The 72089-nt window shown below is 45.1% G+C and overlaps 2 protein-coding genes, 1 long non-coding RNA gene and 2 pseudogenes across 3 annotated transcripts; all 5 read left to right on the top strand.

Moving 5' to 3' along the window:
* Nucleotides 34976-35448, top strand: LOC110431382. Its single transcript, XR_002448878.1, has 2 exons — nt 34976-35246; nt 35338-35448. It is a non-coding gene; the product is annotated as an uncharacterized LOC110431382 (long non-coding RNA).
* LOC8061967 lies at nt 50935-54289 on the top strand (annotated as a pseudogene).
* On the top strand, nt 62436-64315 carry LOC8076715. Its single transcript, XM_002438520.2, has one exon. The coding sequence runs from the start codon at nt 62524-62526 to the stop codon at nt 63886-63888; it is 1365 nt and encodes a 454-aa protein (XP_002438565.2). The 5' UTR covers nt 62436-62523; the 3' UTR covers nt 63889-64315.
* LOC110431375 lies at nt 64991-65750 on the top strand. Its single transcript, XM_021450453.1, has 3 exons — nt 64991-65109; nt 65191-65406; nt 65480-65750. The coding sequence occupies exons 1-3, from the start codon at nt 64996-64998 to the stop codon at nt 65651-65653; spliced, it is 504 nt and encodes a 167-aa protein (XP_021306128.1). The 5' UTR covers nt 64991-64995; the 3' UTR covers nt 65654-65750.
* LOC110431163 lies at nt 67645-68325 on the top strand (annotated as a pseudogene).

The raw sequence follows: 72089 nt of genomic DNA, 5'->3' as shown, positions 1-72089 counted from the left end.
TTCTCATCCAAGGGCCAGAGAGCCCCCTTGGTCTATGATACCCTCCTCTAGGGTTGCATCCAACTAGTTGAAATTATCATCTTCTTCTTCCTCCTCCTCCTCCTCTACCTCAGAAGAGGTGGGAAACTCCTCCTTCAAAATGCCATCCCATCTCTGCTGACGGTGACGCTTCTCTCGCTCCTCCTCTCACATGACTTCTTGTTGCATGTCCTTTTGGCTGCATCACCTTCTCCTTTTCTACTCCACAGCAGCTCTCCAGTTCCGGTCTCTCAACTCTTGGTCCTCAAGGATTGGAGGCTGAGAGCTCTAAAAAGGCCAAGACCCTGCACCGAGACCAAGTAAGAAGAGTGAGTAAGAAACCGAGAAAGATAACGGAGGAGGGGGGAAGAACTGAGGACTAAACAAACACTTACTAGAGATGTATCCCTCCTAGGGGCGCATTGGGTACACCCTGAAGTTCTCCGCCAGCATCGACGCCAAGGTGTAGGTCACACACCTAGTGACCTCTGCCACAGAGAGAGCCTCGGTGGACATTCGAGTCCCCTCTAGTGACGTTGCCGGCCCCATCTGATACATAAACAGGGGCCATAGCACCAGAGGCAAGACCCTCTGCTTGTGGAAAGCTGCCACAACATTGGCAACCATAAGACCCTTGTCCTGCAGCTTCTCTAGACCCTTGAGGAGCGGGTGCAGCCTTGGTGGATCTACCATGATGACCCCCTACTTCCACTTCTCAGGCATCTCAAGTCACCACCTTTCTAGTATAAAGGGGAGCCTATCGAGGTCATTCTGGAGGTAGAACCACCCTTCCTGCCAGCCTCAGTTCATGGATTGAAGCGTGGCCGAAATGTAAAGCTGAGACCAACGCTGGTGCACCTGGAGTAGACTTGTCGGCCCTTAGCGGCTTCCGAGGTGCACCCATGCCACCGGACTTCAAGGAGATGTCCACAAAGAACAAGTGAATCCACATGTCCTAGTGTGTAGCGATCCTAAGAAACCCCTCACACATGGTGAAAGCCCTAGTTTGGTTTTGGATAATTGATGAAACCCTAGTACTAACCTCTATGCTAAGTGTGTGTAGACTTAATGAGGTTGGTACATGCCAAGTGATGGAGCAAGAGATGATCATGGTTATGACCTCAACATGATCAAGTGCTCAACTTAAAAAAAAGAGAAAAACAAAACCCTATGGAGATCTAGGCAAAGGTATTGCCTAGGGTTTTGGTTTTGGTGATCAAGACACCATAGAGGGTGTGATCACATTTAGGATAGATAGCCGTACTATTAAGAGGGGTAATCTCGTTGTGAAAATGGTTGTCTAAGTGCCACTAGGTGATTGGATTCCTTGCATGTGCATTAGGACCTAGTGAGCTAACTAAGTAACCCTTGAAAAATGTTTTGAAATATGCTAACACACGTGCACAAGTGTGGAGACACTTTGGTGTTGGCACATGGAAGCAAGGGAAGAAGTTAGAAATCTTTTTGTGCAACGCGTCTGGTATGAGGTCGGACGCGTCCGAGTTGAGGCACCGGACGCGGAAACAGTTTTCGCGTAGAGTCCGGTGTGCCTCGTCCGGTGAGTTCGTTTCTCGGTGAAACTCTCTGAGTTTGCGTCCGGTGTGAACTAGGACGCGTCCGAGTTGGCGTCCGGTGCAAACTCCTCTTGCAGAGCTCTCTGGGTGTGAGTCCGGTGCACACCGGACCGTCCGGTGTGTGCGTTCGGTGTGACGACCGGTGTTGGCTCAAGTTTGCGACGCTCTCTGAGTTTGCGTCCGGTGAACACCGGACGCGTCCGGTGTGAACTAGGGCGCGTCCGGTATTTCAAAAGTGAGCGTCCGGTGCCTTGTCAGTGTCAGAGGCAACGGCTACTTTTCTAACGGTCAGGAGCACTGGACGCTGGTCTGGTCAATACCGGACGCATCCGGTGTGAACTAGGACGCGTCCGGTGTGAATGCCGACAGTGGGTTTTCCTGCCAACGGCTAGTTGAAGCTTGGGACTTCTATTTATATGTCTTGGCCGGTTCATGCTCACCCTCTTGACTCTCTAACTTGTTGATACACCTTGTGAGCATACTCCCACACATCCCACTCACCTTGTTCAAGATTTGTTCATCCAAAGTGAGATTGGGAGAGATCCTAGTTGCATTTGCTTAGAGTTTGAGCATCTAGTGGCACTAGTGATCATTGAGCAGCGGGTTTGCTTGTTACTCTTGGTGGTTGCCGCCACCTAGATGGCTTGGAGCTGCGGAGGAGCTTTGGCACGAGTTGGTGATTGTTCGTGGCCACCTCCTGGTGATTGTCAGAGGTTTGTGCCTACCTCGGCGGAGAGCCAAAGGCAACATTAGTGGATTGCTCGTGTCATTGAGCTACCTCACTTGTGGGTAGGTTCTTGTGGTGTCTTAGTGAGGACGAGGTTCGTGCTACACCTCTTAGCCACCGAACCACCAAGTGTTGGTCGACACAACGGGGACGTAGCGTGCCGGCAAGCACGTGAACCTCGGGAGAAAAATCGGTGTCTCAATTGTGATTGATTGGCATTCTCCCGGTGCTTGATTGTTGATATATTTGGTGATTGGTCCATCCTCTACACGGCGGTATAAATATCTTTTCCTCTCCTTTCACTTACCGCAAAGTAGTGTAACTAGTTTTAGTTGCTAGTTTTGACTTGTGTAGTTAAGCTCACTAGTGTAACTTGTAGAAGACCTAGAGCTTGTGTGCTTAGTGATCATAGCAACTAGAATTGTTGGATAGGTGGCTTGCAAACACCCCTTTTTAGAGCTAGAGCAAAAAGCTACGCTTTGTTATTTACTAACCTCTTGCTCTAGTGAGTTTGTAGATTTTTTAAATAGGCTATTCACCCCCCCTCTAGCCATATTAGGACCTTTCAAGTGGTATCAGAGCCGAGGTCACCGTTTGTGAAGGCTTAACAACCTCGGTGCTCAAATTATGGCTCAAATAGTGTTCAACCATGTTGGGGGCAAACCACCATTCTTTGATGGCACAAGTTCCTTTGACTATTGGAAGAGAAAAATGAAGATGTACCTTGGATCAATCAATGATAGAGTGTGGGAAGTCACGGAGAATGACTTTGTGATCCTTGACCCAGCCAACCCCACCGATAATGAGAGAGCAAATAGGCAATATAACACCATGGCTCTCAACACAATTTATAATGGCATTGATTCAAAGGTGTTTGAGCAAGTCAAAGATCTTGAGAAGGCTAGTGAAGTATGGACAAGGCTAGAAGAAACATATGAGGGCACTACAACGGTAAAAAGTGCCAAGTTGTACATGCTCAAGGACAAGCTATCCAACTTCAAGATGAAGGATGATGAGTCAATCCCAGAGATGTTCTATAGGCTCCAAGTCATCATCAATGATCTCAAGGGCCTTGGTGAGAAAGTAAAGGATGAGGACTTCATTCACAAGTTCTTGATGTGCTTGCCCAAGAGGTTCAAGACATTGAGAACAATCATCTTTAGAGGTGGATTAACGGGTGTATCTCCAAATGAGGTACTTGGAGATGTCATGACCGAAGATCAATACAATGACAATGATGATGATGAGGTCATGAAGAAGGATGATGATGACAAGAAGAAGAAGAGTGTAGCATTCAAAGCTAGCTCTTCATCCAAGAGCAAGAACAAGGGCAAGGCCAAGAAAGAAGAATCAAGTGATGAGGAGTGCTCCAATGATGATAGTGATGATGAAGCATTAGCACTCTTTGTCCGCAAGTTTGGCAAGATGAAGAAGAAGAAGGGCTACCATACAAGAAAGAGAAGGGACAACTCCAAGAACAAGGAATATGTGAGGCTATGCTACAAGTGCAAGAGCCCCGATCATATTGTGGCGGATTGTCCATACAATAGTGATCATGATGAGCATGAGAAGAAGAACAAGAAGGAGAAGAAAGAAAAGAAAGAGAAGAAGATGGTCTTCAAGAAGAAGAAGAAGGGTGGATCCTATGTTGTGACATGGGATAGTGATGCTTCTTCAGATGATGATTCTAGTGATGATGATAAGGCATCCAAGAAGAAGGCGCTTGCAAGCATTGCTATCAACAAGCCATCACTCTTCGACACTCCTTCATGCTTCATGGCCAAGGGGCACAAGGTACAATATGATGAGAGTGAAAGTGAAAGTGAACATGAACATGATAGTGATAGTGATGATGAAAATGAATTCACTAATGAACAACTCATGGACATGCTAGAACAAGCCGATTCACTTATTCAATCTAAAAACAAGAAGTGCAAAGAACTGGCCAAGAAGTTAAAAGCTCTTGAGCAATCCTTTGATGAGCTCAATGCTAATCATGAGAGGCTAGTGGAAGCCCATGAGAAGCTTGGCAAGGCTCACACCAAGCTTGAGAAAGCTCACTCCTTGTTGTTAGAAGAGAACAAGGAAAAGGTTGTTGTATCATGTGATGTGGGCACAACATGTGACTTAATTAAAGAATCACCCAACTCATCTATTGTTGTTGCCACTAACTCTTCTTGTAGGTCTTCATCCACCACCACCAACTCTACCTCTACTTCTAGTGTTAGTGTCACTTGTGATGCTTCACTAAAGGTTGAGAATGAGACTCTCAAAAGAGAGGTGGATGAGCTCACTCACGCCCTAGGCAAGGCCTATGGTGGTGAGGCCCGCTTGCTAAAATGCTTGGGTAGCCAAAGGTTTTCTCTCAACAAAGAGGGATTAGGCTATACCCCCAAGAAAGGCAAGGCGGCTTTTGCAACTCACAAGCCTAGCTTTGTGAAGGGCAATGGTCGGTATTGCAATAGATGCAAGCAAGTTGGGCACCTAGAGCATAATTGCAACAAAATAAACAAGAACAAGAAAAATGCTAATGTACCTTACATTCTTTTTTATTCTTGTTATGTGCTTACCAAGGGTGAGAAGGGTGTGCATGCTAAGTTTGTTCGTACACCAATTGTGGGTCCAAAGAAGAAGGCCATTTGGGTACCAAAAAGCTTAGTCACTAACCTCCAAGGACCCAAACAAGTATGGGTACCTAAGAAACATTGATTTGTTTTGTAGGTAAACTATAAAGCCGGAGGAAGGCATTGGGTGCTTGATAGTGGGTGCACACAACACATGACCGGTGATTCAAGAATGTTCAATTCAATCAATCCAAATGATGACAATGGAGTTGATAGTATCACATTTGGTGACAATGGCAAAGGCAAGGTCAAAGGGCTTGGTAAAATTGCTATATCTAATGACTTGAGCATTTCCAATGTGCTACTAGTAGAGAGCTTGAACTTCAACTTGCTATCCGTAGCTCAACTTTGTGATCTTGGTTTCAAATGCATATTTGGAGTTGATGTTGTAGAGATCATAAGTGTAGATGGCTCAAACTTGATATTCAAAGGCTTTAGATATGAGAATCTATACTTGGTTGATTTCAAGCATGATGTTGTTAGAGGATTGAAAGATGTCACATTTGAGAAAGACAAGCTTTGTAGTGCATGTCAAGCCGGAAAGCAAGTTGGCAATACTCATCCAAAGAAGAGCATCATGAGTACATGCAAGGCATTTGAGTTGTTGCACATGGACTTATTTGGACCAACCACATACACAAGCATTGGTGGAAACAAATATGGATTTGTGATAGTGGATGATTTCACAAGATACACATGGGTATTCTTTCTTAGTGACAAGAGTGATGCCTTTGCAATCTTCAAATCATTTGTCAAGAGAATACACAATGAGTTTGAAACAACCATCAAGAAAGTGAGAAGTGACAATGGAAGTGAATTCAAGAATACAAGAGTTGATGAGCTTTGTGATGAATTTGGCATTAGACTTCAATTCTCGGCCAAGTACACTCCACAATCAAATGGTCTTGTTGAGAGGAAGAATAGAACCTTGATTGACATGGCAAGATCAATGTTGAGTGAATACAATGTGAGTCATTCCTTTTGGGCCAAAGCAATCAACACGGCTTGCTACTATAGCAACCGACTCTATTGTCACCCAATGATGGAGAAGACTCCATATGAGCTCTTGAATGGACGAAAGCCCAACATTGCATATTTTCGGGTTTTTGGTTGCAAATGCTACATATTGAAGAAAGGCACTAGATTGAGTAAATTTGAAAAGAAATGTGATGAAGGATTCTTGCTTGGTTACTCTACTACTAGCAAAGCTTATAGAGTGTGGAATTTGGCTAGTGGTACTCTTGAAGAAGTGCATGATGTTGAATTTGATGAAACCAATGGCTCTCAAGAGGAAGAAGAGAATCTAGATGATGTGAGAGGCACTCAATTGGCCGATGCAATGAAGAATATGGACATTGGTGATTTAAGGCCTAGAGAGGTGATTGATGTTGAAGATGACAAAGATCAAGTGCTTCCTACCTCTAATGTGCAAGCTAGTGGTTCTCATGATCAAAATCAAGCTAGTACAAGTGGTACTCAAGTGCAAGATCAACAAGCTAGTACATCATCTCATGATCAACCAAGTGCAAGCAATCAAGTGCAAATACTCCAACCAACAAATATTGCAAGAGATCATCCACTGGATCATATCATAGGTGACATTCAAAGAGGAGTGCAAACTAGATCAAGATTAGCATCATTTTGTGAGCATTTCTCCTTTGTGTCTCACATTGAGCCAAAGAAGATTGATGAAGCATTGAGAGATGTTGATTGGGTTAATGCTATGCATGAAGAGCTTAACAATTTCAAGAGAAATCAAGTATGGGAATTAGTTGAGAGGCCTAGTGATCACAATGTTATTGGTACTAGATGGGTCTTTCGCAACAAACAAGATCAAGATGGGATAGTTGTAAGGAACAAAGCAAGATTGTTAGCACAAGGCTATACTCAAGTTGAAGGTCTTGACTTTGGTGAAACATATGCCCCGGTTGCAAGATTGGAAGCAATTAGGATCTTGTTGGCCTATGCTTGTGCGCATAACATCAAGCTATATCAAATGGATGTGAAAAGTGCATTTCTCAATGGTTATATCAATGAAGAAGTATATGTTGAGCAACCTCCCGGTTTTGAGGATGACAAGAAACCCAACCATGTTTACAAGCTAAGAAAGGCATTGTATGGTTTGAAGCAAGCACCTAGAGCATGGTATGAGAGATTGAGAGATTTCTTACTCTCTAAAGGTTTCAAGATGGGCAAGGTTGACACCACTCTCTTCAACAAGAAGATTGGCAAAGACTTGTTTGTGTTGCAAATCTATGTTGATGATATCATATTTGGATCAACAAATCAAGAATTATGTGAGGAGTTTGGAAACATGATGGCTAATGAGTTTGAGATGTCAATGATTGGAGAGCTTAGTTACTTCCTTGGTCTTCAAATCAAGCAATTGAAGAATGACACATTTGTGAGTCAAGGCAAGTACATAAAAGACATGCTCAAGAAGTTTGGTATGGATGATGCAAAATCAATTAGCACTCCAATGGGAACAAATGGAAACCTAGATAGTGATACAAGTGGAAATATGGTGGATCAAAAGTTGTATCGGTCTATGATTGGAAGCCTACTCTATGTGACCGCATCAAGACCGGATGTCATGTTTAGTGTATGTATGTGTGCAAGATTCCAAGCCTCACCAAGAGAAAGTCATTTGAAGGCAACAAAGAGAATATTGAGGTACTTGAAGCATACACAAAATGTTGGTTTGTGGTATCCCAAAGGTGCAAAGTTTGAACTTGTTGGATATTCCGACTCGGACTATGCGGGATGCAAAGTTGAGAGAAGAAGCACATCGGGCACATGTCAACTATTGGGAAGATCACTTGTCTCATGGTCATCCAAGAAACAAAATAGTGTTGCACTATCAACCGCCGAAGCGGAGTACATTGCGGCCGGTAGTTGTTGTGCACAAATTCTATGGATGAAGGCAACATTGAAGGATTTTGGAATCAATTTCAAAGAAGTGCCATTGCTATGTGATAATGAAAGTGCCGTGAAGCTCACCAACAATCCGGTTCAACACTCAAGAACAAAGCACATAGATGTCCGCCATCACTTCATTAGAGATCACCAACAAAAAGGGGACATTTGCATTGAGAGTATAGGCACCGATGATCAACTTGCCGACATATTCACCAAGCCACTTGATGAGAAGAGGTTTTGCAAGCTAAGGAATGAATTGAACATACTTGACTTCTCAAATATGTGTTGATGCACCCCGATTACATGACATGCCTCTCCTTCGAGCAAAGCAAGGTAAAATTGATTGACATATCATTCATCCTATGCTAAGGACTTGCTTAGTGCATCTAGTCATTCCTTACATGGCTTAGGATCATTCATGAAAATCAAATGAATTTGATGCTTATATGGTACCACTATTGCTTCTATGTTTGACTTGATCTAGTGGTAGCATATGAGATGTTTGTGGGCTTGCAATCCTAGTGTTTGATCTAGAATATGAGCTATAAGTGTTTAACTCAACATGGTACAAGATAACCCTCATTTGGAGGTGTGAAGAAGCTTGTCCTTGGATCAAACCGAGTTAAATATCTTAGGCAAGTAATCTAGATTGGACCAATTTGGTAAAATGATCTCACTTCACATGGTTTCACACTAACCTTTCTAAAATTTGAGCTCACCTTTTGTGGTCTTTGATGACAAAGGGGGAGAGAATTTCCCAAAGATTAAAGATAGGGGAGTAACATGATAAAAGAAGGTAACATGATAAAAGAAGGGGATCAATTAAAATTTTGAAGCACACAAGTAGGGGGAGCAAGCTCATAAACTTGTATGTTGCATTTGTATGTGCATCACATATGGTTGCTTGCATTTGCATTTAGCTTTAGAAGCTTTCTCTCTGATGCCTTGCTTGTGTGGTGTATGCTAGTTGTAGGCTTGATTGATGAAATGAAGAACTAGCATGTATAGGTAGTGTAACTAGACCTTTAATTGCTTCACAAGTGGTACTAGAACATCGTTTATAATGTTGATCTCATGGGGTGTTCTAGTTTTGTGAATATCTAGTTACTAATGGTGCTAAGGATGGTGTACATTGGCAACTCCGATTGGTATCACGCTTCAAAGGTCCATTCTTTACACCATAGCATCATTTGGTAGAAATTGACTCCTATATCTCCTATTCAAGCATATGTGCAAGCTTTCAAATCCAAACTCTTAGCACATATGTAGGGGGAGCAATTGCTACCAATTCGGGTTTATGAAACTTGTCCATAACCTTTGCACATGGTAAAATACTTGGGCAAGCAACATGAATCCAAGAAAATTTTATTGAAAATCTTTGTAAAAAGGGTTGTCATCAATTGCCAAAAAGGGGGAGATTAAAAGCCCTAGTTTGGTTTTGGATAATTGATGAAACCCTAGTACTAACCTCTATGCTAAGTGTGTGTAGACTTAATGAGGTTGGTACATGCCAAGTGATGGAGCAAGAGATGATCATGGTGATGATGGTGATGACCTCAAGATGATCAAGTGCTCAACTTAAAAAAAAAAAGAGAAAAAAAACCCTATGGAGATCAAGGCAAAGGTATTGCCTAGGGTTTTGGTTTTGGTGATCAAGACACCATAGAGGGTGTGATCACATTTAGGATAGATAGCCGTACTATTAAGAGGGGTAATCTCGTTGTGAAAACGGTTGTCTAAGTGCCACTAGGTGATTGGATTCCTTGCATGTGCATTAGGACCTAGTGAGCTAACTAAGTAACCCTTGAAAAATGTTTTAAAATATGCTAACACACGTGCACAAGTGTGGAGACACTTTGGTGTTGGCACATGGAAGCAAGGGAAGAAGTTAGAAATCTTTTTGTGCAACGCGTCCGGTATGAGGTCGGACGCGTCTGAGTTGAGGCACCGGACGCGGAAACAGTTTTCGCGTAGAGTCCGGTGTGCCTCGTCCGGTGAGTTCGTTTCTCGGTGAAACTCTCTGAGTTTGCGTCCGGTGCACACCGGACGCGTCCGGTGTGAACTAGGACGCGTCCGAGTTGGCGTCCGGTGCAAACTCCTCTTGCAGAGCTCTCTGGGTGTGAGTCTGGTGCACACCGGACTGTCCGGTGTGTGCGTCCGGTGTGGCGACCGGTGTTGGCTCAAGTTTGCGACGCTCTCTGAGTTTGCGTCCGGTGCACACCGGACGCGTCCGGTGTGAACTAGGACACGTCCGGTATTTCAAAAGTGAGCGTCTGGTGCCTTGTCAGTGTCAGAGGCAACGGCTACTTTTCTAACGGTCAGGAGCACCGGACGCTGGTCTGGTCAATACCGGACGCGTCCGGTGTGAACTAGGACGCGTCCGGTGTGAATGCAGACAGTGGGTTTTCCTGCCAACGGCTAGTTGAAGCTTGGGACTTCTATTTATATGCCTTGGCCGGTTCATGCTCACCCTATTGACTCTCTAACTTGTTGATACACCTTGTGAGCATACTCCCACACATCCCACTCACCTTGTTCAAGATTTGTTCATCCAAAGTGAGATTGGGAGAGATCCTAGTTGCATTTGCTTAGAGTTTGAGCATCTAGTGGCACTAGTGATCGTTGAGCAGCGGGTTTGCTTGTTACTCTTGGTGGTTGCCACCACCTAGACGGCTTGGAGCTGCGGAGGAGCTTTGGCACGAGTTGGTGATTGTTCGTGGCCATCTCCCGGTGATTGTGAGAGGTTTGCGCCTACCTCGGCGGAGAGCCAAAGGCAACATTAGTGGATTGCTCGTGTCATTGAGCTACCTCACTTGTGGGTAGGTTCTTGTGGTGTCCTAGTGAGGACGAGGTTCGTGCTACACCTCTTAGCCACCGAACCACCAAGTGTTGGTCGACACAACGGGGACGTAGCATGCCGGCAAGCACGTGAACCTCGGGAGAAAAATCGGTGTCTCAATTGTGATTGATTGGCATTCTCTCGGTGCTTGATTGTTGATATATTTGGTGATTGGTTCATCCTCTACACGGCGGTATAAATATCTTTTTCTCTCCTTTCACTTACCGCAAAGTAGTGTAACTAGTTTTAGTTGCTAGTTTTGACTTGTGTTGTTAAGCTCACTAGTGTAACTTGTAGAAGACCTAGAGCTTGTGTGCTTAGTGATCATAGCAACTAGAATTGTTGGATAGGTGGCTTGCAAACACCCCTTTTTAGAGCTAGAGCAAAAAGTTACGCTTTGTTATTTACTAACCTCTTGCTCTAGTGAGTTTGTAGATTTTTAAAATCGGCTATTCACCCCCCCTCTAGCCATATTAGGACCTTTCACATTGTGGCCAAGATCACCGCCTATGCAATAGAGTTTGGATTGAAATTATGGAGCTCCACCCCATAGTAGTGTGTGAGAGCCATCATAAACCGGCTAGCCAAAATCCCAATCCCTTGGTCATGGAACGCGAGGAAGCTCACCATGTAACCTGGCGGCAAGTTGGGCTCCCTTGCATCCACCATAGGTATGATCCACTTCGGGAACCTCATGACCCAGAGCAGACGGAGGAGGCCACTATCGACACAATCCAGTAGCACGTGCAAAGTCATCAAGGAGGTAGGCCATGAATCCAAAACACCGAGCATGGTGATGGTACCCACTCGAAGAGACTAGTGACAACAAAAGGTCTCCTCTTCTTCTTTACCCTACTTCTCCCTCTCTCTATGTTCTTCATGCACAGGAGGAGGACAACAGTGGGCGACTTGAGTGAGAAAGGCAAAGGCAGAAAGGAAGATAGTCAAATCAGGACACCTAGGGTCTGCTTATATAGAGGAAGCGGGGGAAGCCAACCGGCACGATCTAAGCGGAGGAACCGGTAGATCCTACGCAATAATGCATTATGCTAACCCATGCCTCACAATTCTGATTTCCTCGCTAACCGCATGCATGCTCATATTAACTCCTAGCAAGCAAACTATCCCATCCATGTACGGGTGATGGTAGAGCCGTTCCGCTTCCATGAGGAAACCGCCTCAAAAGGAGGGCTCAACCCCTCATGCCCGCACAATGCCTTCCAGGTAAAGGAAAAATGGGCTCTGGCCCCTACAGTCCAGGGGTTCTCAGGTTAGCCCATTTCTTGGGTTCGAGAGTCGCCCCAAGACAACAAAGCAAGGGATGGCAGAGGACGAGCCCCAATGAGCCAAGGCCTGAGCACAATAGAGGCTCAGCGCATCCCAAGAAGCCATGTTCTAGACCTATGTGGGTGTCTCATCAGGGGAATCCCATTGAGGGAGGCACTGAGCCCTCAGAACCTAGCGAACGATTTCGAGATCCACCGAGACTGCCCTCGGGTATCTTGGAGCACGCCTATCCTAGCCAACCCCTAACGAATGGATCTCGGGCCTCCACTTGGACTAACCCACTAGTAACTCACCGAGAGCGCCACTGCTCGCCCACCAAGGGTAGCATGATGCCACCCACCCCTCCTTCTTGTGAAAAGGGTGAAAGAGGGGTGTTTCAAAAGTCGAGGAATCCCTGATCGACCCCCAGCTACACGTTGGGGCTCAAGGGCTGCTCCCGCACCAAGGCCAAAGACAAAATGGCTTGCGTACAGAACATGACCCTCCTCTACGGGCACCCCTTGTACCGAATTAATAAAAGTCCTTGAAGGTGTAAACCACCCCTTCAAGGCCTTGGGGGCTACACCCAGCGGGTGCGCTCACGCGCACCCCCCAGAGGAGATCAAATACCCAAACAAAAGAAAGCACTAGCCTTGGAAGAAACACCCCTGTCAAAGACAGAGAAGCCTCTACAAGAGTGACCGACTCCTCCACAGGCTCGAGGGCTACTGTTGGATACCATATACCAGGGTACCCAAAACAGAAAAGCTAATAAACCTAGTCCTCTCTCTCAATGGAATAATAAAAAGACAAAAAGGCTAAACATACATCTCCCGTCTCGTCTGAGGCCCAAACACTAAGCCTCGGATGAGGCAAGACCACTTCCTATCTGATCTTGAGACCTCGAAAGGCCTCAATAGACTTCCGACTCGCCCCGCCCTACAGCCTCGGGAGGGCTCAAGAGTTCTTCTGCCTCGCCCAACCCCCCTTCCTTCCTGAAGGACCTGTGATTCCCCCTAACATCATCAACTAACATCGTAGTGCGATCAGGTGGGACGCAAAGCACGTCTTCACTGCACCCACGTCGTGCAGAGCAGGGCATGACAGGCACTATGCCAACACCCCCGGCACTGTGCGTATGACCAAACCAGAGGTACTACGGAGTTATTTCCTGGTCCCTGTAGCCATGCGCCCGCCACGACTCCTCTGAGGAAACCACGGTGAAGAGGCCTCGAAAGTCAGCACAGGACGATGAAGAGGGGTCGGTAAGGCCGCTACAGGTACAGACATCCCATCTGAACAGTGTCAGTATGGCTTGGCACAGGGGTCACAGAGCAGGATCATTCACACAGTGACCACAACTGACTACAGTGCCAGGGTTGGAAGGCCGCTCCATCACTGCACAACGCCATGCTTCGCCCCATGCTTCGGATTAGGACCAAGTACTAGAACACAAGCACATGTAACCCCTGCCTCTCCTTGAGATTATAAAAGGGGAGGCAAGTTCCCATACAAGAGGGGGGCCAACAGAACACACGAATGAAGCTAAGTCATAGACCACGCACACACCCTCACAGAGACCTGAGATACATTCTCTCTCTCGCAACCCGCTTGTAAGCCCTACTACAAGCACTTCGGGTGGAGGATAGTACAGATCTCCCTTTCACACTGGATGTAGGGTAGTCACGGTCTGAACTAGTATAAACTCCGTGTATTCCTTCCTGCATCATCATCTGAGTAAACGGCATGCAGACACAAATTCACTCGTTAGTGTGCGGACCGCCAGTCTAGACACTGACAAATTGTGAACCCAAATATGTTTATAAATAGTTACTTAAACCATAATATAAAAGTAAGCGGATCGAAGCATAGTTTCTAAGACAAAATATATTTAATATAAGTAGCACTATTGTAAAATGTGTTAACGGAGATAGCCGAAAAAACATTTTCGGAGGGATGTCTACCCGTCGCCAAAGTCTGTGTTAACACAAATAACAGAGGCACTGCTACATATTCGTGTCTAAAAATCAATTAAAAAAGTGACTATCTCGCTACTAAGGGCAGCTCGAGTGTAGACCAAAAGCGAACCATGAACAGCTGAAACCGAATCATACACACTCCAGCAAAGCGAAGGCCTTGTTTAGTTCCGAAAGTAAAAAGTTTTCGGTACTGTAGTACTTTCGTTTGTTTATGACAAATATTATCTAATCATGGACTAACTAGGATCAAAAGATTCGTCTCGTGATTTACAACTAAACTGTATAATTAATTTTTATTTTCGTCTATATTTAATGTTTCATGCATATGCCACAAGATTTGATGTGACGAGAAATCTTAAAAATTTTTTGGTTTTTAGGGTGAACTAAACAAGGCCGAACTGTGGTGTCAAATTTTGGAATGGGACTTCGAAGACGGTTTGGTTATTGGGGAAATTAAAATATTAGATAAGGCACGTAGACCGTGGGAGCATCTGACATCGTACGCAGATGACAAAGAGTTCACCTGAAACCCAAAAACTTTTCAAGATTTTTTGTCACATCAAATCTTGTAACATATGTATAGAGTATTAAATGTACACGAAAACAAAAACTAATTGCGCAATTTGCCTATAAGTCATAAGATAAATCTTTTGAACCTAGTTAGTCCATGATTAGACAATGTTTGTTAAATAAAAACAAAAATGTTACAATACCAAAATTCAAATAAAAAGTCGGAACTAAACAAGGCCTTCCCAAAGTGGTTTTTTAGGCCTTGTTTAGTTCCAACTTTTTTTGTAAAATGGACACTATAGCATTTTGTTTGTATTTGACAAATATTCTTTAATCATGGATTAACTAGGCTCAAATGGTTTATCTAGTAAATTACAGGTAAACTGTGTAATTAGTTATTTCTTTTATTTATATTTAATGTTTTATACATGTGTCGCAAGATTCGATGTGATGGAAAATCTAAAAAGTTTTACATGTTTTTTTGAAACTAAGGCCTTGTTTAGTTTCGAAAACTTTTTGGTTTTCAGAACTGTAGCACTTTCGTTTTTATTTTGACAAACATTGTCCAATCATGAAGTAACTAGACTTAAAAAATCATCTCGCAAATTACAGGTAAACTGCGCAATTAGTTTTTATTTTTGTCTATATTTAGTGATTTATGCATGTGCCCTAAGATTCGATGTGACGGAAAATCTTAAAAACTTTTTAATAAGACCTTATTCATTGTGGGTCCAAAAAGCGATGCTTACACTAAGATTGAGGAGTGCAAAAGTAAATCGAACTCTACTGCCAATTGGTTCGAACGCGACGCTGGAGCTGCTCGGCCACGGTGCATCTCTTCCTCCTTGCCGTGGGCCATGTTGAATCCAACTCGCCAGGATTTAGGGAGAGAGGCCGGGGGCCGGGGAGGATAAATGAAGACAGTGTGTAACACCCTAAAATTTGTTTGTTTTTAAATAGTTGAATTTGATTTTTTTTTTGAGTTAATCTTGTGAGCATCGAAATATAGAAAAAAAAATAATTGTTGAGAAACTAAAATTCAATATAAGTTTAGAAAACTTTTTGATGCATTCATGCTGCAGCACTTTTATTTTGTGATGTGTGAATTTTTGTAAAAGAAAAATTTATTCAAAATTCAATTTGAAAGAAGTTTTGAATATTAGTTTGAAAAAAAAGAGAGAGAAATCTTGTTCCCCTCCCTCTCGGCCTGCTGGCCCAGCCTATCCCGCGCCCCCCCCCCCTTTTTCCTCTTGGGCCGAGGCCCATCCGGCTGCCCCCTCCTTTCCTCCCTTCTCCCACTAACGTGTGGGGCCTGCGCGTCAGCTTCATACCCCACCTCTCCAACCGCTCCCTTCCCTGGACGGCAACCGACCGAACCCCCCCTCCCCCCGCTCCCACTTCCCCCCTCGACCCCCTTCCTCCCCCGCGCCTTGCTCTTTTGAGCGCACTCGAGCCCGAGCCTCCTCCCTCTCCCTATTTCCCTCTCTCTCCCTGCCTTTGTCTCTCTCTAAGCGCGCAGTGAACCGTCTCCAAGTCCGCCGCGACCCGCCGCGCACCACGCCGTCGAATTGAGCCATTTCCGCTCCAATTCTTCACGCTGGTGAGCTCCACTCCTTCCCCGCGTTCTTCTCAATCAAATTCTTCGCGATTTGGTGCCTCCTAGCGTCTTAGCCGCGAGCTCCGAGGAGCCGGCCATGGCGTCGCCATGGTCCGACGCGCCAGACATCTCCCCGGCCACTCTGAGCTCGGGAATGAACTCGTCTCGTGCTCCTCTTTCCCCCAGTGCTCGCGATTTGGAAATTGGTGCTCCATAGCGCCGTAGCCGCTGTCTCCGGCGAGCTTCTCATCGCCGGCCATGGTGGGCCGCCGCCTGCTCTTTCCCCTCCGGCGGCCGGCGCCCTTCACCCCCTCCCAAACCCTCTCAGCCGTTTGATATGAGATCAACGGTTGAGATTAGAACTTACCCCTTCGGGGTAAAAGTTGTTAAAGAGCCCCTGGAATTTTTAGGAATCAAACCCGCAGTCCTTTACGCTTTTGGAAAATACGTTTTGCTGTTTTGAAAACGTAAACGGTCTCGGGTCATTTTAAAATAAGTTTTCAGTAATTACAAGTTTGCCACTGAGTTTGTTTTGGCCATAAAATATTAATTTTAACTCCGATTTGACCCGTTCAAATTGCGTTAGATTCGTAATCACGAGCTTTACATGTTAGTCTAATTGTTTCACCAATTTGAAATATTTTAATTTTGTGACCCTATTTAATTAATTACTTTTCTATATAAAATCCTAGAAAATTCATATCTTCTCCGTTTTAGCTCCGATTCGATCCGTTCAAGTTGCGTTAGTTTCATAATTTCATAAGCTTCGCGTTGGTACCTTTGTTGGCTAGATTCACCACTGCTAGATTTTCTAGTTAAATACAAGTCCGTAGATAGCCTTTGCAGTCCTGTTTAATGCGTAGATTTCACGTCGTAACTCCGTTTTTTGTGAATTTCTCATTGTCGTGATCGTAGCAGCGTGTAGATAATTTTGGAAAACTTTTATTTAAATTTATTTACTGCTGGTGTACTGTTCTCATTATAATCTTGTTTGCTTCATGTATGTCTGTCTCCGATTGTTTGTGTGTTGATAATCGATGATCGAGATTAGACAGTGGGCATTACTTCGGTGATCAAGATCAGAGTCTTGGAAGCAAGTAAGATCAGCAGGACTAGCAGGAGCAATTGGATCAAGGCAAGTATAGCATTTGGATTTTAATTCTATGACCATGATCTTGTGAATAGATTGATATAAAGCAACAAATGATAATAATGACTTTTTAACAACTTGAGGATTTATTCGTAAGTGATAACCGGGATGAAAGTGCAACCATGAGGGCTATAATAGCTCTGGCTTTAGTCAAGTATGAGTAACTTTTCTAGCTTGTTAGAGGTTACCCGTGTGGCGCAAATGGGGGATAGCAGACCGTGGATTCCCTGCGAGTGGTAGAATCACACGGACTGACTACCGAAACCAAGCGGCCCTAACTTGTTAGACGAACCTTTGAAAGACTTCATAGTGATCCCTGCCGACCTACCTTGGTAGTGGGTTACGAGGCTGATCACCTCGGGCGAAAGGGTAAATCATGACTCATGGGTAAAGATGTACAACATCTGCAGAGTGTTAAAAACTGGTATACTAGCCGTGCTCACGGTCACGAGCGGCCTTAGGAACTCTTACATTAAGGGTGATGAATCTTGTGTTAAGAAACTCATTGATTATTGTTTAATGCTCTATATTATTTATGTCACATTGATCATGAGATTGTGGGATCTATACAATCTAGTTGTTATACTTGCGGAGTTCGTCTTGAACTCACTCTTGCTATCTCCCCCACACCTCAGGAGAAGTTTTGGGCTTGTGATCAACCAGTCAGTTGGATCCTGTAGAGTGAAGTTAACACGCGAAGTTTGGAGTTCTCTTCCGTGTTTGCTGCCCAAGGTTGTTTCTAATTTATTATCTATGCTATATAATTTATGCATTGTCCTTTGATATTACCCCTTATTTGTAGCTATATGTGAGGCTTGTCTTCTAAAACTCACATATGGTGCATATCTGATTTTGTCCTTAAAATCGGGTGTTACACAGTGGCAGACTCATATTAGATCATTCTCCCGAATTTCATGACTCAAGCTTGTTTAGTTAGCAAAAAGAAAAAAATTGTGTGACATCGAATATTCTGGCACATATTTGAAGTACTAAACATAGACTAATCAAAAACAAATTACATAGCTCATCTGGAAACTACAAGATAAATTTATTAAGTCTAATTAATCTATCATTAGCATATGTTGGTTATTATAGCAATTATGGCTAACCATGGACTAATTAGGCTTAAAAGATTCATCTCGCGATTTAAAACTAAACTGTACAATTAGTTTTTTTTGTCTACATTTAATGCTACATGCATGTGTCGAAAGATTTGATGAGATGGGTGAAAATTTTATAGGTGGGAAACTAAACAAGGTCTCAATTTTCAACACATATCCGTATATTTAGAAACAGTGTATACAAAACTCTAACTAATTCTCTCTTTATTAATACGGTGCCACATCAGCATATTTAATGTTCATAAAACTCTAAGAGCTTGATCAATAATAGAGCCAAGTTATTTGGTTGTAAGACAAGTTATAAGAGCCAATTATATAATAAGTGTCTCTTATTTGTATTGAAAAGTCTTTCTTTCCTATTTCTCGTCACAACACTTGCTACTTGGGCCCACAAATACATATCCTTTCGTACCTTAGTGCTTGCATTGGAGCCAAGTTTTCTTCTCTCCTCCATATCAACATTAGTTAGGCTATAAGCCTATTATTGTGTCTGCTCTAATGAGACTGGCCTTAGTGGTTGAGATCCCCCCCCCCACCTACATGCCTATTCGCAAGATCCGTCACTTCTTACTTAGAGCAAGGTTAATAATAGAGCCAAGGGCTTCACTATAAGCCAAGTGATGAGAGTCAAGTTATACAGTAGTTGTCTCATACTTGTCTCTAACCTATTCCTCTTCACAATACTTGCTATTTGGGCCTATCACTGCCTATGCATTCGTGTCCAGCTTGTTGTTTGCACAAGAGCCAAGCTATCATCTCTCTCCTCTCTTCTCTCCTCCATATCAGATTAGTTTACCTAGACACTCATTAGTATACCTGCTCTTAGCCCATACCATTCAATACCTGCAGCTAGGGATGAAAATGGTATGGATATTTTCCGATCGTATTTGAGACCGAATTTATTTAGAGGGGTTCAGATATGTCTGTATCCGAGTCCGAATATTCAACATTCGATATTGTATCCGTATCCGATTACTTAAATCATATATTCATGATGTCGACATCCAATCCTATCTTATCCGATATAATTGATATTATTCGTATTCGAATTTAAATCTAATCAGAAATATGAAAACAAATATAATACCCGCAGCCGACTTCTTGCCCTAGCTCGCCGTTGTCTCCACTCCGTGCACCATACTCATCCGACAGGCCTCCACCAATGCACGCATTGCTCGGCTAGTGGGCCACAAGCTGCCTTCTCGCAATCTGTGTGATGCTTCCTTGCATTGTGCGCACTCGCCGATGGGATGTGCACTTGCCGTGGATTCAGAGAGTCAGGGAAAGATTGGTTCCTCAACTAGCGTCTGATTGGTTACTGCTGTTGAAATTTTGTCCATACTACATCGGATATTTAGATACATATATAAAATATTAAATATAGATTATTTACGAAACTAAAAATACAATTAGAGACTAATTTGCGAGATGATTTTTAAGTATAATTAGTCCATGATAAGACACAATTGCTTCAGTAATATATATGGTAATGATGGATTAATTAGGTTTAATAAATTCGTCTCGCGGATTACTGGCGGTATCTGTAATTTTGTTTTTCTATTAGTATCCAAATACCCCATGGACTATCCCATGTAACATCATCTGATGTGACACCTATTAAACTGTCCATGATAAGATACAAATTGCTTCAGTAATATATATGCTAATGATGGATTAATTAGGTTTAATAAATTCGTCTCGCAGAGTACTGACGGTATCTGTAATTTGTTTTTCTAGGCCTTGTTTAGTTCTAAAATTTTTTAGGAAATCAACACTGTAGCACTTTCGTTTGTATTTGACAAATATTGTCCAATCATAGACTAACTAGGCTCAAAAGATTCGTCTCGTCAATTCCGACTAAACTATGCAATTAGTTTTTATTTTCGTCTATATTTAATACTCCATGCATACATCTAAAGATTCGAAGTGGCGGGGAATCTAAAAATTTTATAAATTTTTTTGGGAACTAAACAAGGCCCGTATCAAATACCCCATGGACTATCTCATGTAACATCATCCGATGTGACACCTATTAAACTTTAGTCCCTACAACTAAACACCCCTAACTTTATTGGACTTTATTTCGTTGCTCATTTATAGAGACAGTTCATTTAAGGGTCAGGTTCTAAAAATTTATTCTTTGAGTACGAAATGATTTATAGAGACAATAAGATAAAACTTACGCTAAAAAAATAGAAGTCAAGGTCTCTTTTTTTCTTGAATGCGCAGGAGATCTACGTATCATTGTATTATGAAGAAATAGATTACAATACAACTAACGCACAACAAGCACCCTAAGTGGTCAATAGCTAGACCAACCTAGCAAAGAGTTTATGAACCGATATTACATAAATTGATCAACCAAAATGCGCTCGACTTTGCATCCTATGAGTCCTCCCGGAAGAGCTCGCACGCGCACCCGTTGAACGCTGGAAACAACGCATCTAGGCCCTCCACCTTGTTGGACGACAAGGTTCCAGAACGCAGGGCGTCGAGTATCCCTCTTGGCGCGAGCGAAACCGGTGCGGTCGATGGAGCGATCCCTAGTCGCTTGTTTAGGAGAACCTCGCCTCGCTTGGAGGCCGGAATGTGCGCCAACGGCTAGGCGACAATCTGACTGCTCCAGGGCCGGATAGGCGGGGGCCTCCTAACAGGTGTCCTCTGCCAAGGTGGGAAGGCGATTAGGGGTGGCTCCCGCTCGTCTCGCACCTCGTCAAGAAACCTTATAAGTCTCCGAACGGCCTCGAGCGGCACCGGCGCCTCATCCCCACACGTGACGTCGAGTTGACTCTCGCGAGGAGGCGTTAGCAGCGCCGAGAGTGGCACTGATGGCTGAGACAGGGCGGCGTCCTCGCTCGACGTGGGCGCTGCGTCACTGAGGCCAGACATGGCTTGGTCGGCCATCAGACCATCCATCGGCAGCGAAGAGCCTGCTGCGGGGCACCATCGCGACCATCACAACAGGTTCTGTCTGTAATACCCTAGTGTTAAGCATGCATTAGGGCTTCATAAAACTAGCATGGGCGTCCCCATAAGCATGAGCATTTCATTCCATGTGCATTTCAAATGTGATGTAATTTTATGTGCATACTTGCCTATGAATTAAATTATGATAATCACCATGTTATGCTAAGAAATGTTTGTGATGCCAAGATTAATTTGTCACATGCTTAAATTAAATTGAGAAATATTAAGTAGCATTTTTGGAGCACTAGATTTGAGGGATTTGAATTTTATCTCAAAGTTTTCCCAAAATAAATTTATTTAAACCTAGAACTAGCTTTAATTTGTAATTCAAAATCCATTTGGATTCTTGGGTTGACACCTTAAAGCAAAGGGATAGAGAATTTTATTTTGAACAACTTTTATTTTTTGGGTACCTCTTAAAAATGCTATTAAAATACTCAAAAAGGGCATTGAAAGTCATTTGAGAAAATAAATTCAAAAAAAAGAAAGGGGCAAACCTAAAGTGGGCCGACCTCCCTCCCTTCTCGGCCTAGCTTGGAAGCGGCCCAGCCTACCCACGTCGTACCCTTCCCCGCGCGGCACCCGCCTCACCCAGCCAGCGCCGGCCATGTGGCGGCCGTACGTCGACGACGTGGGCGCGGCCGTCCCCCTTCGATTGGTATAACCCGGTTGGGATGCCACCCTGCGCCCAAGGCGCCGCATTGCCCCCTCCCTCCCCCTCCTTTGCTCGCAACCGCAGCAACAATCACAGCTTGAAGTGCCACCGTGGCGCCATTGCCAGTGGACCTTCGGAGCTCGCCGCCGACCGATCCTCTCACCTAAGCTCATCACCGAACGCACCCCGAGCCTCGTCTCCGCCTCGGTAAGCCCCTGCGCACGCTCAAACACCATGGTAAGCCACCGTGCGGCCACAATGTCTCGCCAGAGTTCTTCGAACTTCACCGGAGTGCTCCGCCTCGCGAGCACCCCCTTTTCTCTTCCTCTTCTCTCTAGTTTTCACACGCATCGACACTAGGGTAGTCCGAAACTCGAGCGGCCCTCAGCAAGCCCTCTACCCCGTCGGAGCGGCCTAGCCACGGTGAGTAGTGCCGCCATGCCACCATGCATGCCAGCGAGGCGTCTCTGGTCGTCCTTGACTGAGCCAAGGGTACCAGTGGATGCGCCTCGTTGCGGGGAGCACGCCAGTGCCAACCTCGTGGTCGGAGACCTCGCCGTCAGCGAGGTCCGCTCGCCGGAGCGTCTCCCCTTCTCTGTTCCGATGACAGGTGGGGTCACTGACCCACTGTCAGTTTAGGGGGGTTTGTTTGGGTGCAAATCTGGGTGTCCTTAGCATTTTCCAGCGCTAGATTTGAAAAATAATTTCAGAAATGATTTCCAAAAATGTTTCTAATCCTTTGGAAAATCATAACTTGAGTTCCAGGGCTCCAAAAATGGTGAAACAAATTGTTGTGCTCTAAAAATGTAGATCTACAGTTTGATGTACTTGCATGTGATGTTTGAATATCTTTTCTGTGTAGATCTATTTAATCCATGAAAATGCTGATTTCATAGGAAATGTGTAGAAAATAAAATATGAGTCACAAAAATGTGATTCTTGTTTTGGTAGGTTTGTATGGTTATGTAATCTCTGTGAAAAATGTGGGAATGAATATTAGCTGTATAAAATAATTACTGGTGAATTAAATGCTTGTATGATAATGGTTTATGATTTTTAATAAATAATTTGTACATGCAATTATTCTGTAAATTTTTGTAGGGCTTTTTTATGTTACTGAGTATTTAAAAAATGTATGAAATCTGTAATTTTTATGGACTTTATTAAGTCACATGAATATGTATTGTTGTTGTAGGTTTAGTAGTTAATAAATAAATAAATAAATATTATGTACGAACTTAAATATGATTGAGTTGTTTGGTGTATCTTTGAAGCATCTCATTGTATGCTGGTTGTCTTAGTAAGTGGTAGAAAGATGTGCAATAGGTAATTTATGTCTAGGCTACATGTTCTTGAATGACGTTGACTAGCTAGTACAAGTAGTATTGTGATTCTATGTGTCATGGCTCTTCTCTATGGGAGACGAGATAAATAGCATATCATGACCATCTTGTAATCACTTCCATGATAATGCACCTTGAGCATCCTGCACCTCCGCTCACTTAAGCATACGCATTATACAGGCTCGCAGGAGAATGAAAAGTGACCGAGCCCAAGGAGTAGGAGGAGACTCAAGTGCAGGAAGTCCACGAAGGGGACGAGCAGGGAGAAGAGCTACAAGAGTGCCCGGATCATCGTCCTAGTTCCTTTGAGAAAGGCAAGCCTTGAAGCATTCTATGTCTCCCTAATTTTCGGTAATATATATATATATATATATATATATATATATATATATATATATATATATATGGACGCGTTTCTTTTACACGCGCGTGTAGTTACTCTCATCTATGTATCTCTAGATTTAAGGTGTATATGACCGGACGAAATGTATATAGACAAAGTATATGATCATACTAGACCATCTAGAGTGATATGTATGTTAAGTATGCATACATACATAGAGTATATGGTTATACTTATTGTATATAATATAGTAGTGGCATTTTAGTAATATAGTTAAAATATAATTTTTTTGAAAAATTTTCGCGTGGTAAGATCTAGAGTATCTTAATATGAGTATATAAACATACTCAAACTGATAAACAAGTATGAATACATACATAATGTAGTTTATTGAAGATGAGAGTAACTACACGTACGTGTACAAAGGAATTTCCCGCGTCCTATATATATATATATATATATATATATATATATATATATATATATATATATATATAGGAGTTGCTTGATATCGTTGATGCATTACTATTCTTTGGAATGCCACCTGTCTACTCACCTTGTCCTATGTAGTATAGGCTCGGAGTCATTGCTTAGCTTGCTTAGTATGATAGAAGTCGAGTGATTTCCTATCACCTGTGAGATATAGGTGGATACCAAAAGGGTTAGTATGCTTGATATCATGGAGAAATAACCAAGTGTGAGAAAGTAAGTTGAGACCGGGTAGAGCTTTATGGGGGACGTTGGACCATAGTGGTTCTCTATGTGTCGATTAAGGACTGGTCATTGACGGCCCTCTTGTCATATTGAATGTATGCTCCACACTTAACTGGAAGGATAAGTCATTCCGACTGTGAAGCCGGAATGCTATTCGGGCAGGGAATCGATCTGTTGTACGCACTGTATTGGTGATGGTTTAGAAGACTAACGAGGGCGCGGCGTGCAACCTTGGTATGCCTTAGATACCTCGGTCGCCGGAACAGTCCACGGGTATGGTGGTGCCTATCGAACCCATGATTTGGTCCTAGATAATGTAGACGGTGACCTATAGCTCACTTGATTCGTGAGTGTAGTTTGTGTGGGGAATAAAATCACTAGCTGGTTAGTAATCGATTTGAATCGTTATCGCTTCTGGATAATAAGCACTTGATTTCAGCTTCGTCCTTGTAGTAAGTACTGTGAAACACTATTGGTTATGTATATGATGAAGTTGGGAATACTATATGAATTTGGTACTATTATCTGAATCAAGTGATTGCTATAGCATAGGTGCTAACCTAGATGACGGGTTGATACTACTTAACTTGAGCTAAATAATGAACAGGTTACTCACCTAGTAACTTAAGCTTTTACGCAAGGTCATGTCACCTATCCCACTATACAACCTTACATGATTCTTGGAGTCGTTTATTTCTGGTTTATAACGGGTAAGTCTAGCTGAGTATATTCTCGTATTTAGGGCTTTGTTCCCATGTTGTTTTATAGATGGGTAGATGTATTATGGGTATTGCATCAATTGTCTTTATCCAGCTATGGGAGATGATTAGACCAAGGGCATGGTCCCTCTGACACACCTTTTGCTTTTACAGGAATGATTAGACTCTGACACGTAATGAACTAAGTGTGTGTGTGGTTTTAGAACTAAATGCTTCCACTACTTTTGAATTTGGTTTGTAATAACTTTTATTCGAACTGCGATGAAATCCTGAAATGTCGCGAATGTTTATGTAACTTATGGATGGCGACCGCTGAACTTATTACGATCTTGGTTGTGCATGTGGAAAAGTTTGAAATCCTTTGAGATTTCACAAACTACCAGGATTATATGAGCATAAGTTTGATAGTTCGACTGTGGAAACGGTTGCTACTAGACTTAATCTCTTATAATTTGGGTAGTTCTATTACACTGTCTGAGGAGGAATAGCATGCATAGGCGATGATGGAGGCGGGTCCGCCATGTGCAGAGCAACCATCGCTAAGAAAGTAGCAACCTGAAGCAAGATAGTGAACTCCTCAAGCATTGGGTCAATCCACACGAGTGGCGTCGAGCTCCTGAGCGGTCTATCCCGTGAGGTCTAGCATAGGGGAGTCACTGGCTTCGACGGTAGTAGCACTGTTTCCATCACCGCTAGAGGTGGCGGCCCTCACTTGCTTTCCTCGTTGTCATCGTCGATGTCGCAAGCTTCCCTCGATGCTTGCCATGGTAACCTGCACGACCCCCCGCGCAAGTCAAACTGCGGGACACGCGCTGGGGTGCCACAGCATGCCTGGGGCACCTACGGTCCTTGGCAAGGTAGTGGAGACCACGACAGCATAGGCAGCGCTGAGATAATTGGCAAGTCACTACTTGATCAGTAGAGGATAAACAGTTAAAGCATCTCCCAAAAAGCTTCGCGGGGATCTTCTAAGGCTGCTGGCGCTGCAATTGGCTAGTGCGAGACACAGCCGAGGTGGTAGCCGGTCCCGTCTACTGTCGATGGAGTACCTCCCGCCACTCGTCAGCGTCAGGGGAGGAGATCCAACCACGGCGGCACTGGCGAGCAGGGGTGTGACCCTCCATAGGCCACATAGGTAGGCCACACACTAGCTGTGGGCACGACCAACTGTGCCACCTCTGACCACTACCTTGTCGCTGCCTTTGGGGGTCCGCTCTAGCTTGGCCTGAGCCCGAGGCGGGGCGAGCCGAGACAGCCTTTGTCATGCAGCGCACGGCGCCGGGGTAGCAGGTGTGGTGGCCATCGATGGAAGCCTCAACGCCGGTGTCCGCCCACAAGCGATGCAACGAGCGCTCCCCCAAAGCAGGCCAGAAGGGAGTTGCGGTCACCGAGTGGGAGGGGCTTGGGGTGGCCGACGCTGAAAGCCCAAGTCCTGACCCTGCAGCCGCCGCAGAGACGCCGCCACCGCCGAGGCTCGGGCCCGACCGGGAGCAAGAGCCTGGAGGCACCAGCAGCCATGTCACGCATGCACATGCCCCTAGAAGGACATCTGTCGTGGGCGGAGCGCACACACGCACACATGGAGGAGAGGGGGAGACGGCGGCCCCAGGAGGAAGCAAGGTAGGTCCGGCGACCACCGTCGATGCTGCCGACGGGGAGTGGGCTAGGGTTGGGGTAGGGGAGGAGGGGGGCACGGGAGAGGTAGAGGCAGGTGGGAAGGCGAGGGCGGTGGAGGGAGAGAGGGGGCGGGGGGGAGGCAGCAGCCCCTACAGGGGGCGTAGGCCCAGTGACCGCCGCCGCCGGTGGGGAGTGGGCTAGGGTTGGGGTGGGGGAGGAGGAGGGGATGCGGGAGAGGTCGAGGGAGGTGGGGAGGTGAGGGAGGTGGAGGGAGGGAGGGGGCGGGGGAGGAGGCAGCGATAGCGTGGGGTCAGGCAGTGTTGGGGTCGGGTTGGGGGCAGGGATTTGGTCACTAGTTTTGTGGATCTCTATTTGTGGTAGTGATGAATAGAAGTGATCCGAAGTCAAGGTCTATCAAATCACGTTTTATCGTCTTCTACTATCTACTACAACTAAAAAGAACAAAAGTAAGACCACCAAACGGTGTGATAATTTTTTGAGGTCGCTTCTACCTCTTTCTACGATCCCACAACAACCTAATATGCATAGAAGGTGGAAGGGTGTGAAAAGAAATAAAGAAGAAGAAGAAAGGATTCTCGATGCAAATATATAAAAGAGAAAAATATATAAACATGGACGTGGAAGAGTGCGAAAAGAAATAAAAATAAGAAAAGATTCCTAATGCAAATATGTAATATTAGAATAAGTCGCATTCTCTCCGTACGTCGTTTGAATATATAGGAAGGAAAAAATTAGGTAGGATTTAAAAGGAAGGAATTCTCACCACGACAAGGAAAGGCTGGAATTCTCACGGTGGCAAGGAAATCTCGCACCCCTCCAGTCGCAACCATGACGTCGGCTTGATCTGAGAAGCCGGCGACGCCCTCGCCAAGACTGCTGTCGAGAGGAGAAGAGTTGGCACCGCCGCACCGCCCTGTCGAGAGAATAAAAGTCGGCAACGCTACGGAGGTATGATGTAGTGCTCCATCTGCCATGCCCGTGCGTTGTCGGGATTGCCGTGGCCACCGAGACTGTCGCCTTCGCGGCTCCTAGGGTTTGCGGTGGCAACGGCGGGCGGCGACAGCCGGGATTGCAGGCCGGTGAGTAGCACTAGGAAACGCCACACCGGCCATTTGGGCGCTGAAGATTCCTCGCCAGGTCACCTTCGTCGGGTTGGGCTCCGTCCACGACAGGTGCATGTTGTGGGAGTACTACGGCGATGAAGCCGAGTGTGCTTGAGGCAGACAGGATGAGTGTGGTCCTGCGCATGTGGCCACGATGGCACGGCAGGATGGGTCAACTGCACGGAACACGACCACCTACATCTTGAACACGGGAAGTCAAACGCCCAGGACCATTTGCCGTACGATGCGACGGCGAGGAGGTCACTTGAGGCTGACATGGGATGACACCGCGGATCCAGATTCAGTAACGTTCCTCAATAAAGTTACAACATAACTTTCTTTTCATCTCAGCCATCCAAATCAGATCCAAAGATTGTCAGCTTGTGGGACAACCTGTCAGTGACTTGTCGGTTTTCATCTGATTCCCTTGGGCTCTGGTGGCGTGCGACAATCCCCATTGCCCATGCGTCGGCGGAGGCGACGGAAGCCAGCAGCACGCCGCCTCAGGGCCGGTTGAGAGCTACCCCGCACCCTGTAGGACGCCGCACGTCGCCTCGGAGCTCGTCGTGAGGCACGCGCCTCGCTGCGCCATGGAGGATGACTCCGCCGCGCTGCGCGAGGACGGCCACGCCGTGTGCGCCGCCTTGGGACGGCTGCGAGCCGCGCCACGCCCTGCTGGACGTCGCACGCCGTGCCTCGACGGCCTCGCCGCGCCACCGCAGGCCGCAACGGAGCTCATCCCCGGAAGCGGGCCGGTGCTGATGCAGGTGACGCAGCGTGGCATGGCACGCTCGCTGCACGTCTGCGAGCTCGCCGTGCACGCTCGTAGCCTCGTAGTGCTAGCTGCTAGCTCGCCGCGCCGCTCTCTGTGCTGGCCGTGCACGCTCACCGCTTCGCCATTCATGATGGTCGCGCGCGTTCGCCTAGCTCCAGTCTCGCGTCGCCGTCTGCACCAACCACGGGCTCGTCGCTCTGCTATCCGCACTCGCCGCCTCGCCCTCCGCGGTGGCCGCTCACTCGCTCCTCTCTGGCCACGCTCACCACGTCGGTCGCGTGCCCGTCGCACTGGCCACAGGCCGCGAGCTATGGCTCGGTCTTCACGACCTCATCTTCTCCAACAGGAGCATCCATGGTGCCGCCGCCGGCGGCAGACGTCACCTCCATATGGTTTACTACAGCCTTGGCTACAGTTCTAGTGGCCGGGCCTGTCGCGCGTCGTCGCTGCAGCCCGCAAGGGAAGGCAGCCCGCCGGAGCTCTAGCATGGATGTGCCGCAGACTGCTGCTCGAGGGAACGAAAAATGCTAAGTGTTGCAAGCTTTGAATCCATTCTCAGTCGTTGGATAGGGAATGGAGGGTGGAGATCGTACAAAAGTTACAATGTAACTTTGCTCTGTAAAGTCACCCAATCTGAATCCTGACACCGCATGGGGTGAGCCTCTCCAACTCCACCTTCGGCTCGCCGCCCGTGCCTAGCCCCACTGCTTACACTGCACGGCCGCTGCTTTGGAGTGCCTGGTCTTTGCTTTATCTGTTTCTCTCTGATTAAGCAGCATACTGAGAGTGATTTCCTTCTTGGAATATTATTGCATGTTCTTGTAACCGTGATGTGCATATGTTGTTTTAGCTCTGGGACGGCTTACAGATTCTTGTGACCAAGAATCGGTATAATTGGCTTGGATTCGGGGGCGCGAAAGGAACTCCAGGTCTGAATTCGATCCTGCAGTTCTGAACCCATCTGTCTTAGCTTTCATTGGTAACCTCATTACCCACAATTTTTTCTCTTTTTTCAATCATGTTTGGCTTGATCAGGAGAGGGCGTTAAGGGAGATGTCTGGATCACCGGTGTTACTGCTAATGGAGGACTCCTCTACTGCCAACATTAGTCTTCTTCAACTTGATTTGCTTAACATTCACAAGTTTTTTTTGTCTGTTTGATCCCTTGTACTATTTCTGTTAAACTACCATGGAGAGCTGATTTTTTAATAGGGGATTGAACTGAATTTACACAACTTTGTTGCTGCAACACTGAATGATCTTTCTTTTAACTTTTGTTTCTGTTAAACTACTATGGAGAGCTGATTTTTTTTCTGTTTGATCTCTTGTACCTCCAGATGTCGTCAAAGAAATTGTCGATGCGAGGCGTAGTTTCACTAGAGGACAAGGATGTAAGAAGAGTACTACCACAGAGCACTGGATTCTAATATTTTTGTGATAAAACATGTTGAAACATGCCTTTATACTTCAAAAGTGTTGATCAACTGATCTTTAATTTCTTTGCCATAAGATCTTTACACTTATTTTAGTTTTATAATTTTATTTTTCTAGATGGCACTGTAGCATTAGCATGGGTAATATACTATTATTGAAATTGGCTTTGACTTGATATTTCTGTATTCAAGAGATTTCTTCCTACCCATGGGAGGATTGAGGAATCTGTCACTGCGCTCTAGGAGATGTAGACCAGGGTTGCCCAAGGTTTGTAATCCTTCCCATATGCGCTACTTTTCCATTCCAATAGGTAAGATCCACATCTGAAGTATGGTTAGTTGGGTAAAAAAATATCTTTGTAATAGAAATGCTTATATGTGGTGATTTGTTTCGTTGATGTGTGGAAGTACTGCACATTTATGGTACCATTGTTGTCGGATTGAATCCTCAAGAGTTTTATCAGCTAAACAATTCTGCAGTTCTCATGAATAAAACTATTTGTTGCTGCTAGATCTCTAAAAGACATCTCTTGATCCATATTTTTCAGTTGCATGGATATGATCAAAAAATGGAAATACCTGCTGCCACACTGCTGTTGCTGCTCTCTGCTTGCCAACACAACCAAGGTGAGTATGGGAAATGTGGCATGGTGTTTTCAGGTTTTTATTTCATCATCTTTAAAGTATATTTTCTCATGTCAAATATTCACTTTTATGCTGCTTTTAATTTATTGTTTCATCATAACTTATGTTAAAATGAAATGTTGTTTTCATGGTCAGCATGAAACTTGAAGTTGGTTGTGCCAAGGGACAACGAGGCTAGAGGGGTACATGGTGGTTGACATCTCAAGAAGAGTTTTAGATGTTAAAAATATTTGGTTGTATTATATTAGTTGAGTTTGAGATGTTAAAAAACATTAGTTGCATTGTATTTGGTTTCATCCATGAATCCTTTAGTCGAATAAAAAATTTGCGATAAGTCAAGTATGAAAATTTTTGTTTCTCATGTCTGTGGCTTTGTGAATTGCATAGATTGGTAAATAGAAGTCAACGTTTGATATAGCAGTGGTGACAATGAGGCCACCAGCGGAAAGTCACATCTGGGACCTCATGCCTGGCCCAAGAGATCCATGATCTAAGTGGCATATTGCTTGCCTTGCTGGTAAATGCAAAAGTTCATCCCCCTCGATAAGTGTTGTAAATTGAAATGCTGGTGGTTTGGTTGGTTTTTAATTAATAATTAATCTGTAATCCCTAGCAAGCACATAGATTTGTGATCCAAAATTACTATGGATTTGTCATAGTTTTGACCATAGTTCCTCTTCTATCTAGCTAGCCAGCATGATGAATTTGTTGTTAATCCGAGCACTTCAGATTCAGATTTGTATATCGAAATAAACAAAATATATGTGGAAGTATAGTTTTGAGGTAGGAGTAACTTTAGTGATGACAAAGATGTAGCAGGTGTAAGGTTAGCTTGTTCCCGGAAGATGACAAAGATGTTAGTTGCCATTGGAGGTCACCAGTGGCGTGCAGCATGATCCATCATCCATGTGCTTCTTGCACAGAGCATGACAGACAAGTGCTATCTTTTGCAGGAGTTGTACAATATCTTCAAGGTTAAAAAATAGTGGATTTTGGAGTATTCCATCCTGAAGATGTTAGTCTTGATTATGTATATTGAGTCCATATTCTATTCCTTGATTCACTCTTACTTCGAGAATGTTAGTCTCACACACCATTGGATAAATACTTATACTCTACTTTGAAGTCTTGATTATGTCTATTGAGTCCATATTCTAATCCTGGAGATGTTGGAGTTTCTTTGTGAGGTCCTTCGGTTTGTGAATGAACTTTCTTGTCTTGTATGAACTATGAAGAAGAATCAAGATTTCGAGAAAAAAGAACCACACATCTTTGATAATTAATTTGTAGTGGCATGTGAAGGTTCATTTCATCCTTGAGATAATTTGAAGTTGTTTTCATTTTTTTTTAATGTTAGGGGGTGAGTTTTCTCATTACTGTTAGGATAGAGATAATTATAAGAAGATGGAAAAAGTTATGTGCAAACCTTTTTCCAGTTGGAATAGTTCCATATCTATAGTTTTCAAATATTTTTTTTACTGTCAACGGAGGGAGTCGCTCCCCACCTGAAGTATATTTATATGCCCCAAACGACTGATGTTTAAATTACATGTGCACGCTTAGCATAGCGCTTAAAGATTGTAGGTCACAGCATCGTGATCAAGACAGAATTGGAAGGTACAATAGTAGGCATTCTAATCTATCCCTGGCCTTGTCTTGCCATCTGGAAGACGGAACACCAGGTGTCGGCAATTGCTTTTTTCAGGCGTGCAAGCCTGTGTTTCCACTGGATAGCAGCAAGCATACATAGGGTAAGGACTTGGTCGGGGGTTTGAGTTTCATTGTTGAAGATTTTTGTATTCCTTGCTTTCCAAATCTGCCAGCAAACCAGCGCAATGAAGCTGGGAACAGGTCCAGAGGCACACCCGTCGGTGGTGAGATGGAGTAGAGGGCCGATACATCGAAATCTTGTTGGAAGACAATCCCAAGCCTGCTCCAAACCTGTTTTCCAAGGTCACAGCCCCACATGATGTGTTCAGGTGATTCTTCGGGCGCCTGGCATATCTCACAGGAGGGGTTGTCGACGACATGTTTTTTGAATAATAATGTCCGGCATTGAATCCTTCTTTGAAGGAGAAGCCAAATGAACAATTTCACCCTAGGAGGTGCTGGGGTTTTCCAAATAAAATCAGCCCTGGCAACATTGGCTTGCCCACGGGCCATAAGCATCCTATAGATTGCCCCGCTAATGATATCAAGCCAGCTCGGCTCGTTAGTGGCTCGGCTCGTTATAGCTCGGCTCGTTATGGATTGGCTCGTTATAGCTTGTTATACAAACGAGCTAGAAGGCTGGCTCGGCTCGGCTCGTTAGTGAGCTCGAGCAGCTCGTTGGGCTCGCGAGCCAAATCATAAAAATATAGTACAAAGAGACTATAAATTTATAAAAGTAATTGAGCAACAAATACATCACATGCATACTTGAAATAAACAAAACAAAGTACTTATATCTTTAACAATTCAACAAACAAACTAGAGTTTTGTCCAGCCAGCCTATTACGATCACGACCGTGGCTATTTGATAGTCATACTCATACAGTTTAAGCATCATCCATTGACGGATAAAGTTAGGGATTTACGAATGGGCAGGTCGAGCTACTGAGAAATATTAGGCATGTAGCCGAGACAATTTTAGTTGCTAGCATGATAATTGACTGGCTCGTTATGGCTCACGAGCTGGCTCGTTATAAAACGAGTCGAGCTCGAGCCAAGCTATTAACGAGCGAGTCGAGCGAGCTAGCGAGTTACGAGTTTTTTGTCTAGCCTTACCTGCTATCCAGGTTCTGTTCCTCTCTGCTGAACAAGGAAGTTCTACTCTTAGGGTCTTGGCTTAGGATAAGGTTGGAGATCTTTTCATGGATGGAGAGCAGGTCATTTGCTGCCTGAGCGGACAGTCTTGAAACAAGTGTGTTCTGAACTCCAGTGGACACCATTTCACTGACAGAGGCCTGCTTGAAGGTACAGTGGCTGTGCAGCGTTGGGTATATTTCATCAAAAGCATCCTCACCAGCCCACACCGCATACCAGAAGGAAGGGGATTTACCATCACCGATGTTCACAGTGGTGATTGCTCGGTACAGCGGTAGGATTGAGTGCAGTGTGTTCCAGTGATCACCGTGAATGTCACCAGTAAGAGTGACGACTGAAGCTCGTTCCTTAACCCATTGTGCCCAAGCAGAAGTAGTAGGGCAATGTAGTTTGTGGATCAGTTTCAGAAGCAGGCAGATGTTCTGAATTCCCATATCCTTAATTCCCAAGCCACCTTGATCTTTTGGTTTGCATACATTGATCCAGGCCACTAGACACGCAGAGGCAGAAGAGTGTCCATCCGGTGACATCCCCTGACCAAAGGAAAGCTCGTCTCTTTTTGTCCATCTGCCGAATCACTGTAGGAGGCAACTGCATTGAGCTCATGAAGTATACAAGTAAAGCGTCGAGCACGGCATTGACAAGTACTGTTCTTCCCATGGTGTTGAGTAGGTTTGTCTGCCAAGAGCCTAAGTATTTGTCTGCCTTAAGAATGTAAGGGCCGAAAGCCGATACTGGCAGCTTGTTCACTGATAGTGGAAGTCCCAAGTACTGCTGCGGGAAACTTTCTCTTCTGTACCAAGGATGTTAACACAAGAGTTCAGCACCTGATCGTCAACATGAATAGGGACCAGAGTGCTCTTGGAGAAGTTTATATGCAAGCCAATGATGCTGGAGAAGTTGTCAAGAATTTCCCAGAGGCAGGTCGCAGCCGCTTGGTTTGCTCTGAACACAATGAGCGTGTCGTCAGCGTATTGCAGTACAGCACAAGGCAAGGCATCTTCAGTTGGATGTGAGATTGCAGTGCAGTTGGTGACCATCCTCTGTAGGGTTTCCGCGACTAGCAGAAAGAGATAAGGGGAGATAGGGTCTCCCTAACGCAATCCTCTTTTGCAAGTGATCCACGGGCCCGGGTAGCCGTTCACCAGGAGTGAGGTTTTGGAGGAGCTCAGAATGTCTGACATCCAATTTATCCATCTCTGGCAGAAACCTCTAGCGTGCAGGACGTTGAGCAATCCATCCCAATTCACTGTATCAAAAGCTTTCGCAAAATCAAGTTTCAGCACGACCGTCGGCCTCTTCGGCTTGTGGCAGACTTGTACTAATTCGAGGGCATATATGAAAGTGTCTATTATGGATCTTCCCTTTATAAAACCAGTCTGATGAATATCAATTAATCATGGAATCTCTTTCTATAGTCTTGCAGTAAGGACCTTGGATAGGATTTTTAAGCTGCAGTTTTGCAGGCAAATGGGTCTGAAGGCTTCAACCTCAACAACAGTAGGCTGGCAATGATGGAAAGGGAGAAGGAGGAAGCACTGTTCTGGAGTCTCAAGTTGCCACTGCCGTCGGTGATCTACACGGCGGGAGTGTCCTTCTTCCCCTTCATCTACTACAAGACACAGGAAGTCTACAACATGCTCAAGGGGCTTCGGCGCCAGCCCTCAAGGCGCCACGGGCGCCATGAGTCTCCTATCCTGGAACTGTCAGGGCGTCGGCGGGAGCCTTGACAGTCCAAAGATGCGTCATCTCGCCAGGCTCATCAACTCTACGAATGCTCAGGTAATTTTTCTATCAGAAACCAGAAACACCAAAATAACTAAAAATGATCTGATTAATAAATTTAATCTTGAAAATGCTTACACAATTTCAGCTGAAGGTCTTTCTGGTGGTCTATGGCTTCTATCTAGGGATCAAGTAGAGGTTTCAGTTATCGAGTCCTGTAATTTTTATTTCTTAGCTATTTGCTACCACAAGCATGTCAGGAAAAAATTTGGTCTTGTTTGCGTTTATGGAGACCCTCACCGTCGCCGCACAGCTTGGATCTGGAGACAGATTAGGCATTTTGTAATGAGCAATCAAGACCTTCCTGTTATATGTATGGGAGATATGAACAATATCATGAATGTAACTGAAAAGCTTGGCCCCAGGCCAGCGAATCAGCGTTTAATTTCTAATTTCTGCTGTTTAGTTAAAGATTGTGGCTTCTTTGATCTGGGTTACCATGGTCCTGCTTACACTTGGTCTAATAAAAGGTTTAGCTCTTTCCCAACTTATGAAAGGCTTGACAGATTTTTTGGTAATGCGGAATGGTGTGCTAACTTCCCAAATACTTCTGTTTTTCACCTGCCTATGCTTTACAGTGATCATGCTCCTATTCTGGCAGTTCTTAACTCTGTATGCAGGAAAGCTAACCATCCTTTCAGGTTTGAAAACTGGTGGCTTCTTACTGAGGACTTTGGTGAAACTGCTAGACAAAGCTGGAAAAAATCCCATGCTAGGCTATTTCACCTAAAAACCCACTACCTTGGCAAAGACCTCTGTAAATGGCGTAGGTCCAAACAAAACAACTCCTCAAGACTGAAATGGGTGGAAGCCAATCTCCTTCATGTCCAATCCCTACCTCCCACCCGCAACAATATTTCCCTCCAAAAGCACCTTATTAGCCTCCATGAAGACATCCTTGCCAAAGAAGAAGCGTATCACAGGCAAAGATACAAAAAGAACTGGGCTGTAGCTGGTGACAGAAACACCAAGTTCTTCCATCAAGCTATCCTCAAGCGAGCTAGGAGAAACACCATCTCCCACTTTATAAAACCTGACGGTTCTTATGCTACTACCCAAAGCCAGCTCGCAAAGGTAGCTAACAACTATTTCAAAGAAATCTTCACCTCTGACAGGGACAACAGGTTAAGAGAGCACTCCTGGGCTGTGCAAGACCTCTCTACAGAGAGAATGGAAATCAATCCCTTCACAGATTCAGTTCCAGACTCATCGGAAATTCTTGCAATCATCAAGAATATGAGAAGCAATGCTGCCCCAGGCCCTGATGGACTCAACGCGGAATTCTACAAATCCTCTTGGGAATGGACAGGTAAAGATGTTGTCAATCTTGTCACTGATTTCTATAATAACAATTATCTGCATCCTGATATCAACAAGACTTACATTGCTATGATTCCGAAGGTTAATAATCCTAATACTCCCAGAGATTATAGGCCAATAAGTCTTTGCAATGTTGTATACAAGATTATAGCTAAGTCTCTTGTTGATAGAATTAAATTTCATTTGCCGCACATTATTCATCCATCTCAATCGGCTTTCATTAAAGGTAGACACATTGCTTCAAACATTATAATAGCTCAAGAAATTATTCACAGTTTTAACCTAAAGAACTGGAAACACAAGGCTTTTCTTCTAAAGGTTGATCTTGCCAAAGCTTTTGACAGAATTGAATGGCGTTTCATTATTGTTGCTCTTAGTAGACAGGGATTCAGTGATAAATTTATTGATTTGATTTACAAGTGTATATCAACAACCTCTCTGTCTGTGCTTATAAATGGACAGCCGGGGCCTATCTTTCACCCCAGCAGGGGTATCTGACAAGGTTGTCCTCTCTCTCCCTACCTCTTTATTCTTGCTGTTAATGAATTAGCTATTTCTCTGCAGCAACACTCGGACAGGCATGAAATTCAAGGTATTTCTCTAGGCCCTAATTGTCCTAGAATTCACGCTCTCCTCTTTGCGGATGATCTCATTATCTGTGGTCAGGCCACCAGAATAGAAGCGACTAAGATCAGTCAGGTCTTGCATTCTTTCTGTGCTGCTTCGGGCCAAACGCCAAACCTCTCTAAATCCTCAATTGTCTTTAGCAAATACACTGATCCTAATAGCATTAAGGAAGTCAAAGAATTTTTTTCCAATGGCTGATATGTTGCATAACTCCATTTACCTGGGTCATCCTTTACTCTTTCGTCATTCAGACAAAAATCATGCATACAATTTCATTATAAACAAATTCAGAGCCAAACTTACCAAGGTCAAGGCCAACAAACTAAATCATGCTGGAAGGCTAGTCTACATCAACTCTGTTCTTGCCTCAATTCCCATTTATTACATGTCAACCATTCTATTTTCAAACAAGTTTATCATGAAGATCAATGCTATTATGCGAAAATTCTGGTGGGCTGGTGTTCCTGAAAACAATGAAAGTGCAGGTCTTAATCTAAGAGCATGGAAGGACATTTGCAGGCCAAAAAAGGAAGGTGGACTAGGAATCAGAGACTTAGAGACAGTGAATAAGAGTCTTCTTCTCAATGCAGCCTGGAAGATAGCTACAGGTAAAAATCAATTTCTTTCTGACATTCTTAAAGCTAAATACCATCCTAACACCTCCTTTTGGAAAGCTGGAAACTCACCTTTTAAATCTGCCTTTTGGTCATCAATTATGAGCATTAGAGATATTTTGGTTCAAAATTGCTTCATTCAAATTCATAAAGGCAATTCCAGTATCTGGTCCTCCCCTTGGTGCAGCCATTGGGATGAAATACATGACCATTTAAAGCTACCCTTGGCTGTTCACAGACTTCCCAGATGCATTTCTGAACTCTGGGATTCCAACAAAAACTGGGATAGGAACCTCATTTCTAGTATTTTTGATACCACAGTAACTAATGAAATCACTGGAATCATTACTGTCCATTCTAACAAAAATGATGTTGTCATCTGGAAACCTTCACCAAAAGGGGAATGCACTACTAAAGAAGCATTCAAATTTCTAAACAGCCAAACTCAAGTGATCTTGCCCAGTCATGGGTCAAGAAGTATCTCTTTGCAGGTCATTAACATTTTATGCAGAATATGGAAAAATAAGGAGGTGGCTCCAGTTCTAAAGACTTTCATGTGGAAACTGTTGCGCCGAGCGCTAGCTACAGGTCAACGTGCTGGAGGCCTCTCCAGCAAGATCGGTAAAAATTGCAATAATTGCGGGATGTCTGAGAACGACTCCCATTTATTTTTCCATTGTGATTTTGCTACGGCTGTCTGGTTCTCAGCGAGTCCTCCGCTAATAACATCCTATCTCCCTAACGAACAGGACGGTGTTCAGGATACTATCTGTGCTCTTATAACTCCCAACTTGCATGATGAGTTGATGATCAAAATAATAACCACCTTATGGTTCATTTGGAAAGCTCGGAATGAGCTTCGCTTTCGACAAAGAAAATGGTCTGTTTTGCAGGTCCATTATGCAACTCGGGTGCACATACACACTAACAACCAGGTGGCAAGGGAGGCCACCAAATACTACGGAAGCCAGTTGAATCTCTACGCTACTCAACCACAACTCCAACCTGCAGATCATGAGCATCAAAAGATTGTCTATTACTGTGATGCGGCAATCAGGCCGGATGTATCTCCGCAAGCCCCTGCGAGGACAGGAATTGGAATCTACATAGTTAATCACTTGCAGAACACGACTTACACCATCTCGGCGACATTTGAAAACTGCTCATCAGTCCTGATGGCTGAAGCAGCAGCTCTCTCCTTTACCTCAATTCTTGCTGCAGGTCTCGGTCTCCAATCTGTCCTTTTCTTCACGGACAATCAGACATTGGTGGATAACTTACAGAAGGATAACTTGGACAGACCATCGGATTGGAGAATAAAGCCTTTCACTCAAATCTTCTGCAACAACAGGGACAGAGTACAGGGCTCAGTCCTTAAAATAGATAGGAAGCAAAATGTCGAGGCTCACTCCCTAGCTAGGCAAGCTCTCTCAGAGTTTCACGAGAACAAGGGGCAACCAACTTGTTCCTGCTCCAATCTGCAGCATGTATCATCCTGTCCGCTAAAGACAGCGATAAAGGACTTGTCTAGTGTCTGTAACATAATTGCAGCGTCTTGCTGCTAATTCAATAAAGCTGCTATTTGTCAAAAAAAAAAAACCTCAACAACAGCAGCCTTTTTTGGCAAGAGTACCATGTGTGATCTGTTAATGCGTTCAAGTTGAGCTTCTCCTCGGTGAAAAGCATGCATGAACTCCATTATCTTCGACTTGACACGAGGCCATGTCCACTTGTAGAAGGCCGGACCAAACCCATTAGGCCCAGGAGCACTGTTACTGTTCATTGCCAAGATTGCAGCTTTGGTTTCTTCTTCAGTGAAAGCACTAACTAGGGCGTTGCTTGGTTGAGCACTTGTTGAGTAAAGGCGAGTTAAGTCAGCCACAGAGGAGATGCCAGATACGCCGATGATTGACTTGAAGTAGCTGGTGAGGGCTTCTGTTTTTGCAGAGTGGCTGGTAACATCCTGCTGATCAACCCGAAGCAGTCTAATATAGTTGCGTCTTAGCTGCTGAGTTGCGTTGGCATGGTGATAGGCAGTGTTTGCGTCACTTTCTCTTATTGCTTTTTGCTTGCTTCGCTGCTTCCAGTAGGCTGCTTTCTCCTTGATGAGCTCCTGAAGTCTCTCCTGTGTTGTGTGTCTTGCCTGGAACTCTGCTGGTGTTAGGGGACGGGATTCTTCAAAATAATCGAACAATTGCACAATGAACTGACAATTTTGAGTTAGAGTTGGTGGTGCCCTGTTACACCGCGACCAAACCTTTGCCGACGCACGCGTTGCCTTGATGCAAGCGACCAGCTGCCCAGCAGCATCCGAGCTGGTCGGAGCCTGATCCCAACTCACTAGAACCGACTGGAGGAAAGTTGTTTGCTTAAGCCAGTGGTTTTCCAGTCTGAAAGAGCAGGATTTGGGCAGATTGGTGGAGAGGGAAAGCATTAGGGGGTAGTGGTCGGAGGTAGGTTTGGGGAGCAAGGATAAACTAGTTAGAGGGAAGGCCAAGTTGAGATCATTGTTGGTGAAAGCTCGGTCGAGTCTAGCCAGGATTGGGTGGACCTGCCGGTTAGATATAGCCGGTCAGAGAGGTTCACCTCGCAGACAGCAAGGTCAAGCAAGGTATCGTTGAAAGAGTTGACGAGTGAGGCATTGAACTGCCTGTTGTTTTTGTCTTCAGCACATCTCACAAGGTTGAAGTCACCGATTAGTGCCAAGGACCTGAGACAGAAGACTTCAGGCACAGAGGTGCTGAAGGAAGGAGGGGGAGTTGGAGTGATCTGAGGGGCCGTAAACGTTGGTGAGAGTGAAGTCGAGATTAGTAGCATTGCAAGAGAAGGATGTGGTTAATGTGGTGAGGCTGGCAAATTGATTGGTCAGTGCGAACAGGGAAGGATCCCAGGCAATGATGATCCCCCTCTTGAGCCATCTGCAGGAGAGTAGGTGAAGGAGGAGGAGAAGGTAGCAGGCAGAAAGGTTTTGGCCTTGAAAACAAAAATGCTAGCAAGCTTGGATTCTTGAAGACAGATTACAGAAGGTTTAGCATTAAAAATAACATTGCGCACAGTGACACATTTATCCGGTCGAACTATCGTTGCTTTAATATTCTTATGTGGAATGTGCGTGGACTGGGCGACCTGGATAAATGTGTTTTCAAATATTTTGCCTTGTCTTTTAATTTATTTCAGATACCTAAATTTTTTATACAACTTTGGTATTATTTTGCGTAGCAGTTTTAGTTACCCAAGTTATGGGGACCTCAGATCCCAAGTTTCCAACAATGGTTAATCTTGCTAATTTGCTCAGGTTTCAGTGGCTCGGCCGATGTTCTCTATTTCCATTGCTTGGTGTGATAGGAATGCTGCAGTCCAGTCTTCAGTGCTAAACCTCTAATGGCCTTTGACTTGCTCTGCTTGGCACGTACAGTGTACAAGACTGATGGGGAAGACGATCCTGGAGTTGCAGCCCAACAAAGGAGATGTTCTCCCATCTCACAAGGTGAGGCTGCTGTCTTTCGCCCTCTCTTTTGGTCGCCTGCTGTCATGGCATTATGGTTAGTAATTCAGGCTTCTATGCAAGTGATTTTGCATTGCTTTTTGGATAGTTCATTGCTATTTGTAGAAGTACATGACATTTTTTGCCGTACATATCATGCGCTTACTATTTGGATAGATATGTGAATGTCTACTTGATGAAATTGATGGAAAATTATCAGAGCATCAAGGGAGCTTGAACTGCATCTTAGAATTACTTGAGTGATGTGAAGGTCCTATTTATTTCATAACCATCTATATTGATTTATTAGAGTTCAGATCTCATGCCATGGCTCTCTTGCTAACAGAAGAATAATTGTAATCTTCTGTTGTGAGAGCTTTCAGAAAGTTCAAATTTTTTTCTTGATCATCGTGTTCTTTAGCTTCCATTACTTTAGCTCAAGAAAAATGATCCACCTTTTAACCACTTCTGGATGAATACAAGGTCTGGATTAGTCTGTTTGGATGTCATAAACCAGACATGGAGACAAATGCTTGGTAAGATTGATCTTTGCATTTCATTGTTTGTATGTACAGGCAATGGATTCTCTCCATGCCTTATAGGCTTATATGTACAATTAGAGATTCCTGTTTTGTACCATGTTAAAGCAGGCTTAGGTTTGAACCTATGTGATACTTTGCAGATCTTGTCAATGTGTTTGAGGTCTTCTTTCCAAAACTTATGTTATATCCTAATCCTTCTGATCCATTAAATGTAGATGTGGCTTCGTTGATGATGTGTAATCGCCCTTCTTTGTGTGCATCAAACTTACAGAAAAAACAATGGCTCCAGTTTGCAATCTGGGTTAAAGCGTATGGCATGGTTACATGTACATTTCTCAAGTAGATGACCACGAATCAGATATTTAGCAAATCATATGCTTTGATCCCTGTAATTTTGTTGCGGGATCATGTACTTTGATCCTTGTAATTTTATTGCTGGATCATGTACTTTGATCCCTGTAATTTTGTTGCTGAACCATGTGCTTCAATCACATTTACTTTGTTGTTGAACCATTCTTTGATCAGCATGTCACTCTGAAAAAGAACGAAGCCAACATGTGATTCATTTGTGGGGACAGTGAGACAGAGGTCGTTGGTTAGCATGCGAGATATAGGTTAATTAATTGTTTACGGAATGGGATGGGCTAGGAAAATAAATTCATTTGATTTGAGGTTGGTGGAAATGAGGTGGGTTCTATCTTGTTCATTTTTTTTTACAAATTGTATCGTGTTTTGTATTTTACCATAGCGCTAACGGGCATAAAAGAAATGAATATCGGATATTTCTAAATATTGTCTTAGACGCATGACGGAAAGATCAATATAGTAGAGTTTTGTACACATGTGACGTCAGTTCTCCGTGACTATGTTAATTTCATAAACTTTGCCTTTTTGGATTAGATGTCACTTCAAATGTTGGTATTTAATTTCACATTATTGTTATTTTAATGTGTGATTTGTGTGTTTTTAGTAGAAAAAATTTAATTATCTCGTAGCAACGTACGGACAGACATGCTACCAATAGTGTAAATTGAGAGTGTTTGCTCACAAGAGTAATAGTATACATGAACGAACTTTGATATGCAAATGCATTATAAGCATATGGTGAATTTTTTTTTTTTTGAAAGATCCGGTTTTACCGGCTTTGATTAATAATAAGAGGAGAAGCAGGAAACATCGGGTTACAAGCGCGAGCAGCGCTCTCCAGCGCAGCCTAGACCGCGTGGGGCTTTGGTTCTTAGCTAATTACTCACTAGTTACATGTGCAACCATAAGAGGCCTAAGAGCTTTGCATCCTGCCAACGAACATTGGCGAGCCATGTCCTTAATCTCCACAAAGTAGTGAAGTTGTCGTCTTTCGATCTTTCCTGAAAACAACTGCATTTCGTCGGTTCCAAATGCTCCATAGAGTTAGGATTGCCAAGGTATGTGTCTTCTTCTCCCCTGTTGTTAAGGTTTGGCTGAAACAGTCCTCGAGGTGGCTCCTGTCTTCCCATGAAGCCGGCTGCAAGCTAGGACATGAACTCCAGGAAGATACAGCTTGCCAAACTAGTCGAGAGTAGGGACATTCAAAGAATAAGTGGTGTGCTGTCTCAAGGTTTCTTTCACATAGTGCGCAGAAGTAGTTATTCTTCCAATGACGCTGTTGCAGACGTGCTGAGGTCCATAGTCTGTTTTTTAGCAGCAACCATAAGAAGAATTTGCACTTTGGCGGTGCCCAGGCTTTCCAGATTAAGGCTGGGAAAGGGGATTGGACTTGGCCAGCAAACTGAACCTATGCTGATTTGCTGGAGTATTGACCTGAACTTTCAAGGCCCCAGATAATCATGTCTTCACCTGCCTCGTCTAGAGCTGGCCTGACACGGTCGATAGCCATCCAGAACTCAAAATATTCCTTTAGCAGATCCTGATTCAGATTGTGTGCAATATCACTCACCCATCTTCTATTCAACAATGCTTCTCTGACTGTCCTATTCTTGATTGAGTGCTTATTAAGGCCATGTTTAGACTGCTGAAATCTTTTCTTATTCCTACATTTTTCTCCGTGTAATTAAATTGGTTGGCTGCAAACATGCCCTGGCCTAGTACGATTGAAATGTCAGGTGACTTGCATAGTTATCAATGCGTGTGTACCCATAGTTATCAACACTGTCTGAAGTCGGAAGGAACGAAAAGAAAGATAACTGGAGTACTGGACTATGAAGTCATTGAGATTAGTTTATTTGTACTCAGTTGCAGGATTAATAATCTTTTATTAAACAATAACTTTGATTAAATATATATTAAAAAATATTAATACTTATGATACATAACTAGTATTATTGGAAAGATGCTCAAATCAAGATTTTTTTTAAAAAAAATATTTAACATGTATTTTTGATAAATCTAATCAAACTTATGGCACGCACCAACTATGACAGTTATTTAGGGACGAAGGGAGTATGTGGATATAGGAATTGGATTCTGACGGAAGAGACATATAAAACAAACTTATTAGCATCGCCACTAATCTGCAACATTTATCGAGAACAGAATTTTTTTTTTTTATCAGTATCGAGAACAGAATTGGGCGAACATTCAACTTGCCAACTACGGGGCACCGAGAGAAATGTGTTTCTGGGTTGGGCCTACACTCCTGCAGCAACGTCTTTGCTCTGGTGGACTGGGCCGCTTCTTCATTTGCGGGCCTGACTGCCCTATCTACGTGGTGTGGACCGCCTCTTTTTCTGCAAAAGGCCGTTTTTTTACCACTGCTTGTAGATCAAAAACAATTACAGAGGCCCATATAAATCGAGAGGACAATGTTGTGCTGTGCTAGAAGTTTATCGTTTCGTCGTCAAAGATGTTCATGCACTTCGAATTTGGTAACACAAAACTTGTAGCAATTAACTACCGGAGGTAGTGAGAACTGATACTAGATCAAGTTAGTTGGCTTCTTGTGAACTTATCCACCTAAATTCAAGTCTTCAATTTGACATAAATATTTAAATATTTTTTAATATATTTAAAGCTTTGTTGAAGCTATACTTCTAGTAGTAGACGACGTTTTCGTCAACAGCGAGGCACCTATAGTGACTTTTAAATCTCGACATCACATATGTGTGTTGGTAGGGATAAATCTTATTTTTTTTTCCTGGATTTATATTCTAAGATTTTTCGACGTTATGCTTATAGTAATACGCGAGGTTCCCTTCGATAATGAGACGTCAGTGTTAACTTTATAATTTTTGAAATCGCATATGTATGTTCATAGGGAGACGTTCCTATCAATTGCGAGGCATCTATACTGATTTTGTGAATCTCGACATCGAGTATGTGTGTTCGTAAAGGTGAAACTTATTTTCCTGGATTTATATTCCAAGATTTAATAACGTTAATTTTAACTTTTTTATATTTATATTTTAGAATTTAACGGTGTTTATATTTTTAATGGTATATGTTGTTTCCATCGACAGCGAGACTCTTATGCTAACTTCTTGAATCTTGAAATCACGTATGTGTGTTCATATGGACGAGTATCCATATGAATGGATTATAGATCAGTTTGTTGGGTTATTTGTCGTGGAACATGTCCACTTGGTTAGATTTATTGGGGACTTAATGACGTCATGCTTTCAATTGTAGGCGATGTCTTCATCGACATCGAGGCACTCGTGGTGATTTCATGAATCTCGAGATCTGACAGCTCAGTCCTTTTGAGATGTTCATAGAGATAGAGTTTGCATACGTGTATTTATAAATGGTGAGTTTGTATACGTGTTGAGCCTTGAGCGTCTGTATTGTACTGTGTATTTTTTTACGCGTATATGTTCTGGTGTGTAATTAAAAAAAACTGTCGGAAGTAGCACAAGATTGCCGCTAGCTGACACCAAATTTTTTTCGGACTGAACCCAAAAACTGACGTGCTTATGATGGACCACCGAACAGTAGGCGGACACCATTGACGCTGACCAACGACTCGCTCACCCTTTTCACACGTAAACGTAATAGCCGTCACTCCCGCGGTCCCACGGCTTCACTCCCGTCTCTTTCCCGTCCTAATCTTTGGGAGATTTAAAATCAATAATGATTGTCGAGATATCACTTTTACAAATACAATTTTATCGGGAAATAAATAAAAGTGATACAAAAAAATCATATATTTATTAATGTGGTATGCCAATGCGACACTCCATATGGATACGAGTCAACAACGGACGACAAATGACCGTGGTTGCCCCTGCCCCTCCATGTTCTACATGACAAATGACCATGGTTGCCCCTACTCCCATCACGACACCCACATGCGCCCTGCATCGGCCTGCCTCTGCGACTTCGCCGAGTTCGCCAGTTCGGCATTGGCATGCGTTGTGAGACCGAGGCCTTGTTTAGTTCCCGAAAAATTTTATAAAATTTTTCAGATTCTCCGTCACATCGAATCTTTAGACGTATGTATGGAGTATCAAATATAGATAAAAATAAAAACTAATTACACAGTTTGGTCGAAATTGATGAGACGAATCTTTTGAGCATAGTTGGTCTGTAATTGGATAATATTTGTCAAATATAAACGAAAATACTATTATTCCTACTTTGCAAAATTTTTTGGAAGTAAACAAGGCCTGAGAGGCCACCATACCGCTCGACCCGAATACATAGAGCCGCAACTGCAGCACCCTAACGGTCTTTCCGCATATATCGGTGGTTCGATCTAGCCAGGCCAGGGCCAGCTCTTGGCTGAGTTTCCATCACCGCCTGCTACCCCCGGTGCTTCTCCTCCTTTCCATCGTCACCGTGCTTCTCCTTCTTTCCGGTGGCGCCCCTCAGATCCGGCACACGGCGGCGGCTCTGCCTCGTGGAGGCCTCTACGGCTGCTGAAGGAGATGGGAGGAGGAGGACCGAGGCGGGGACGAGGAAGGGGAGGAGCAGGACAGGAAGCCGTCCGTCGCCATCTTCGGGGTCGACGGCGCGTCCACGGAGTGCAGAGTAGAGCTCCGGTCATGGCAGTTCTGGCGCCGGGCGGGTTCGCAGCGCGTGGAGCTTTGCGGCGGCGCGTCGACGGCCCCGGCGGCGGTAATACCCGATTTTAAGGACAAAACCAGATATACACTATATATGAGTTTTAGAAGTCAATTCTCATATATAGCTACAAATAAAGGGTAATATCAAAAGACAATGCATAAATTATATAACGTACTTAGTATAAAAAAATAACCTTTAAAAGCAAACAGCGGATAGACAACTCCAACTTCGGGTATTAACTTCTCTCTACAGGATCCAACTGACTGGTTGATCACAAGCCCAAAACTTCTCCTGAGGGGTGTGGGGGAAATAGCAAGAGTGAGTCCATGTCGAACTCCACAAGTATAGCAACTAGATTGTATTGCTCCCACAATCTCATGATCAATGTGACATAAATAATGTAAAGCATTAAATAATAGATAATGAGCATTTTTAACACACAAGAGTCATCATCGTCGATGCAAGAATCCCCAAGGCCGCTCCTGACCGTGAGCTCGGCTAGTATACTAGTTTTTAACCCTCTGCAGAGGTTGCACATCTTTACCCATGAGTCATGATTTACCCTTTCGCCCGAGGTAGCTAATCTCTTAACCCCCTTCCAAGGGAGGTCGGCAGGGATCACTATGAAGTCTTTCAAAAGTTCGTCTAACAAGTTAGGGCCGCTTGGTTTCATTAGTCAGTCCGTGTGATTCACCCACAGGAATCCACGGTCTGCTATTCCCCAATTGCGCCACAACGGGTAACCGCTAACGAGCTAGAAAAGTTACTCATACTTAACTAAAGCCAGAGCCATTATAGCCCTCATGGTTGCACTGTTGTCCCGGTTATCACTTACAGATAAATCATCAAGTGGCTAAAAAGTCATTTTTATCATTTATTACTTAATATTAATCTAGTCACAGGATCATGGTCACAGAATATAAAACCCAAATGCTATACTTGCCTTAATCCAAATGCTCTTGCTTATCCTTTTGGTTTTGCTGGTCTTTACTTGTTGCCAAAGCTTTGATCTTGATCACCGAAACTGCTCTCCGTCTGAACTCGATCATCGATCACACAAACAATCGAAGAAAACATACACGAAGCAAACAAGGCTACAATTAGAACAGTACACCAAACATATAAAAACAGTATGAAAAGTTTATAAAAAGATTCTACGCATCGCTACGATTTCATAGACGTAAAGATCGCGAAAATCGGAGTTGAAACGGAGAAGTTATGAATTTTCTAAGATTTTATATAGAAAAACAATTAATTAAATAGTACCACGAATTTAAAAAGTTTCAAACTGAGTAAATAATTTTACTAACATGTAGAGATCATTAAAACGAACCTAACGCAATTTGAATGGACAAAAACGGATTTAAAATGAGTACTTTATGATTAAAACAATTCTAATGGCAAAACTGTAATTTCTGGAAAACGTATTCCAGCAGAACCGATGGAAAGTACGCTTTCAAAGTCGAAAAGCGTAAACCGAGAAAGTGTTTTGGACCGCGGGTTAGGACTTTAAAAAGAACAGGGGTTCTTTAGCAAATCTGCCAGGCCGAAGGGGTAAGTTTTGTTTTCGGCCGTTGAATTTCGATCCGATGGCTCAGATTAGAAGCAGGAGGGGAGAGGGAAATCGCCGGCAGTGCACAGAGACCTGGCGGTGGCGCCATGGCCGGAATAGGCCGGAGCTTGCCGGAGTTCATCTAATCGGCGATTTAGGGAACCAAAAACAAAACTGAGAGCATGGGGAGCAAGAGGGAAGCAAGGGCAACTCACCCAGCACAAAAACGAGGACGAGGAAGACCCGAGGGCAACGCAGTGCTTAGAATGGCGGCCGGTTACGTTCCTGCGAGGTTCGGTCAGTGCGTGAGGTTGAAAGAACACGGTACAGGGTAGGAGGAGGGGCTCAGCACCTTCGTCGACTTGTTGCGAAGCTCGGCAAAGGATCAAACGCCTCTGGGCAGCTTCGATTGATGCAAAACACGGCGGCGGTGAAGGTGTTCCTCGGCGAGATCCCAGAACATGGAAGACGGCGGCTAGGGCTTTTTAGGCATGCATCTAACCGATAAAGGGGGTCCGCTGCGATGATTGGAAGCTTTATAGGGAGCCGGGCAATCGATTTGGCAAGAAACCGCGGCTTTCCCGGGATTGGATTCGGCCGGCGGTGTCGTGACCCGTTCGGACTCGAGGAGGAAGAAGGAGGCGGTCGCTGACATGCGGGCCCCGGCCGTCAGTCACAGAGAGAAAGGAGAAAGGGGTGGCGCGGGCTTGTCCAGCTGGGCTTGCTGCGACATGGGCCAAGAGAGTGGAGAGGGGGTTTGGGCCGAGAGAGAGATGGAAAAAGGGGTGGCGTGGAAAGGAAGAGGGGAGGGGCTTGGGGTCTTCGGGCCAAAACAAATGGAGGGAGATGTTTCCCCTTTTTTTTCTTTTCTTTTGTTTTTTTTTTCAAAGCCTTTTCAAAACAGTTTAAAATCAGTTTGGAAATATTTTGATTTTTCCCAAAATCACACAATACAATGAAAATAAATGCTCCAATATGAATGCACAACAAGTTGCTAAATCCTATGATAAATTTATTCAAATGAAAAATATTACTTCTCTATATTTCATGAGCACCAAAAAAAATACAAAATTAAATCATTTTAGCTCTATTTCTCAGAAAACAATTTTTAGGGTGTTACAGCGGCCGTGCGCGTGCTGTGGGACCTCCGGCGGGCGCGGTTCGGCGTGAGCAGCAGACTGCTAGGGGCGATGCGCTCTTCACGCGGTCTTGGACTCCGGCGGGTGGGGGGATTGGGGGCGGGAGTAGCGGCTGCCTCCATTTGCGCGCGGCTCCGGCAACGACACGGACAGGCGGCCAGCAGCGAGCAACGACGCAACGAGCAGTACGGACTCCGGCTCCCTGTCCCTTCCCCGTACGGGCGGTCGGACGAGATCCAAGCTCCGATTGCGTACGAGCGGGCGGAGCGCCGTGGGATCCAGCGCCGACGAGCAGTATGGGCTACGGCTCCCTGTCCCTTCCCTGCAGCTCCGGCTCCAGCACCGACGAGCAGTAGAGGAGGCCAAGTATTCGATGAAATGTCTAAGAGGGGGTGAGCTCACCTAAATAGAGAAAAAGTAATTGTATGCAGTGCAAATCAGACAACCAAACACATCTAGTTGTTGGTCAGGCTTAGTTGATACATACAACCAAACAAATCCATCTTAGCTTAGAGTTGTAGCTGCATGCGCCACGGGATCGAGGTGCTCTCCACACGCCGGAGTGTAGCCTGAGCAATACAGGTTGTCATGGGCACTGACGGGGTGACCCTCTCCACATGACGGAGTGTAGCCTGAGCACGGCGCAACATACAACAGAGCTTTCCCCACGGCGGCGGTGCGTGCCATCTCCTGCAGCACCTCGGAGGACGGCCACAGTCGCCGCGCCACCACGATGACGTCCACCGCTCGCACGCGCCTAGCTCTGCCAGTGCCAGCTTCATCACCCTCACGAGGGCGAAGATGGCGGCGCATCAAGCTCCAGCTCGATGGCCTCGTGCGCGACGACGACCTCCAGGACCAACACGCGGTTCCGACCCAGCGGGCGGGCACGCGTGCAACCGCTCCAGCATCGCGGCGCCGCCCGCCCGCCTCCATTATGATGTCCGGCAACCAGCGTCTGCGTGCGTGCAGCCCTGCGTCCATGAGTCTGTGGCGTGGGAGCTCCTCTTTGTTCGTCAGCTTCATTCGTCGTTCGTCGTCGAATATTTTCAGTCATTTGCGTCCAGCTCGCTGCAGACATCGACGGCCTCGTTGCGGCAGCTGCTGCCCGCGGCCGAAGCTGCGCATCATGGCACCAGGCTGTTGTCCTTGGACGCACCGCAGTAAAGCACAAAGCGCCTGGCATGGCCACTGCGAATTGGAGCTGCTCCTTCGTGAGCCACATGCATAGCTCTGGACTGGGGCTGTGCCCGTGTCTACACCGCCGTTGTCGTCGTCGTCGTCTACTGCACGTTCCTGCACGACCCCAATGCCGACAACGCCAGCGGCAAGCTCATCCTCTACGTGCACCCTCATAAGCAGCAACGCCGCCATGCAGCTGGCAATGTCCGCGGCCACAGTCCATCATGAACCATCATGAGCAGCAGTACCGCCATGTCCCGGCATCGGTGTACGCGCTCGAGCGTCTCACCTACCTCGACCTCTCCTACAACAACCTCACCGGCGCCTTCCCCGGCGCCGCCCTGTACGCCTGCGCGGGGCTCACCTTCCTCGACCTCTCCAACAACCACTTCTCGGGCCCCTCCCGCGCGACATCGACCGCCTCTCGCCGGCGATGGCGCACCTCAACCTCTCCCTCCACCAACAGCTTCGCCGCAGAGGTGCCGCCCGCGGTGGCGTGGTTCCCGGCGCTCAGGTCCCTGCTGCTCCACAACAACAGCTTCACGGGCGGGGCGCGTACCCTGCGGCCGAGATAAGCAGCCTCACCGGTCTCTAGAGGATCACGCTGGCAGACAAGGCGACAACGCATTCGCGCCGGCGATCTTGCCTGCGGAGTTCGCCAAGCTATGACCAACCTCACCTATCTCTGGATGGACAAAATGGATCTCACCGGAGAGATCCCTGAGGCTTTCTCCAGCCTCAAATAGCTTACTCTATTTGCAATGGCTTCCAACCAGCTCAGCGGCTCGATCCCGGCATGGTTGTGGCAGCATCAGAAGCTCCAGTACATCTACCTGTTCGACAATGGCCTCTTTGGCGAGCTGACGCGCAGCGTGACGGCGTTGAACTTGGTTCACATTGATTTGTCGACGAATCAGCCCACCGCCACCGGAGAGATACCGGAAGACTTCGGCAATCTCAAGAACCTCACCTTGCTGTTTGCCTGTTTCTATACCAAAACCAGCTCACCGGCACCATCCCGGCGAGCATCGGGCTGCTACCACAGCTCAGACACATGTGCTTGTTTAGTTCCAAAAAATTTTGCCAAATATTTGATATTCTCCATCACATCGAATTTTACGACGTATGTATGAAATATTAAATACAGACAAAAATAATAATTAATTGTATAATTTACCTGTAATTTGCGAGACGAATCTTTTGAGCCTAGTTAATCCATAATTAGACAATATTTATCAAATACAAACAAAAGTGCTACAATATCCACTTTGTAAATTTTTTTGAAACTAAACAAGACCCAAGTTATTCCAAAACCAGCTGTCCGGTGAGCTCCCGCCGGAGCTGGGCAAGCACTCGCCGCTGGGCGTCCTCGAGGTGTCCATTAACAACCTTGTTGGAGTTGTTCCAAATTCACTTCAGGATAATGGCCGGGCTTCTGACGGAGCGAAGCGGAGGCCCGTCGCCGGAGGCGTGTAACCCAAAACTCTTGTGATAGTGAGATCGTTGATGGCTGGTGTCCGTGGTTTTTCCCTTTCGCATTGGAGGGGTTTTCCACGTAAATCGTGTGTCTCTGCGTTGATTGATTTCATACTCCATACGTCGTTCATAACAAACCTCTCTGGCCCACTGCCAAAGTCGCCCTGCGCCAATGGGAAGCTCTTCAACATCGTCGTCTTCACAACAGCTTCTCAGGCGAGCTCCCCGCAGAACTCGGGGACTGCATCATGATGCTCTACAATAACAACTTCTCCGGCAACTTCCCAGAGAAGATATGGTTGTTCGCGAAGCTTGTTAGACGTTTAGGATCGACTAGGAGTAGAATAATAGGGTAAAACTTTACATTTTAGGATAAACAAGTGCACTAGTATATATACGATCTACTAGATCTTGGGAAGGGGAAAGACAATGGATTCATATCATCAGAGGAAATAAGAGCAGATGTGGTGGAAGATCGTCCTGGTCGATCTATAAGACTAAGGCTTCTCTTTTTCATAGAACTTTGTATTATTTGGCTGTGTACATCCCAGGATGTAGAGGCCGGATTCTTCTATCCATTATCTAAAAAAGCAATGGTCGGTGAAGTCTTGGCGATGCAGTGAAGAACTTGAGGGCTTCGGTGGTGCAGTGCAGTGGCGGCTGGGGCATCACGTCACTAGCTGCGCCCCTCTAAGATTGGGAGTGCGGTTCACAGTGAATCTCGTATAGCCACCAACCCCATCTCTATTTATAGCGCAGTGTGTGGTAGGAACCCTCCAGTTATAAATAGGTTGGGTGCCCCGATCAGGACGCGAGTCAAGACCCGACTAGATCTTTAGGCCGACCTTGGTGATAATCCAGAATAACAGCTTCACCGGCACGCTGCCGGCCTAGATATCCCCCAACATTTCACGGGTTGAGATGGGCAACAACATGTTCTCCGGCTCCTTCCCGGCCGCCTTTGCACCAGGGCTCAAGGTGCTCCATGCCGAGAACAACCGTCTGGGCGGCGAGCTGCCGTCTGACATGAGCAAGCTCGCCAACCTTAGGTCTTGTTTGGATGTAGTCGTATTCACATCAATCCACATGTGTTGAGGTGGATTGGAGTGGAAGTTGAACTAAATTCCACTCCAATCCACACCAACACACATAGATTGAAGTAAATACGACAACATACAAACAAGCCCTTACTAATTTGTTGGTGCCGGGCAACTGAATTTCTGGCAGCATCCCAACATCGACCAAGCTGCTGCAGAAACTGAATTCAATCAACATGAGAGGCAACCGGCTATCCGGCGCGATACCGCCGGGAAGCATCGGGCTTCTCCCAGCACTGACGATCCTTGACCTGTCCGACAATGAGCTCACCGGCAGCAACGTGTTCAACATGCTGAACCTGTCATCAAATCAGCTCACTGCCGAGGTGCCGGCGCAGCTGCAGACTGCAGCATACGACCAGCTTCCTCGGCAACCGCCTCTGCGCCCTGGCGGACTCAGGCACGAACCTCCCGACGTGCCCAGGCGGAGGCCGGGGGAGCCACGACGAGCTTTCCAAGGGCCTGATCATCCTCTTCGCGAACTCTGCAGAGGATGGGTACAGGCCAAATTTAAGGTGAACGAGAAGGTGGACGTCTACAGCTTCGGCGTCGTCCTGCTAGAGCTTAATTACAACCGGTAAGGTCGCGAACGACAGCAGCGCGGACCTTTGCCTGGCGGAATGGGCATGACGGCGGTACCAGAAAGGTGCGCCGTTCGACGACATCGTCGACGAGGCCATCCGGGAGCCGACCTACATGCAGGATATCCTGTTGGTGTTCACTGTCGGCGTGATCTGCACGGGGGAGAACCCGCTGACGCGGCCGTCGAGAAACAGGTCCTGCACCAGCTCATCTGTGATTTCGCTAACAATTGATGCATCAGACATGTTCACCAGATCACTATGTCATACATGACTGATGACATTAGACACTGAATCCTGCATTCTGTCTAAGATAGGCGGCGGAGCTACATGTACTACAGTGGGTGCGGCTGCACCCACGGAAAAAATAAAAAACAGTGATAAATATCAAATTTTCACCATATTTGCACCCATAAATTATAAAGTCTTGCACCCACAAGGGAAGCACACCCCCTCGAATTTGTTCTAGCTCCGCCACTTAGATAGCTCATATGTTCAGTTCAAATTAACTCTATAATTTCGAAGTTGTTCTAAGATATGTGTGAAATAGTTGCAGCGCTCCGATGTTGACGAACCCTAGAGATGTATGAGAGAAGGACTACTGACAAAGTGACAAAAGCAACTTCGTGACAGATCTCTTCAGAAATCAAAATGCTGGTTCAGAATTTTTTTGTTTTCCTTCTATTTCTAGTTATTTTTTCTACTATTTTTATGCTTTTTATGTGATTTTTTCTTTGTTATCTGTTCTAATTAATAACTGTAATATTTTATTTTTACTTTTTATATTATTCTAGATGTATGTGTATGCTCACGTGTGTGTTCTATGTATATACATGTGATGTTCATATAGTATATATGTAATGTTCTTTTATGTTCACATAGTCTACATGTGATGTTATGTGTTTTTTATAATATTCATATGTTATATATGTGACGTTCTATGATATTTTTTTATGTTCACGTGTTATACATATGATGTTCTATGATTCTTTTTATAATAAATGTTCGCGTAGTATATATGTTATGTTCTCGTAGTATACATGTGTTGTTCTGTGTTATATTTTTATGATATTCGCATGGTATATATACAATGTTCTAGATATATTTTTTTAATGTTCACATATTATACATGTGATGTTCCAACGTATTTTTGCGATGTTCATGTGGTATACATGCGATGTTGTACGATATATTTTTGGAAGCATGTATAGTATAATTTTAATATTCCATAATTATTTTTAGTATTAATATGTACTTTATGGAAATGGTGCGTGTGTGTGTGTTATATTTCTCTAATTTGATATGGTTTACTAATAAAAATATTTTTATTTTTACCACAAATATTAATATATTGTTGTGGTAGGAGATTCACATCTTAATTCTCAAGGGTCTTCACCCTTGCTCCCTTACTATTTTGTGAATTTATTTTTTCTTTATTAGCTGGAGAAAGAACCGTGCGTGGGAAAAAGTGGTTACCAGCGTACCTAAAAGCTACGAGCGCGGGCGGCGGGAAGCTACGAGCGTGTGGGCGGGAAAGCGCGGGCGCGGGCGGTAGCCTGGGCGGGAAAATTCATCGGCGCGTGATTACAATCCGAGCGGCCGGACCCTAAGACCCCCCTGCGCATGCCCGCCTAGCCGTGAGCTCGCCATGTCGCCCTTCACGAGGCCACGGCCCTCCGATCCATGTCGGTTTCTCGCTCTCTGCGCCTCCCTCCGACGTGCTCCTCATGGCGCTATATGGGCCCGCATCGCTCACCAAGTTCCACCATCCGAGCCGCCCCTGCGCACTCGAGAGCCTGCGCCGATTGTCCACGCGCGCGCACAGCGCTAGCCATGGGCTCCTCGATGATTCCTTGGAGCCTGTGACCAACAACGAGCACCCGCGGCCATTCCACCAAGGTGGCGTCGTACGCAGTGATGAAGCACGTACGTACTGCTCGGCTGTACGTGTCGTGCAACCGACACCAGCAGGCACACGGATAGAGCGGCGCCACCTCATCCCGACGATTATAGTTCTTCTTTCATCTAACAAAAGTCGTCCGCTGGTCCACGGGAGACTCCCGTCCAACTGGCCAGATGGAATGGTTTCCTAGAATAACTGGGCAAAAGGAACACAAAAACATTAAATAAATATAAAAAACTAGAAAATAAAAAAAAAGAAAGGAACAGAAATGAAAAACGATAAATAAAATGAAATAAGAATAAGAAAGAAACGAAAAAGAAACATAATTAGCTGGATAGACCAACAATTTTAAAAGTAAGACACAAATAACATGAAAAAATATAAAAAAACTTAATTAGAAAGAAAAAATAAAATAAGAATAAAAAACGAAGAAAAGAAAAAAAAATGCAAGAATTAAAGTCGTTCGAACGACTTCCTTGCTCGTTTGCGTGGTGCAGGGCGCGTGGGCGGAGCGGAGTTGCCTGGTTAGTTTGGGCCGAAAGAAAAGGAAAAAAAAAAGGAAACGGCCCAAGGAAATATTGAGCGAGAGCTAAGGAAGAAGTCCACTTCAGGTCTCACAACTTTTGCAAAAGTCTGTTTTTCATCTCTGAACTTCAAAATCGGATAAAATACATCCCTCTATTTTTGAAACCATGCATATTACGTCCCTGACATGTTATGAGCGGTTTTGAAGGCAGTTTTATCTTTTTTATTTTTATTTATTTTGGTTAAATATTTGTAAAATTATAGTAAATCACATAAAATTCATAAAATAGTAAATCTGATTTTGTTGGACTCCAAATAAGTAGATTTACATAGTGAACATATAATATAGTACACTTTAGTACAAAATTTTTATTGTAGCTTTAGATATGTGTTTTTCTATAATTAATTAGAATAATTCATAGCTATAGTTTGTATGGTACACTTGTGGTGAATTTTTTTATGTTGGACTAATTATTATATGTTTAAACTATGGTAAAAATTTCATACTCATTAGGTCATGTATAACTTAGTTATAGATTTATTATAATTTAACAAGCATAAACCTAAATAAATCTATAACTAAGTAATACGTGATTCAATGAGTATTAAATTTTTACTATGACTCAAACATAGAATAATTAGCTCACCATATAAATTTCATCACAATTGAACCATAGAAAATGTAGCTATAATTAGTCTAATTAATTACAGAAAAACATAGATCTATAGATGCATAAAAAAAATTGTACTAGAACATACTATATTATATATTCAATGTGTAGATCTACTAATCTAAAGTCCAACAAAATTGAGTTTTTTATTTTATGATTTTTATGTGATTTACTGTGATTTTTCAAAAAATTCAGCCAAAATAAATAAAAAGAAAAAGGTAAAACCGCTTTCAAAACCAGGTCAAAGATGTAACGTGCACAGTTTAAAAGTTGAGGGATGTATTTTGTCCAGTTTTAAAGTTTAGGGACGAAAATCAGACTTTCGCGAAAGTTGAGCAACGTAAAGTAGACTTTTTCCGAGAGCTAATTAATGTCTGCTCGGACCGGATGATTTCTGTCCATACCGGGGCCCAGACTCCAGACACACACGATACGGGTAGCCAGCCAAAACAATCAACCAAATATGAGCACCGGCGGTGGTTTCCTGTCTACAATGTCAGAACTACTCGGCCTTGTTTAGTTTCAAAAAATTTTATAAATTTTTTTAAAATTTTCATCACATCAAATCTTATGGCATATGCATAAAGCATTAAAAATAAATAAAAGAAATAACTAATTGTACATTGTAATTTGCGAGACGAATCTTTTGAGCTTAGTCCATAATTGAATAATATTTATCAAATATAAACGAAATGCTACAGTGCCCATTTTATAAAATTTTTTTAACTAAACAAGGCCTGAGTACTCACTACTCATGAGCTTTTTTTGAACAAAACAAAAAGGAAACATTGCGCTTGATGCCTTAATCATTTTATTTGATTAAAACATATCAGGAAATGGTGCGTGGGCTGATGAAGTTACGCACATAGCTTCAGCAAATAAATGATATGGCCATGATTGCCAGTTAATAACTGAAAAAAGGTTAGCTCAGAAAACTGTGACTGCAATATCTGGTGTGTCAGGATTATGGAGCAATTACAGAGTAAGCCGGCTGCATTCTTCTCATCCTTCTATTTATAGTTATTTTTTCTAATATTTTGATGCTTTTTATGTGATTTTTTCTTTGTTATCTGTTCTGATTAATAACTGTAATATTTTATTTTTACTTTTTATATTATTCTAGATGTATGTGTATGCTCACGTGTGTGTGTGTTCTATGTATATACATGTGATGTTCATATCCATCCATTTGTGCCGCCCATTTTTGAGGTTTGGGATTGGAGGTCACAGATTCGAACCATGCAAATCCCATTATTTTTTATGCCTTTTCGCTTTAATCAAGATCAATGAGTTAAAAAAGATGAACACCGTTCTAATATATGAAAGTGTCTTATCTTGAGCGGTTAACTTTGTTGGTTTGGGAGCAAGGCGTCACAGGTTCGAACCATGCATGGCTTCAATTTTTTTTCCTTTTCCCTGTAATTGAGATTCCTTTTATCCAGATTCCAGGAATTACAAGACATCGAACGATGTCTAAAACACCAACAGAAACTTGTCTCTGCCGGATGCCTCAGTGCTTTAGGACTTGAGTTGAGTTAAAGCTGTGCAGGTTCGAACCATGTTAAGGTCGCAAGGTTGTTTTGAAGTTTTATTTGCTTTTAGTTTATCCAGATTGCAGGCTACATTTTTTTGGTTACTATTTTGAAGTGTTTTCCTGAATTCTAAAATGAGTCTAGGAGACATGGACATGAAGATTCCACTTAGAACACATGATTTGTAGCCTAGCCCCATATATATAGTTCTATATTTTATGACAATCAACTATTGTCATCGATCTATCGTCATAAAACCCCTATGACGATGTTTTTGACAGAGACACAACTTGGTCATAAACTGTCCCTATCTGTGAAGATTCGTCATAAACAGCCTCAGTTTATGACAGATAGGAGCTCTGTCATCTAGCGGTCGTCATAGAAGCCCATATTTCTTGTAGTGGAAGGAGGGTTAGGAGTCATTGATCTTAAAACACAAAGTGAGGCTTTGCTCCTAAAACAACTAATGAAGCTTCTCAACAAAGAGGATATTGCTTGGGTTGCTCTCGTCTGGGAAAGCTACTATAAGGCCAGTAGCCTCCCCTCTATGGCTAAGAAAGGATCATTTTGTTGGAAAGATATTTTGAAACTGCTTGATAAATTCAAGGGGAGGGCAAGAGCTAAGATCAACAATCCAAAATCTTGTCTCTTATGGTCTGACACGTGGAATGACAAGGTTCCAATGATTGCTTACCTAGAATTATATTCTTTCACCAAATCAAGGAATACAATCCTAGCTGAAGCTAAAACCAGTGACAATATTTTGAACCTCTTTCACTTGCCTCTCTCTCTCTCAGCAAGCTTTTGGACAGTTAACCCATTTACAGCATGATCTGCATGACAACAATGATATTTGGACATCTTTATGGAATTCCAGGAAATTCACGGTTGCCAGAGCTTATCGACACCTAAAGGGTCACAGGACAATCCACCCGGGTTTCATATGGATTTGGAAGAGTTCCTGTCAAAACAAACACAAGGTATTTGCTTGGTTGATCCTAAAAGACCGATTGAGCACCAGAGAACTACTCAAAAGAAAACACATGGAACTGCCAGATTACAATTGTGTGCTCTGTAATCAGACAACTGAGGAATCGGTCTTCCAGGATGCCCTTTTTGCAACAGCTTGTTGGAAGGGGAGTGACTGATTTGCTTGGAAAGTTTCAGAGACCAGCTCCAAGTCCCTTTCTTCATGGAGGTCATCATAATCATGTGTTGGACAATTTAGCAAATGAGAAATGGACTCATTTTCAATAACAGGCCACCTTCATTGCAGCAAGCAAAAGGGACTTTCAAAATAGAGTTTGCGCTGCTTTTGTTCTGTGCAAAGCGAAGTTACTTTCCGAGAGTAGAATTATGGTTAAACACCCTTGTTTAATCTGCGTTTTGGACCTCATCTGCTTCATTTCCTTTTTTTTTTCTTGAACCCCTTTTCTTAGGCTTATTAGGCTCCTGTTTTGTTTCCCTGGAATGTACCCTTTTTATCAATATTACCAGTAGGGGTGCGCCCCTCTTGTTTAATGTCAAAAAAATTTACGAGACAAATCTTTTAACCCTAGCTAATTAGTCTATGATTGGACACTAATTGACAAATAAAATGAAAATGCTAGTAGCCAAATCTAAAAAAATTGGCGAACTAAACAAGGCCGATGATCAACACTGCTTCAGCAGTATTTTTCAGTGAACGTATAACTTTTTTGTCTCACAACATCTCAGTATAAGCATCAGTATAAGTCAAACTTCAGCGAAAATAATAGTCTGACAAGGACAACTATGAGGCCAACAACGTGATTTCAGCACCTGAGGTTCTAAACATTATTCCTGCGCTTGGAGTTTCAAAAGCAATTCCAGCACTTGAAGCACCAACGCAAGCACGACATATCAACCTTCCACGTAGAAGCCAACACTTGTAATATGAACATCTTCACTATATATCTAGCTACTGTGAATTTTTACCTAACTGTAGTCTACATACCCAACACATTTTCTCCATCTTGGAAAACTTTCGCGTACTAGTTAGGTGTAGAGAACAAAACAATTAAGGGCATGTTTGGTTCATCATGTTTTTTTTAATACCTATCATATCGAATATTTGGACACATATATAGAGTATTAAAGCATCTCCAACAGTTTGCTATTGAGTTTGCCATCCTTAAAAATTTGGCAAAATCAAGAAAAATCACTCTCCAACAGTTTGCCAATTCAACTTGCTATTCTTGTCAACTTGCCAAACCTCGATGCCGCGTGCGCAAATATACGCGCGCGTATCGGCTTGCCATCGCGAGCGCAGACGTCGCCGATTCCCTTCCCGCGCGCGTGGTGAAAATTCCGCGGCTCTTCCCCGACATCAACTTCCTGCTTCGCGATCTCATCGTCTTCCTTCTCGTCACCACTCTCGCCATCAGGTCCCGGCCGACCTGCTCCTGCCCGCCACCGCGATCAGCTCGCGATAGCACCATTAGGTCCCGGCCAATCTGCTCCGGTCCGCCGCCACGATCAGCTCCTCACGATAGCGCCATCAGGTCACGGCGGCCGATCTGCTCCTACCCGCCGCCGCGATGATCAGCTCTTGGGCACCGCAATCATCTCCGGTCTGTCCGACCAGCTCCTCGTCGCGGTCGCGAGCAGATAGCCTACTTCATCTTTTCCCGAACTTCATGCCGTCTCGATCGCCTAGCCTGGCTTCTTCTTCGTGTTCAGCTGCTGCCATCATTGTTCCAATTGCTAGTTTGATGACATCGATCTTTGCTTAGATGACATCACATGATGTTTTGTGGCCCGTTTTTCTTTACAAAGATAAATCTAGAAATACAATGGAAATACATATATCCTATCATTGTATATGGCCGAGTAGTACATGGCCGGCTTGGAGAGAGATGGCCGGGTTCATCTTGTTTTCCCAATCACTGATCCATGATCCTATATTGTCTTTGATCTGTCAGCTACTCATAGTGTATTCATTTGGATTGGTTGCTGGCAGGTACTCGTCTACTCGATGGACGAGCACGATCAAGCTGCTGGTGGCCGATAACTTCTGTTCTTTGTAGTACCTGATCATGGCACTGTGTATATTTTTCTATCTCCTGTATCTATGGATGGGCATGCTCCTGTATGCTCTTTGCACTTGCTGCTGGCTGACAACTTCTATTCACAGCTCCCTAGCAGGCGTCGACGGTGCATAAAAAAACTTGATTCAAATGATTGCTGGACCTAAATGATTCATCCATCGTGAGAAGTTTGTGCGGCGGCGTACACGCGCGAGGATCGGCCCTTCACGGCGCAGAGGGGAATAGATCATACCTGTCAACAACCCTGGTGGGCTCTTTATTTTTTTTTGTTTTAGCAAGTTAAAAATAAGAAACTGTTGGAGAACCTCTTTTTAACTTGGTATATTTTTTTAGCAACTTGCCAAAATACAACATTTGCCAAGTGAATTTTGATAAACTGTTGGAGATGCTCTAAACTATTTATGAAATAAAAAAAATACATCCAAAGAGTAATTTGCGAGACGAGTCTTTTAAACCTTGATTGAACAATAATTGCCAAATAAAACAAAAATGCTACGATACATGCACCCCCTAAGACTCCGTAGGAAATTTTCAAAAAAAAAATACTAATGCTCATGGACTCATGTGTACGGCACGGCCCATTAGAGGGATGCATACACTCGTGATACGATCTCCGGCGATCGCCCCTCGCTACCGCTTGCATCCAGAATTCCAGATCCTTCCTCGGGTGACCTCACGTGGACCCCACCCTGTTCCGTGCTGTGCAAGAGGCGGTTGGGACTTGGGAATGTTGTTCGCAGGAGCAGAGGAATGAACGTCGCCGTGGGTGTGGGTCCCGTCGCCTGCTGCCGTGGATGCGCAGCGCACCACGCCCACCCCGCCGTCCGTCTATAAAGTCCTCATCCCCTTCCTCCTGGAGCAGCCAGCGCCGATCACGAATTCAAATCAAACCAACACAACAGACTCGCCCCCCTCCCACCCCAAGCACCCCCAAACCAGTGCAGCGCCTCGCCGCCAGCAATGGCGTCGTCGGCGCCAGATGTGCCGGAGTCGTCGCGTGCCGGCGGCCAGGAAGCGGAGCAGGAGCCCGAGTCGGAGCAGCAGCGCAAGTGGGTGGCGCTCGTCTCGGTCGCCGTCCTACTCGGCAACGACGACGAGCGGGCCAAGGAGATCGCCGTCGGGACTGAGGTGATGGTCGACCTCAACGACCCGCCGCTGCCCTCCTACCTACAAGTGCTCCACCCCGGCGTCGCCCCCGACCCCAGGCGCAACGACGAGCCGCTGTACGGCTACATCCTCGCCGCCGCCGACCGCTCCGCCTGCATCCTCCTCCAGGTCGTCAGAGGCAACCGACCGCAGTTCCTCCTATGCGACACCCACAGGCGTACCGTCACCTTGCTCCCCCCGGTTTCCTCCGGACTCGACATCCGCCGCAACATCAGCATCGGCCTCATCACCGACCCGCACCACCACGGCCACTACGTGGTCGCCCAGCTCCAACCCATCACCTCTAAAGACCACCCCAGCAAGATGATTATTGTTCTCGTCTGCTACTCCACCGCCGAAAGCCGGTGGTTCACCAAGCAGATCACCCCGGCGCGGCGTCATGATGTCCGCATGCGCAACCCCTTCTCCGAGACCGGCGTGCTCGCCCACGACGGCCGCCTCTGGTGGCTCGCCCTCGCCTATGGCGTGTTCTTCTGCGACCCCTGCACGCCCCTCGTCGGGAGCCCCGAGCTGCGCTTCGTGCCTCTCCCGGCCGCCTGCGAGACGATGGAGCGCCACGACGTCGTCTTCGACCCCCGCATCAGGACCCGCATCGACCAGCGCCGCTGCGTCAGGCCCAGTGAGGGCAAGCTTCGCTTCGTCGAGATCCGCGGCCTCTCCTACGACAAGCACCCCGACGCACCCGCGGCTAGCGACCTCACCGTCTGGATGTGGACGCTCGACGACCCGGAGGGCCCCGACGCATGGACGTTCGAGTACGAGGTGGCCTTCGCCGAAATCTGGGTGAACAAGACCTACACCGACGCGGGCCTGCTGCCGGACGAGGTGCCCCACGTCGCCCTCGTCGACCCCAACAACCACTACGTCGTCTACTTCTTCCAGGGCTCGAAGCTCTTCGGCTTCGACATGCGCGAGAAGAATGTCGTCGCCTGCAAGGAGTGCCTGATAGACCGTGATCAACTCAGGTTCCAATCCTCCCGCCCCATCGTCGATGCCTGGGAGCTGCCGCCACCGCCACCCATGCTTCCGGGCGACCATGACTCTGCAGCAGCTGATGGTATGCGCGCGTACATCATCCCCATTAGTTGCTCAGTTTTGATGCATCCACTTGCCTTGCCTGCGTTTACTGAATCGATCGAATATATGGAGCATGCATAGCTGCTGGAATTCTCGACTTTATGCTCTCTGTGTGTCTCCATGCTCGGCAGATCATACTCATACCTAGGCTGGCTAGGACGTTGCCAACATTAATTCATATTGGCCTATGTGCATGCTAGTTACAGTAGTATCTGAACTGGTTTATTTCCCAGTTTTAGTTGGCATGCTTACTGTCTTTGTTCAGATTGAAAGAGATCCTCGTGCATGCTTCTCCGATTCATGCCTTTCTCTTATCATTGAGAAATGTGTTATGTACTACTCTGTTATGCACGCAAGGATTACAGCTGCACAGCGTGTATAGATGATAGAATAGTCACTGAATTAGTCTGAATTAGTCTGAATCATGACTATAACTTTCGACAGTATTTTGTTTTGGAACACTGATTGTTGATTGCTTGCTTGACCATTAATTGCTGCTCTTTTAGCATTTGGGTTTGGAATGCTCATTTAGAATAGAATCACTTATATATAGTCGAATCTGGCATGAACAGTTAATGCTTCTGTTTGGCATTAGTCACTATGTTCATGCCAGATTGCTTTAACTGTTTGGCATAATGAACAGAGTCGTTCTTGCTCATATTTGATTTATCAATCATGACTATGACTTCTACTACCATTTGGATTTGAAATTTGAAATGATGATTGCTTTTTAAGTATTGCTGCTCTTTTGCATGCAACCCATTAGTTGCTCAGTTCTGATGCATCCGCTTGCCTTGCCTACAGTTACTGTATGGATCGAATGCAGCATGCATGGCTGCTGGAAATCTCGACTTGATGCTCTTTGTGTGTCTGCATGCTCGGCATTCGAGTCTGCATGCTCGGCAAAAGAATCACTGAATTATTGCTGCTCTTTTGCAATCTCTTTTGGCATTTGGATTTGGAATGCTCATTTAGAATAGAATCACTGACTTAGTCTGAATCTTGGCATGAGCAAACTGTTTCTGTTTGGCATCAGTCACCTCTTGCTTAGATTTGATTCATGAATCATGACTATGACTTCCACTAGCATTTGCATTTGGAATGATGATTATTGCTTGCTGACCCTAAGAACTGCTGCTCTTTTGCATGCATGCAGATGACGTAGCATTAGCACAGAGTGGATTGGGCATGCTGTGCAGGCGGGGGGCCTTTTGTAGTATATGTCGCTTGGGGATATGCCTTTCATGTTGTCCTGATCACAAGAGCCGACATCACGGTGATGGCCCAGGCACCCTAATGAATGTAAGTTAATAATCTTGCACCATTTCCACAGCAGCACAGCGTATGTGTGAAAGCAAATACGGAGTAATCCTTCTTTTGCAGATATGTATGACAAAGGATGGGCCAGCGCTAGAAGCTAGGGATGTTAAAATCAACAACATGGGGTACAATTGGCAGTTTATTCAAAGAAAGCTGCACACTGGCCAGAAATATATTCTGCTGCATGAGCCACAGACCGACAAGAGGAATAAGGGCAATTGCCTTCGGTGCAATGGCCTAGTGAAGACCAAAAGCCGCTATTGCTGTGCCAGATGCAAGGTAATTTCGCATAAAGAATTGAGTGCTTAATTGTTTTGAATTTGGGTTCTGATTTATGGTGTTGTGCTGTCAGGCTATTCATATACCAAATGGAGAGAACACGGACATTATCAATGCGTTGCTTCAGTGTGATTTCCACCAGGCTGCAATCCGAGACAAGTTCTGCGCTGTTTGCAAGACAGCCTTTGCGTCGGCGCATTGTGCTGATCATGAGGCACACCATCATGAGCAAGCAACAGCGGCCTGAAAGTTCATATCAATTCAAACTTCTTTATGGAGATTCATCCCTCTTGCGCTGGCGATCTGTATGTGCAGAAATAACCTCATCCTCAAAACAACCCCCCCCCCCCCCCCCCCCCCTTTCGAACCCAAGGCTGCAAAGAGATATCTTCAAATCTGAATCTGAGCTCATGCTGTGCAGAGCAAAGCAGAAGTATTTCCCCACAATTCAGGAATGGATCAATTGCCTAGATTAACAAATATAGCTCTTGTTTTCTCAGTCTTTCTTTTCTTCTTTCCCTTTCTAGTTCTCTAGTTGTTTTGTCACCCCCTGTTCCCTCTTCCTGCTCTTGTACTGTTCTGTTTGCTTGGTTCTGCATTAATTCAATCTCAGTAGGGGTGCCTAACCCCTCCCGTTTCCTAAAGAAACTTCAATATTGGCTGTGAGTATCCGTTTATTTGCTGTAAGTATCCGTTTGTTGGCTGTGCGCATTGCCATGTCGATTGACTTGAACTAACGCCAATAAAACTTTGAAAACGAAGCAGATTTCGTGTATTTGTGGTTTGTGCAAATTGCTCATTAGGCAACCATGTCTGTTTACAGGCGAGAATGGGGGATCCAAGCAGAGGAAGCAAAAAATAGAAGGTAGGTTGATGCATCCTCTGCTTTGGTTGTCCCAAGGTTATTTGAGAACTCCTTGTAAGCCATTATAAAAGATCTTAATTCTTTGTGAGACACTAGAAAAGTTCAGCGAGCCACCGCTCCAAAAGTTTTTTATCCTCTAAGCCACTGCCGTTAGATTGGGCTCTAAGAGCAACTCCAAGAGAATAGGTAAATTTGGATATGGAAATTGGCTCTCTAAAACAATTTAGCCATTCAAAATAGAGAAGTCCCACAACAGCTTGTCTAAATTGGCTTTCTATTTCTTGAACATGCTTCCACATCATAGGCTTGAATTAAACTGAAACGACGCATATCGTCGAGCACCTCTGGGGCGTGGACACCGACGACGCTCGGGCAGCCGCTGGTGCTGAAGGTTTTGAACGGAGCAGGCATATCACCTCTCTCCGCAAGGCATTCACCTCCCCGCACATCCCGGCAGCGCCGACTCAATGTGTCTCCTCGACTTGCCTCATTGTTGCTGCCACAACGGGCTACGGCGGCGGCGGCGGCGGCAGCCAATCTTGCTTTGGCCTTCGTCTCAAGAGTAGCAGCTTGCTTGACTTTGGGTGGTGTTGCTCTTGACGCCCGCGCCTGCACAGCTGCAGAGCCCACGAATGAGTGTTGTTGCCATGACGATTGCTGCTCGCAACTTGTTGCCATAACAATGGCGGTGGCGCTCGGCACGACGGCAGGATGGATCGGCGTCGGCACTAGTGGGGGCAGGGGCTAGGACAGCCGTGGCACTTGACAGGCAGGGCCCATGGTGGATAGGATGGCGAGCCAAGGCCGCTCGCTTCTTCTCCCGAGCGACAAAAACGGAATAGCTACTTTTGTATTTTAGAAATCCCGTTAGCGAGGCTATTGGAGCCTAATTTTCTCTAATTTTGTCTAAACAGGGTAGGATAGCTAACCTGTTGGAGATGCTCTAACGGTGTCAAACCGCAGATGTAAAAAGTCAAAAATACCCTTAGATATAAATATGCTATTAACTTTTTTGAGCACCTTAATGACTTCAAATGGAAAAACTGAAAACTAACATACAAGTTTCATTCTGGACTTAGATACAGATCCTTTTTCTATGTTCATCTTGTCTGCGCCTTTGCTCATTGATTTGAAACGGTTTATACAAAGACAATTGTTGCACGAAGATGAAACTTAATAGTGCTCTCAATTTTTCAGCTGCATATCTGAATATCCAGTGCTGCTGTACTCGATGAACCTGGGCACTCCATCACGGACAGTAGTTCCTTAGCTTGGATGATCCCGAGTTCCAAGCATCAAATAGATATCCATGGAGCCTGGACAGAACATAACATCACTATCATCCATCATCGGCTGAACTATATGCCCCTGACATGCTTCCATATGACGGCTGCCGGCGCGCGCAGCTCTTGGGCGTTCCAAGCGGCGGGCACGGCGGCTGCAATGGCATTGGCAAGAAATCGGCAGGAACAACAGGCCAGCAGCAAAAGCGGGCCAAGCTGCTGACACTGGCAACGTCGCCGAACTGCCCGCTGTAGATCCCAGTGAGGTCGACGGCCTCGGGGCCGAGCGCCACCATGTTGTCACTGTCGAGCAGCAGTCTGGCACGCTTCTAGCCGCCCTCCGAGACGGGCGGCTCGGCGGCGGCGCCGGAGGTGAACCCGTTGTCTTGTGCGGCGGCGCCGCCAACGAGGCGGTGCTGCCTGTCGCGGTCTCGCCGTCGACCTTGAGGAGGAAGGCGAGCATCTGCTTGGGCCTGCGCTCCGTCTCCAGCACGCGGCGCCACAAACGCGGTCTTCGATGGCGCGCTGCTCCTGCTTGAGGCGCACCACCTCCGTGGCCACCATGGCCATGTCGTCCCCGAGGCCGGAGGGCTCGGCAGAGCTGGCGGACGCTGCGTCCTTCCTCTTGCCGCCGGTCCGAATCAACCTTGCGGAAGCCCTGTTGTGTGGACAGAAAATAGCACAATCAGGGCAGTGAACTACCAGTACGGTTTTCGATTCTTGCGGTTCATCAAACCGAGCATACAGATTCTTAGCCTTTTCGGTCCATAGTAAAACAGGGCAAAACAAATTTTGTCCTTGCATATTCAGGGTGCAATCGAACTATTTGGCCACGGCCCACGGTCCATCTCTTTTTTTCCTTTTAAAAAAAGATAATATAATAATATCCTAGCTTCTACATCGACTAAGGCCTTGTTTAGTTATCATCCAAAAAGTTTTCACCCCATCCCATTGAATATTTGGACACATACATAGAACACTAAATATAGATAAAAAAAACTAATTACATAGTTTTGGGAGACAAATCTTTTTAAGCTGATTAAACACTAATTACATAAAAACTTTTTTTGTGAACTAAATAAGACCCAATGCACATGGCTGTTCGTTATTATAAGTAGATGCAAAAATGTCGAGGAAATCAGAAAAACAAAATTTTGAGCCATCAAATAAAACAACAAAGTTTTCAGACAGAAGATAAAATAAATAGCAATTCTGTTGTTAAAATTCAAGCCATACCTTCATCACGACTGTTTCAATAGTTCTCCAACACATCTTCATCACAGAGCGGTCCTTCTAGTCATGCAACCTCACTCTGGGCATGAAAAACCGAATAACCAAAACCGAACCGAAGAACCGGGAACCAAAACTAAACTAACCGAACCGATCGGTTTCGGTTCCTATTAGGTTCCAGCTTCTTAGGAACCAAATTTAGTACGATTATTTTGGTTCCAGGCCTTGGTTAACCGAAATAACCCGAAAAAACCGAAATATCCCAGCTCATAGAAAATGTGTAAAATTAAAAACATCCCAGCCCATTAGTCATTTAGCGGCCCATTAGCCATTTAGCCCATCATTGTCTCAACCCTACCCTGACTCAGTCCTCACTCCCGACCGTCCCCCGTCCCATTCGCGTTCCCCTCCCGCAAGCCGCAACCGCGCTGTGCCGCCGCCCCGTGAGTCCGTGACCCCGTCCCCTGACTCGGCGACCGACGACGGCGAGCTCGAGCCTGCAACACGCGGCGCGACTCCAGGCGAGCGCGAGCCGCGAGGCTGTGAATCCAGGCATCTAGGGCTCCAGCGCTCCTCCACCCAGCCACCTAGGGCAGGGCTCCATCGCTCCTCCGTCCAGGCAGCGACTCCAGGACGGCAGGACACGACGGCGTTACTCCGACTCCATCTCCTCCACCCTCCACTGGTCCGTGACTCCATCCGACCATCCCCTTCGACCTCCGCTGAAATGAGGAGAAATGCTGCTGAAATTTGCATTGAATCGGCTGTTTTTTTTTCATTCTCTGGAAATTTTGGTTCTTTCGGTTAGAACCGAAACCAACCAAATTATCCGAAATAGAAAAACCCCGGTTCCAAGTTTTGTCAGAACCGATCGATGCCAAGTTTGTTGGTAACCGAATTAGCTACTTACCCGAAGAACCGAGTTTCGGTTAACCGAATGCCCAAAGTGACTGCAACCCATCTTCATGAGACAGCGGTCCTCCTTTTTATGAAGCAGAGACCACCCATGTTTGTTTACGGATTTCAGTCATCAATCTCTAAAAGAAATGTTTTGAGAATTTCATTGCTGCAGCTAGCCAGCTTACAAATTTCCTTTTTTTTTCCTCCAACAAAAAGCATTTACAGATTTGCGTTGGTACAGTACGGCAAGAGCTAGCATTTGATTTCATTTTCAGAGGGGTTCAACCAAGTGTAGTGATGGTCAAAGAAATTTATAAAAAGGAGATGGAGATCCTTTCCCTACGGCAAAGGAAAACGCTCTCAAATTTTTAATTTATTTTTTTATAAAACAAAATATATTAATATCTCAACTTCTGCATTGACCAATACATATAGTTGTTCTTTATTATATCAAGTACTTCAAAACCACGCAATCTCAAACATAAAGTTTTGATCTAAAGAATAAAGAGAAGTTTCCAAGCTTGATATCTAGAAAACGATTCTATTACTAAATCTCCAACCATATCTTACGAACAGTTCCATCGTGGTCATCTCCAAATTCCTGCATCCTATCTTTATCATCTGACAATCCTTCTCCTTCTGTAATAGAGACTAAGACCTGATCCAGTAGGTCCCTATAAAGATAACTTACAAATAAGATGGTGTTGCGGCCTTGTCAAAAATTATCTTTACAGGGAATTTGTAAGTTATCTTTTTTGACAGTTCCATCCAGTACTTTTTTGACATAGTGGGATCTGCCCACCCCATCCACTGGTAGGCATGCACCCTTCTCACTCATGGAGAGTGAATGTCATCCTCCTCCATGTAGGTTGCTGCTAAGGGCTGCAACAACATCAATCAAATATGGTTTCCACGTGTGAGGTTGGAGGACACATTGTAGAGAGGCAGCATCAGAGGAGGGTAGCTTAGATCAAGAGCGATTACAACTTACAAGATAGGATGGGGAGTAGGTCCTAGGACTCACCTTCAAAGATCAGTGGTGTGTCCTGGTCTGCCTCGATGTCCTCCTGGTGGTGTCCTCACCTGTCTCAACGTCCTCCTAGTGGCGTTCTCATCTACTTGTACGTCCTTGTCTAGCCTCCATGGCTCCACCACGCCCGTTGCATGTGCGCGGTGGGGGGCTAGGCCTAGTGGAGTAGGGGAACGGAGAGGAGGTCTAGGGCCTTGGTTAGGGCGGTGGAAGGATGTGCTGAGCGCCACTAGTCATGAGGGAGGGGGTTGCCTACGTCATTGTCGGCTAGGAGAGGGGGCCATGCACTACCGCTATCATGAATCGCAAGGTGAGAAGTGGAGTGCGGCTAGGGTTTGAGAGAGGCTAGGTGTTGGGAGGGTAGGAGGCCAAGGACAGGTCTCCTATTGCATGCGGTTGGATGAAGAGAAGCAAATGAGAGGGAACTAAAGGGCCCCACCTATTGACACACTAAAAAATCGCCAAGGAACTATCGCAAGTCGGATCAGATGATTTAGAATATTCCTCTACAAATATTTTAATTGTAGATATAAGCTCCTATGGGCTCTCCCTACTAAAGGGAGGATGAATCGTGGGAGGAGCTACAAGGAGCTCAGGCTCTCGACCTAATACTACCAGATCGGTGGTTTTCTCTGTGTAGGATGGGCTTCTCCGAGTATTTAATACATGCACACGGAATATATCCCTAGTGATGCTTCGGCCCACTCAGAACGAAACAGATATGCACTTGCATCTAGTGCTGCCTCCATAACTCGCAACTCGACAACGCCGCCGTGCCCATGCTACCTCCCGCACCTCAGCGACGCCATCGTCCATCCTACCTCTTGGGCCTGAGCCACAACGCTGCTTGGCGCCTTGCCAAGCTAGCCACTATGCTGAGCTCACCACCATCGACCACCATGACGACCTCGCTGTGCTCCTGATCGACGTCGAACAGCTGCCACCACTGCTCTTCATCCGCTCCTCTACAGCAGCTCGCCTCACCGTTACGCCAGCCACGTCCTACCATGCTGGTGCCCCGTACTTCACCCTCAATGACGAGCACGCTGTTGACCTCACTATGGCTAGTAACATGCCCTGGCCACCGTGACGCCACGACCACGCCCGATCCGCGGCCACACCTCTGCCATGACTCCCCTTCCTTCCTTTTGCACAAGGACCAGGAGACAACATCGAGTAGCAGCAGAATCACGAGCCATGATGTTGGGCATCTACAGCAGTGTCGGCCATGAACCCCTGTCCACCTCGACCTCACCCTGCTGTCGTCATCGCCACACCACTACAACACCGACGTGGCCATGACGCCATCATCCAGCACGTCCATGACATTGTCGTTCAGCACGCTCGTGGATCCCCGATCCTGGAAACTACTTCG

The sequence above is a fragment of the Sorghum bicolor genome, chromosome 10 (genome assembly GCF_000003195.3).
Source record: "Sorghum bicolor cultivar BTx623 chromosome 10, Sorghum_bicolor_NCBIv3, whole genome shotgun sequence".
Classification (NCBI taxonomy): domain Eukaryota; kingdom Viridiplantae; phylum Streptophyta; class Magnoliopsida; order Poales; family Poaceae; genus Sorghum; species Sorghum bicolor.
Note: the sequence above shows the minus strand (reverse complement) of the source record. Positions and strands in the feature narration are given on the sequence as shown.

Excerpts from the sequence above, each read along its gene's own strand:
- LOC8076715 (XM_002438520.2), top strand. The coding sequence starts at position 62,524 with ATGGCGTCGTCGGCGCCAGATGTGCCGGAGTCGTCGCGTGCCGGCGGC.
- LOC110431375 (XM_021450453.1), top strand. The coding sequence starts at position 64,996 with ATGCTGTGCAGGCGGGGGGCCTTTTGTAGTATATGTCGCTTGGGGATA. Across the intron at positions 65,110-65,190 it reads GCCCAGGCACCCTAATGAAT|ATATGTATGACAAAGGATGG; the intron begins GTAAGTTAATAA and ends CTTCTTTTGCAG. Across the intron at positions 65,407-65,479 it reads ATTGCTGTGCCAGATGCAAG|GCTATTCATATACCAAATGG; the intron begins GTAATTTCGCAT and ends TTGTGCTGTCAG.